This window comes from Saccostrea cucullata, unplaced genomic scaffold (genome assembly GCF_032062105.1).
Source record: "Saccostrea cucullata isolate Sc308-1 unplaced genomic scaffold, CSIRO_AGI_Scuc_v1 ctg1380, whole genome shotgun sequence".
Lineage (NCBI taxonomy): Eukaryota > Metazoa > Mollusca > Bivalvia > Ostreida > Ostreidae > Saccostrea > Saccostrea cuccullata.
The window spans coordinates 4,325-75,000 of NW_026928293.1; the positions used below are offsets into that span (position 1 = coordinate 4,325).

Here is a 70,676-nt window from a genome sequence, read left to right on the forward strand (position 1 = left end):
TTTCATATTTTTGATAAGAGCTAAATCATATAGTGATTTCCTTTTCTGAGCTGAACTATGGCTCTGGAAAATGATAAAGGAAGATTATAGGCGATAAATGATAAGAGAATATTTTTTAAGTGCCGAAAACACTTGATTTTTGTCTAAATGTTCGATATCTTTAAGGTTACGTAACTTTATTTGCACGTTCTTTATTTCTCTTGTTCTGACATCAAACGTACATTTGAAGCCTTTCAATTCCTATTTATCGTGCACCTAGGCATATCAACAAAGGTATTTTTAATAGATTTAACGAAACTTACATTATTCCAAAATAAAGTTGACAGGTTGAAAATTTTTCAAAGCCTTTTGCTAAAATTAATCAATAAACATTTGATGTATTTTTTTCTTCTTCACTCATTTGTGTCTGCGGCTCGTGATATAATTTGAGACGCATAATGACATGTGTATTAGTTTCCAGTTTTTATAGTCCTTGGTAGTTTCAAATTGAAAAAAAATCAAAATGAAGATATATTAACACTCACACATTAAATTACAATATTTTATATAAAAATTATTAGAATCTGATCAATTTAACACTTTGTTAACTGACGCTTGCTCTTAGAGCCTTCAATTCACGTTTTCGATATCAGAGACTCAGGATCGATGAAAATTTCAGTAAAGGCTAAAAAATTACAAAACTTCTAATTTTAATTTTAACAGACATTTTATGTTCCATAAATCAAAGTTTCGAACTGATATTATTTGAAAAATATTAATATAAAATTTGAATTTATTTAATATTATTATGGGCAAAATGTTTAGGCGGGGCATGAAAAAAATTGAGCGGACAATTATATTTTTTCTGCTTTGTGGAGTAAGTAGATTAAATGTACGATAAATAGAGCGGAAATGGAACAGAAAACAGCACAGAATTCCCATGGTGCGGGAATTTTAGTTTAGTTTAAATAGGAGCGCGCGGGTCCAAGGAACAAAAAATTTTATTGGTGTGGCCATAATATGAAATTTGAATTTATTCTAATATCATTCCCTTGCTGCTCTCAGAACCCTAGATCTTAGTCCGCCCCCTGTTTTTTTACTTTTTAAATTCGTTGATACTGTGGCGGTGGTAGATCAAAGTTGCATCCTGCAGTATAGATTCATTGGAACTTAAAAGAATAGTCATTAAGTTTGTGGGATGAATATTCATTTGATCACGGTTTCCTTGATTTTCCCCCGAATCTTATAAGTAAGACAAATTTGGACGAAAATCTGGATGAAAACCAAGTGTTAAACTTTAATCTTTTTTACATATTTATTCACCAACACTTTGTATATAGCTCTTGTTAAACGACCCTCTCTCAAATATTTAGGAAGTGTAATAAAAGAAATGACATTGTTGACTCGATATGGCGAACATAATCAGTTAATCAAATAGAAAGACGTTGTCATTGCTAAACATTGAACACCAAGACATTCTGAGTGCAAACAGAATCTGGTAATGAAGTCAACACGATATTTATTTTTGGAGATTAATTTATCTGGACCCCTTGTTATTGATTAATGTAGAGATTTAATGCACTCTCTCACGATTTTGTTATTATAGCTGGAAAACATTCTATTTTTAATCTGCATCTCAAAATTAGTTTTATTTGGAATCGTAAAATTACTTAATAAGTGATCACACCAAAACATGATCATCATTGCCTTGTAACTTTCACTTTACACGACATACTTTTTTTCCCTAAAAAACTTGATAAAATAATTTTTAGGGGCACTAAAGGATAATGTTAGATAACACGACATCCAATGGTCTGTCTTGCGTAGCAATCTTGACTATTTAAAAAGGTTTGAAAAGTTGAAAGATGGTCTGTTTGTCAGTGCCAAGAATTTTAAGATGTCGTTACTAGAGGGAAAAAAAAGTCATCCATTTTCTCTACTGTGGTACTAATATCAAGCTTGTTTTTAAAAAGAGGAAAACGTCCCAGTGCAACAAAATAAAAGCAAAGAAGGAGAAACCCTAGCATACCTTAAAACCGCTGCAATCTTAACGAAAAGTTAAGAATCATTGTATTCTGAAAGGAAGCGCATGTTTGCAATTCTAAACCAAAGTTCTTTGATCGCACTTAGCTGTAATCAATTTCTGATGTACTTCATGTAAATCAGTATGTTTAAGTATTATTTATAACTGTATCAGAGATACAGGGCGGGGCTTGAGGCGAGAGCGATAAGCCGGGCCCCGCCCTGTATCTCTGATAAGTAGGAAACGAGTATTCTAAATGACTTGTGACATGACCTTTCTAATGACCTCACCAATTAACATTCATATTTGGGTACATATCTCTCAACCAATCAGATGATTTTAGCAGAAAGTTGATTTAGTATCCCATTTCAAGCATTCGCAACTGAAATGCCGAGTGAGGTGGACGTGCAGGTAATTATTTACTATTATTTTAAAATTAATTATTTGTGGGATGCATTATATAATTTGTTTTCCAATAAACCAATGAATGGAACGGGGGCGGGGGGGGGGGGTATTTTACTTTCATCTTTTAAATAAAATGTAGAGTAACCAAAGGGGGATCCAGTACTCACAGGTGCCCCCGCCCCCCATCCCACCCGACTTAAAGGTTTTTTAATTTCTTTTTTCGCTTTTGTAAATTATTTTTGCCAATCTTAAATACATACTCTTTTCAATTTATCAACAAGTAACCATTTCACGCACATAGTGTCTTGGTTGCAATTGATTAAAACTACTACCCCCCCCCCCCCCCCCGAGATACCATTTTCAGGTTCAAAGTAATCCTTTTTGAACTGCCCGGCCCACTCCCTCCTTTCTAATTTTTTTTGAATCCGACACTCATAAGTTTATCTTGTAAAATTTTATTCTTTATAAAATCACCTCAAATTTTGAGTAATTACCAACATTGCTATCATGCGAATTGAACGATTGTTGTGTCTGAACATGGATACAGCTTTCCGTCATCGCTAAAAATAAACCGTACTGTATCTTTGATATTTTGCAGATACAGTACAGTTTCTGTTCATTTGCATAAGAAACGCCCACAAAAAGTGTTCTGTATCGCAGTTACAGTATGCTTGACTTCAAAGGAAAACTCGCCGGGTCATGTCACAAAGACTATTGCAGACATAAACGGTATTTGAAACGTTTCTCTTGTTGAAATTTTCGGCTTCCTTGTGTTTTTTAGATGTTTTTTGAGTAAGTGCTAACCTATATCATTGATGCTAATTAAAAGCGATAGATGTTTACTCGGTCACGTAAAATGTTTTAAATCTTTCATTTGTGGAGTAGACGTATCCAGTAAGAGATCATTGTGACATGACCCGGCGAGTTTTCCTTTGAAGTCAAGCATACTGTAACTGCGATACAGAACACTTTTTGTGGGCGTTTCTTATGCAAATGAGCAGAAACTGTACTGTATCTGCAAAATATCAACGATACAGTACGGTTTATTTTTAGCCATGACGGAAATCTGTATCTGTATATACAGACACAAAATCGTTCAATTCGCATGAAACATGTAGCACTGTTAGTATTTACTCAAAAATCGGATTCAAAAACTTAAGAAAAGAGGGAGTGGGGCAGTTCACAAATGAATACTTTGAACACCCCCCCCCCCCCTAAAAAAATCAGTGGAAAATCGTATTTCGTGGGGTTAGATTTATATCCAACCAATATACTATGTGCGTGATATCGTTACTTATTGATAAATTAAAAAGCATATGTATACAAGTTTACCAAAAATCATTTACGAAAGTGAAAAAGAAAAAAATCAAGGAGGGTGGGGGGGGGGGGCGGGCTCCAGTGATTACTCGGATCCCCTTTGGTTACACTACATTTTATTAAAAACATGAAGTTAAATATAGGTGGGCCCCATTCCTTTCATCTGTTTATTTCAATTTTGTATGTGACGACCGGAGGAGGACATTGTCGGACATTTCTCTCAGATTACGTTCTCCCCGAAGCATTTTTGTTTCAAAAATATTCCTGCACAATTCTTATATATCAAAATGTTTTGCATTAATTAAGTCGAGGCTTAAATTTAAAAAAATGTCAGCAAGAGCTGAATAGAGAAAAAAAAGCACTACGTAATGAAATCTAAATTTAATTCTTTTGGAAAACAAATTATATTATGCATCCCCTAAATAATTATTTTAAAATGATAAATACCTGCACGTCCACCTCACTCGGGATTTCAGTTGCGAATGATTAAATGGGATACTAAATCAGCTTTCTGCAAAATCATCTGATTGGTTGAGTGATATGTACCCAAATACGCATGTAAATTAGTGAGGTCATAAGAAAGGTCATGTCACAAGTCATTTAGAATTTGTATCGGAGATACAGGGCGGGGCCCGGCTCGAGCTATCGCTCTCGCCTCAAGCCCCGCCCTGTATCTCCGATACAGTAGAAAACTCGTACTCTAAATAATACATGTAGGGGAAACATTCGTTATCATGTGAAGTTTGAAAGGTATTTAAAATTCAAATGTGTTCATAAAACCTGAAATAGAATAAATAGTACAAAAGGATTCTCTCTTTTTCACGCCACTATAATCGAAAATTCGAGTTGATAGACGCGGTTTTTACTCTGTCAGTACGTCTGTTTATCTGCTTTTTGCAAAGGCTTTAATATTGTCCTGATCTTTTGATTTTTGAAGCTTTGGTTTTCATATTTCACAGATGACAAGAGCTTTCTTTGGATACCAACATATATGACACGGTTTTTTATGTTTGTTTTTTTTTTTTTTTGTAAAATGCCCGAGGTGTTTCGGATGCTCTTGACCTAGCAGTTTGACCCATTTTTGAAACATTTTCAAAATTTTACCGAACGTTTATCTTAGTCATAATTTTTGTACGGTTTGAACAAGGGTTCTCAACTTCTCATACTTCACACGTGTATTTCTTGTGATAAGACATATTCTAGGATACAAATATTTTCTACCTTGACCTTTGAGTTTTTCCCCCGCTTTAAAAAACCTTTAAATCTTCGTCATAACTTTCGAACACTGCAATAAAAGGGATATTTATTTACAGGTGTTTTTCTTGTGTTAAGACATTCCCTTTGGTACCATTAGTTTTTACCCTTTGACCTTGACCTTGGAGGTTGTTTTACTTTGAAAAAAAATTAATCTTGGTCATAAATGTTGAATGGTTGTGTCTTATTTCACAGGTGTTTACCTTTTGAAAGACCTTTCTTTGGATACCATTATGTTTTATCTCTATTGACATTGACCTTGGAGTTTGACTTGAGTAGATTAAACGTTCGCCAAAATTGTCAAAAGTGGAAATCAGTATTTTACAAAAAAAAATCTTGTTAAACTGCGTTTTTATCCATTTTTTAATTCATTATTTTGCTGCATTTTCCCACTACTTTTGATAAACTGTTTTAAGATGGAAGTTTCTATTAATGAACCTAAAAAAACTCTTTAATTACATTATGACCAGTCTGACAGACTCTGCTAGAAATATAATTATTAAAATTTATATGTCTAAAAAAATTACTGTTACTCTAATCTATATTTTTCCTCCATGAGTTTGTTTCTGATCAATGGAATTAGAAAAAAGTATGTCCCGATGGGACCATGAAATACCTTATACGTCCGACAAGAAAGATTCTCAGGAAAGGTTAAACTCTATCAAGTTAATCTCAGATCAAGAGAAAATCCTACACGTGTACCACAACGCATGCTATTTATCATGAAGAGGTTAAGGAAATGTAAGATCAGACGCAAAGTATCTTGACTTTTTTGAATGTTGACGTCAAATGGCTTCAATATTGACCTGACATTTTATGTGAAACAAAATTTCCAATATTCAGAGAGGAGAAACTTAAGGAGACTTGTTCGACAAAGATAATCCTCTCTAATCAAAGAAAATACTACTCCATCCAAGTTATCTTATTTGGAATGGAAATATTCTAAACGACATGGCGACCTTAATAATGCTTATAATTTTAATTTATTTGTCAAGATGTCTTTGCAAAATATTGCTAGATATTTAGAACTCGTGTGAAAGTAGTTGAAAAAATGTTGAAATTGGAACAAAAGCCATGCAAATAACGAAACAAATAAAATCTTTAAAAATTCATTTAGAAATTGACTTTGAATAATGGTGAGAGGAAGGTTTGCAAAGATCATATTTTACAAAGCATGTATTGCAAACATTGAAGACTTCGGGATGCAGCAAAACATGACTGAAAAAAAAAACTTATGTGTTTGTGAATCTTTTCTTCAAGCAATAAGAATAGCGATTAGCTATCTGGAATAAGCTTAATTGTAAATCATGCTTTCTGTTATTCACCCCCCCCCCCCTTGAAGACACTTTCCAGCTTCAATACCAATAATAACAATTAACCATTCGAGAAACTTGACATTTCATTCTTTCTTTAGAAATGTGTGCTTATATCTGAAAAAGGAACTATTCTATTTAAGCCAAACAACACGTACATACACTTTATTTAACTTTGTCAAATAAGCAGCATCGATATACTTTTTTCAGGCAATGACTTTTTTGTGTCTGCACGGGGCATCCATCACCTTTACACAATATTATGTATGAATCAACTTTTATGATAGATATAACAGTATTTCTTTGTTCGCACTTTTTGACTCTTTTTTTTTAATAAAGTTAAATCACTGCTCTAATCCACGATTTATTAAGATAATCATAATCAATCCTTGTCTACATCTCCATTTTTAAATATCTCGAGATGATTAAATCTCGTGGTCCTTATTCATGCCATATTGGGATTCAATTTCGAATTTAGCTTTTGATATGGGACAATGACTTTGGTCATGTTACCAAAAAAATATTTACTCCGAATAAAAAGCCTGTATTTCAAGGGTGGTACGAAATAGGTGCTTGAAGATTAGACAATTAGACAGATGTAGCCGTTGACTTTTTTGGTAGTCTAGATAAAATAACAGGAACTATGATGGACTATATAGGATACGAAAAATATGGCGGAAAAATATATACCCTAGGGGTAAGGTCTTATACGTATTGCCTTTGAAAAGAATTTCATTTCATTGTTGAAAATATATTTGTGGTATTATTAACGGTTCAACCACAGAGAATATTTAGATTCTAATCCTTCAAACTGTACACTTCCAGTTTGTGTGTGTGTGTGTGTGTGTGTGTGAGGGTGTGTGTGTGTGTGTGTTTTAAAAACTGTATACTATTTAATCTTTTTTTTAACTTGAATATTGTAAATTACACTACTTTTCATTTTAACAACGACTCCAGAGATATGCATTGATTTTTTTTTTCCTCGTCTTTTTTCACAATATGTCGTCAAAATTGGCAATAACATATCAATGTTTCTAAACATTAAATATCACGCTTGATTAGATAATTAAAAGATGAAGTCCAATTTATAGCGGCATTGCGGTATTAATACTGACATTCTTAAATATATGCCAAAGTTTTCAGATACGTCATGCCATTAGCAATACCATGATTGTCCATGGTCTGAACATTAAAAGACATCAAAGGAAGTTCTTAAACTGTAATTCTGGGTTGTTTAACGGTTAGTTATTACATATAAATTTCATCTTTCTTGTTCATATGCCAAATTTCAAACCATCATTAATTTTGTCTGTCATAAATACATGTAGTAGATATTGTTCGCTGCTTTTTGAAAAATAATAAGAAATTTTGCACGATCGATCAGTTCAACAAACGCAAAGGAAATTAAAAGGCATCGCCCTATTTTGGAATTTTTATTTAATGACTGAGTGTGGTTGTTAATGATTTTTTGGTTCTGTCTTTTTTGTTGGGGGTCAAACATTCTAACAGACTAGTTGATTTTGTGACACAGAAGAAAGCTAATCCGAACCACTTAACTCTAATAATATAAAGAATGTATCGCAGGCCAACAGCACAATTAATCTGCCAAAGCTTTTTAATTCATTGTACATTGGGTAACTTTCAATACAATGGGATATTAAAACATACCAATTCTTGGTAGACAGAAGGAAGCAGTGAAAATGATCGGAATGGAATTGTCCGGAATGTCAAAGGTCAATATGATTCGAGTACACGACAAGTACACAAATGGTTACATATATAAGAATATTGTTCAGTACTTAATATTATGTTTCAAAATATCATGCAATACTAGTGAATTTTTCAGTTCCTTTGCAAGGACCACAAGGCTTTTAAGATAAACGATTTTTCTGTATTTTCCAAGACTTTGTTTATAATATCAGTTCCAAGATGTATGAAAGGACAATCAGTGAAATCGTTCATCATTTTTTTTCCTTTATTGATTTCTCTTATACCTTAGATGTTAAACTCAAGTGTTTGCGGAAATAATATTTGATTGCTGATTTTAGGAATATGACTGTCTATTCGGATAAACACACACAACATTGTTTACAAAGCTCAGCAAATACAGACCCAGGTCCGATTAAAAATGCCAAAACGGATTCCGCAGCTATCAATCCAATCTATCATTTTATTTGCAATACACAATTTTGAACTCGGTTACCCAGAAGCCTTTGTATACCTTAACGATTACAAAAGCTAATAAATTTATTATCAATCAGAGAAGGGAACCCCCAACGCAAATTCGTATATTAAGAGGGTATTTATATAGATACCTTACAAAGGAAGAATACTCCGCTCCAACGCCATTTAATAAGAAGGATAAAGTCAGTCTTTAGTCAACAATTATTATACCCAAGATCCAAAGTTTGGGGGCCCAACAATGGGAACGTAACGATGCTGCATTGTTATGGGGGTATTTAATGCTCTGAATGCATATCATAATAAGACACAAAAAAGACTTGTACAATAGGCCTCAAAATAAAGTGATTAATTCACTTGCTTCTGGACTCCTGTAGCGAATTGCAGCAAATTCTGGAGAGAGAAAAAATCAAACTTTCTCTCTGTGGCAACCTTTGTGTAAGAAGGAATTATCTCAGCAGATGGCTTGGTTTTCGATTATGGTTACCTTGCTATCGATTGCTAATTTGATCAAGGAAATCCTATAATGGACAGCACTCAGATTGAATTAACGTGTTCTAAAGGTTTTCTCTCGCAGTTACGACCTCCTTAGATGGCAAAAATGTTCGGAGGTCGCTGAAAGCAACAATTGTTTCCTAGTTTCCAGCGAATTATCTTGTGGACGAATTCTTTTCACCTCTTGGCACCGGGTTTCTTGTTATTGGACATACTTGGGATATATGGAGATTTCCGTTTATCGTTCGAGTGTTTACTCGATAGGATTACTTCTTTTCGAAAATCAGATGTTCAAACAGACAAGCATTGTTGGTGTTTCTTCAAGTCACAAGTTTCTCCACAAACACCGTTAAATTGTTTGGTTCTAGTTGAAACATTTGGCATTACTGTACTTAGGAGAAGCGGATGTGTTAGTTATTACTCAGCTGAGAGGCTTGTCAAAGTATAGTGATTTTGAAGTGTGCTCTGTTTCGTGTTAATTGTGTTCGTAACTATGGCAACTTTACCCAGAACTTCAGGACAAGTTGGAGCTCTTTCCATCCATCCTGGTGCTTTACCGAACAGTGTCAAACGTAAAAAATCAAAACCTTCCAAACCAAAAACAGGAAAACATGAGGAGGATGTGAGTAATTTTGCAAAGTGCTTCAAATTGGTTTGGTTCTTCACCATTCTTCATTGCTTAATGGAGGAAAATAAAAATTTTCGTTGTTGAATCTTAACATGTCGATATTTTGTAAACGCAAAAACACATTGCTTTTCATATTTACTTTCGCTTGATGTTGGGAAAGCCTTTTAGTCCTCTTTAAGATTTAATCGACTTTGAGCTAAAATTCATCAATACATTTGCATCAAGAAATTAAGGTTCCAATTTTTAAAAAAGTGTGCTGGGTCTTGTAACTCAGAATCGAATCATTCAAATCTTAAAATATAACGACATGTGTTAGGTTGTTTGACTGAATTAGAATTTGTCATTGTAAAAATAGAATATATCGTATGGGAATTAATAAATCCTCTCAACAAATATTGATACTTTCTCTACGGTGCAAAGGGTCATTTGTTTTGTAGAAATGCTCTTTATGTTTGAAAGGAATTTAATCATTTGAAATTTAAAACTGAAACTTTAAATTTCAGTAATCAATTTTCACGACACGTGTAATTGAATGTTTTGCATGTTTCTATATCCTGCGAATTCCTTGAACCGGACTCCAGGGTGGGTCTTTAAAAGAATTTTGCATCGACTCATTTTACACAACTGTGACAGTGTCAAATAAAGACCGCTATCTTCTATTTATGTACAATCTCTTTTGTACAAAATTGGTCTATGTTGGCAAATAATCAAATTTCGGATGTTCGTCCGATTGGTGCTGATAAATCTTCTACGATTTAAAGTGTGTTGTAAAAACATTCGGCGAGAAACAATTAATGTTTTAGATTTTGGTCCTGTTATCTCGTTTGAGAATCCTTTAAAAACAGGACTTAATCTTTTGACCCTATTTTATCAGATTTGGGAGATGGGATATCTTAGTATCAGCATAAAATATCAGACATTGCATTTATTGAATAGCTCTAAAGCAGCTTCAAATATTTTTAAAGATTTAAGAAGTGAAAGTAATCGATAGAATATCCGAGGAAAATTTAAATAAGTTAGATTCTACAGAAAAGAAGCTGTCTAGTAACGTATGAAGTCCTTTCAATTTTTCCCGATTGATGCCCGAACCCCACCCCACCTCCTCAATGAAAACGCGATCTCAGTCATTCCAAAAGTTTTCGATCTTAGCTACATGTCTCTGCAATTACATCTTAGTTCTGAGCACCAGTTAATTTACGAAGGAGAAAAATCTGATTATTTTAATTACAAAATTTACGGGAACTATAAGCAGCCGCAAATGATTTACATTATAAACAAACGGAAAGCCCTTCAATGGGATGGCTTCTACACATGATCTTAAAGTCAATAATGTAAATCTAAATATGGATTTCTGCAATAAACTCGACTAGCCTTGGTCATTGTTCTATCGCAGTCATTCGAGTGAGGACTTTAAACTAATTCCCTCGGAAAGCCTCGCTCTAATATTTCAATCATTAATATCAAAGAAACATGGCGTTTGGAAGAATTGTTTACAAAACATCTATGGGGAGCCATTTTTCTTATTTACTGGACAGATCTCGTGGGTTTTTGAGTGGTTTTAATAATCAGGAAAATAATTTCTGTCGATATGAAATTCTTTGATCATGGACACAATCTTAGAGGAGGTAGGTTAGCTCTTTTGGTAATAGTACGAAATTGTGCAATTTCATTCGTTTTGTTAAAAATAAAACATTGTTTTTTATGGATACCCTGTGTATGTAAAACACCAAAGTACTCTCTCATTCTATCTCTTTTTGTCTTATATTAATATAAAATTTTCTCAATTCTAAGTTCTTATATAGGAGACACAGCTGACTTTTCTGTTTACATTCATATGCATGCAGTCTTTTAATTATAATCATCGCTTGTTAAGAGTTTATCACGTGTTGAAATCGAACACACCTTTCCAGACGACTTCTCCTTATAATTCGTTTTATGCCAATCTCACACAAACAAGGGTCTGATAAGTTTGATTATGTTGAAGAGATCACGTACCCAAATGATGGTAAAATTGATTGGGTTTGTTCGAGACCTTTTTAAGAGTACCTGCGCATTTCTAAAAAAAATCGATGTTTCAGCGGAAATAACAAGTACTTTCACTAATAATGGTATTTTGGAGAGTTGCTCTTCAAAAGATCTGTTGATAATATCGCTTTCTTGTACAAGACAATAAGCTTGCACCATACCATAAACAAAGTTAAACTGATAACAGTTGAATGAGATTTTTGTTTGACTGCAGTGTTCGATTCAATTTTCAGGTTTAAAAAAAGTGTCGGCATTTTCAAGAGGCTCCTCAATAAATATATTCATTAATATTGAACCACAGGTTGTGATTGAACAGTATTATTACAATATTGAACGACATGGTTTTATGTGAATGTAGTAAACAGTATATACTTCTGCTCTAAGACTACTTATTTTTATATGACAGTTTCCATTTATTATTATCAGCGCCGTCAGTATGCTGTAACTGCTTGTAAACAGCCGAGTTCAAACAGCTGTAGCTATTGACGTGTTTGATGACAAGTTTCAATACTTTCAAGTATTTTATTTAAAGATTTAAATTTAAAAATCTTCTGACCCATCAATTTTTAATAAAAACCAACTATGAATTTTCAGCTTGTTTTCGTCCATGTATACAGCATTGCCTAATGGACCTAAATCATGGTTCATTTTAAAAGAAGCGAGGGTGATATTAGAGCACACCTAATCTATTGATTGAGTATTCAGAATGAATGGCAAGATTTCTTGTTTACTCTTAAACTCTAACAAGACCTTCAAACAAGAAAACCGAAGTAGGTGTCTCTGTAATTTAGTTAACTGGGAATGCAAAACATCCGCGTCAAGTATTCTCGGTTTTATTTCATCTGCACGGCCGTTATCGTAAAACTACTCATATTTCTAGCAAATTGATCAAATTCATGAAAAATTAACATCAGATTAATATTTCACTGACTTCTTTTTTCAGAATCAAACCAAAGCAGTCGCCATGACAATGACGACGATGCGAGCTGGTCTCCAGCGGGCGTACTTGGATGGTTTAGAATTCATACGCAACAAAATCTCGGATACAGAGAACGACGTGAGCAAAACGAGACTTTCTTTCTATGGTTGCAATGAGGCTGACGAGGACAGCTACTTGCAGTACTTAAAAGAATGTAACGACCATTTTCTTACGGCCAACAATGAGCTCCGGAGAAAGAATATCAAACTGGAGGTGATTGATAGCGAAATGAGGATTGTGACTTTGCTGAATCAGTTGCGCGAAGCAGCGGAATTCGACAAAGGTGAAATTGCATTTATCACTGGATTTTGGGAGAATATAAAACACACTGTGGAATCGTTCCATTCGCTTGTGGATAAATTTCAGACAAATGTTCTAAACAGGCTTAATCAAAATTGTACGAGTTACAACAATGCGGATATAAGTTTGGAAGTGTCCAATAGATACACAGAGGAAATCTCGGGATATATCTCCGAACTGGAACGAGAACTGACAAACATGCGTCTGTTAATGAAAACCTACGATGGCGGACTCCATCAAGATTTGTTCTCCCAAAATTCAAAGTTTGCAGAAAAAATTCTAGTCTCTTGTGATTTGAAAGCGTTTCCGATACTTCGACTGGCGTTAGACGCGCAATATATTGATACTATTTGAACTGCATATCGTAAGAAATGCATCTGCATATCCGTAAGAAATGCATGAAACCGATCTAGCGGAAAAGATGGAGAACGTGTGTGCTATAGCTCGCAAGTGGCTGGATAGGGATGAGCAGTATATGTATGAAGTGAATAACTATATCAAAGAAACGAGAAATATAGCCAAAAAGCGAGAAGAGGATCTGAAAAACCAAAAAGAAAAACAAAAGAAGATAGAAAAGGCGGTTAAAACAGCTAGTATCCTTCTGCACAGTAACAAAGAAAAACTTCAAAAAATCGAAACTGAACTGAATTCTCTGGAAGGACAGTTAAATGGTGTTAAACAGGAAAAGAAAAGCAAACACGACGAAAAGGTACAGAAATCTAGTATGGCCGATTTCCTGTCCATAACCATGACACAAACTCGGAAAAACTATAATCTTCAGATGAAAAGACAACGTTTGGTGAAACAGGTTCGTGAGTTAGAGGAGTTTCTAATTGGGCTTGAGAAAGAGCTCTCAAATGTGGAGGATGAGTTAATGGTGAAATCTCAGGAACGGATACTTATAACCGAAAAGGTGGAAACAAGTGTCAAAACCTACGATACGCTAAAAACGGATTTTGAAAAATATTCAGATAATTTGGAGAAATTGGAGCAGGAAGTGAATATTCTTTCTGGACAACTCCTTCAGCTAGAAATAATTCAAACATACAAAACAAGTCCTGAAAATGTAGAACAGATTTTTGATCGTCCACAAACTGTGAAACTTGCGCCATCATTGAAAGAAAAGATCAAACGGAAACGCAAAGGACTTCCGGTCACGGAAAGTTGACGCATGTGCGTGAGCACTATTGTTAGTCTGCTTTCAGCACGAATATTGTTAGATAACTTATTCGTTTAAAGCATAGTCATACTGCATTTTTTAAAAGAGCACCTTGCTTATCATTTTTCACAGAATGGTAAACTACAAATATTGTTATTGTTATATTTACAGTTGTTGGTTAAAAATTTGACACGTGTTCGTTCAACAGTTATATGAAAACGGATAAACATACAGCTACATCACATCTCAAAATCTGCATACCTCATGTGAAATGTAAAATATGCCAAAATACGCAATAAAATGTTACAGAAATAATTCTGTGTTGATGTTTAAAAGCATTAATTCGATATGATTGTAAAGCCTTAATAGCTGTAATCTCAACATTATACAATGTACATTTATTGACTGGTTCGAGGGCAACACGCGTTTTGATCAAGTTTACATTTTGATCCGCCAAACACTATGCGTAAGGCCGAAGGCAAACATGTTGGTTTGAGGAGTCGACAAAAAGCATTTTGACCGAGAACACAGTTGGTAAATGTTATACCTTTTACTTTTCAAAATTTGTCCGTTGTCTGTCGTTGTTGTCGTAGTCGTTGTAAACTTTTCACATTTTCATCTCAAGAACCACTGGGCCAGGAAAGTTGAAACTCATGTGGAATTATCCTCAGGTAGTGTAGATTCAAGTTTGTTCAAATCATGACCCCTGGGGCTAGGGTGGGGCCAATTCTCTGGAAGGGCAGTTAAATGGCCGACCAAAGTTTTACATAGGAATATATAGAAAAAATCTTTAAAAATCTTCTTCTCAAGAACCACTGGGCCAGGAGAGATGAAACTCATGTGGAATCATCCTCAGGTAGTGTAGATTCAAGTTTGTTCAAATCATGACCCCTGGGGCTAGGGTGGGGCCAAAATGGCCGACCAAAGTTTTACATAGGAATATATAGAAAAAATCTTTGAAAATCTTCTTCTCGAGAACCACTGGGCCAGGAGAGATGAAACTCATGTGGAATCATCCTCAGGTAGTGTAGATTCAAGTTTGTTCAAATCATGACCCCTGGGGCTAGGGTGGGGCCAAAATGGCCGACCAAAGTTTTACATAGGAATATATTGGAAACATCTTTAAAAATGTTGTTCTCAAGAACCACTGGGCCAGGAAAGATGAAACACATGTGGAATCATCCTCAGGTAGTGTAGATTCAAGTTTGTTCAAATCATGACCCCTGGGGCTAGGGTGGGGCCAAAATGGCCGACCAAAATTTTACATAGGGATATATAGGGAAACCTTTTAAAATCTTCTTTTCAAGTACTTCAAAGCCATGATTAGTGATATTTTTCTATTTAAATGGAATCATCCTCAGGTAGTTTAGATTCTAATTTTTTTCAAATCATGGGGGTTTAAAATTCAAGCCCCCCCCCCCCCCCAGCAAACTTTCAGTTCTGATCTGATATGTGCTTTTTTCTAGCCGATGTGCTCAGGTGAGCGCTGTGGCCCCTGGGCCTCTTGTTATTTTGAGATATCATGAAGTAAATTTCGTTTATCCGCACTGCAAGTTCTGTTGAAAGAAATGCAAATTAGATATAGCTGACCCCGCTAACCCTGTGACGTAAGAGGTCCAACATCTTAATTTCCCTCTATCGACTGAGTTTTTTCTCCATGCACACTAAGTAAAACATTGGGAATGTTGGACTTTTTATAGTATAGATTTATATAGGATACATTTTTAAGGTATAATAAAAAAAATATGCTTGGTACATCTAAATAATTATGGCAGTAAAAGTACAGTGGCGTCTTTTTTTTAGTTCCTCAGTTAGTTCCTCGCGAAATTTCAAGATAAAGATGATACATGTAATTATTAACGCACAATTTAATGTACAAAAGGGAATAATTTATATACTACGCAAGTTATTCCTAACATTAACAAATGAGATTTGTAATTAAAATGGTATTCTTTTCTGCGCAGGACTTTTTTGAATACCATCCAAAACCAGCCTGTCATATAAAAACTGCGTAAGTACATAGTTTCATAACTGCGGCGCTCGTGAAAACTCAGCAAGATGCAACCATACAGTAAATATGTACAGGGTGTGTAAATACAGGTATATAGTATGGAAAACAATTAGACAAATTAAAGTAAGAAATAATCGGATGTTTATTGCCTTATAAACAATCCAGAAAATGCATAGTCTATGTCAACGCAGTAACAAAAAGGTTTTGGAACACATAAATCTTTTTTAAAAACTTAATATTATTCATAAAATACAATTCAAATGCAACTAATGTTATATTTCCTTAATGTCTTGCAATGTCTAGGTTTAAAGCTGTATAAAAAGTACAATTCTAATTTACCGGTTTCAAATATAAGTTCAATCTACTCATTATATTGCAAAATATCAAAATTACAAGTACATACGTTATAAACATTCAGCAAAACTATTGCATGTATTTGACATCTTATGGAGAGTGAGTTGATATGAGTAAACAGTCACAATCAGATAGAAAATCCAGTCAAGTCCAGATCAGACAAGTTTACAGCACAATCTCATCAAACCGGCGACTTCACCTAATGGCCATCATACATCTCATTCTGATCCATGCACAACATAAAAGTAGTGCATGTATATACTTGAATATTTCCCATTCTTTCAAAATTCAAAAAAGAAAATGATATAATAGTTCTTTTGAAATACGAGTCTACTACTGCTACAATAACCAGTCCACATATAAACGCATAATCCAAAATATCTGACGGTTTCCAGGTTTTTTAATTCTTGTAACAATTTCATATTTTCAAAATTGTAAAAACTAAAATAAAAGAATAAAGTCTGGAAAACGTCAAATATTTTGGACAAAAGCATGCATAAATATATTTGTCTTGTTGAGTCTCATATATATGTATCTAACAAAAGAAATACACTAATAATTATTTCTTTACATAATATCTAACCGTAAAGAATATGTTCTTTGATTATTTCTAACAACAATATATTTTTTTTATTTCAAATATATATTCAGGCATACCTGTAATGTACTGGTCTTAATTAACAATACAATAATTCAGTGTTGTAAGTATCTAAAAAAAAAAAAGCCATTTGATCTAGATTTAGTGAAAATAGCTGCTTTTTACAATATGATTTAAGATCTCTCAATTTTTTTTTTGGACAACAATTTATGCCAAAAATCATGTATATTACAACTAATTCCATTCCATCCACTAGGCAAGTAAAAGCAAAAACAATTATATCTTAATGAATATATCAGATACTGATATAAAAATTACACAAGATTTACATCACAAAGTTTCAATGCATGGCGCCAATAGCTGTATTTCTCTATAATTATTAATGTAACTAGAGCAAAGCTCATTGCAAAGCAACGAGTAGGTCTTCCGTCCTGTTTAACCTGAAGTGACTTTTATTTTTAAAAAAAAAAGAGAAATGACGTCTCTAATGATTTAAATCTTCCAAATCTATGTTGAAAATTGCAAAAGTAAGCCATTTTTGTTACTTCCTGTTTGATCGGAAGTGACGTCGACGGACGGAAAATTAAGTTTCATGCTTCCAGTGACAAATATTTCCCCAAAACATGTCAAAAACGGCAAAAATATGCAGTTTCAGACAACTTCCGGATTGGCCAGAAGTGACGTCACAGGATGTATTTTGATGACATCAGTAGATTTTACCAGAGATTTTCAACAACTTTGCTTCTTTGATGTATAGCAAATTCTCAATACTTTTTGAGATATCTGGAAAAAACTTTTGGCCCCTCTAGATCCCTTAATTTAGGGGTCAGCCCTTTTTCCGAGATATCATTTGAAAGATCTTCTAATTCTGCACAAATTATGTTCTATATATTTTAACAAAATATTTTTAGTTTAGAAGATAAAAAGCAAAATATGAGTAATTTTTGGCTCTTTTAAGCGTTCTAATTTTTTACCTCTATATAGCACCATTTTGAATAGAGAAATTGAAAAACAAAAATCGATGTGCACAACTTCAATCCTTCTATTATCTAAAATCAGTAGAATTCTTGCTCCAGCTTTAGCCGTCTCTGAGCCTTTGTCTGGAAACGAAAGCCTATAAATCTGTTGATCCTTAAATTTTACACACTAATTAATTAACTGTTGGAAACGGAAGACCTTAATGAACTAGAAAATTATGACAGCATTCACCAATACCTCAAATAAACTACATGCATTTGCTATAAGGCAAACTAAATTCATATAAATTTACAACATTTTCTTTTTTTCTGTATTAAAGAGTGTAATTTAAGAAATGATTTACACATACATCTTTATCTTGAGCATATTTAGGAAGTTTCTAAAATAAATCTGTCTTTTGACTAGTTCTGATTTACTTCATATGCTCAATTTCTGAGTTTCTATCATTACAATGTTTCATCCTTCTAAAAAATGCCAGAATAAATCAACACAGAGTGAAACCTAGTACATGTATCCTTGAACTGGATGGGACCAAGAAAAAAAAAAACATTAGAATATTCAAGGGTACCACTGGGTACAAGGTATCAAAAATAATAAATAAGTCTAAGAAAAGTAGTTTAGGCTTCCAAATAACTAGACTTAATCATGAATTCACACTAAGTCTGATAGAAAATTGATTTTCATTCCCTGTAGTTTGAAAAAAACCTTAAAAGATATAACAAATTATTAATAACAATTTAAAATTCTTCCTGGCACTTTACTATAGCGTTAAGCATGTTTTACTACACTTATTTATTAATAAGCATTTTCCAAATTTAGAACAAACATTGTCATTGACTATTTAATACAAGTATCATGACTAGGCACTTTCAGTATACAGTGGAGTCTCATTTATCCAGACGCTTGGGTTCCTAGTCAAATTGTCCGTATATGTGATGTGTTCGGATATCTGAATTACCAGTTAAACAAGACAAAATAACGTAAAAAAATTTCCGTTCCGAAGAAAAATCGTCCGGATACTGAAGCATCCGGATATCTGAAGGTCCACTGTATATAAAAAAATTAACAGTGGAGTCCCATTAATCTACACACAGTCAAACCTTGATATATAGACCTCGGTGAAACTGAGAAAAAAAAGTTTTGAGATGTTCAAGGATCCAAGATATCAAAGATATAATACTTAAGAAATAAGTATTTAGGACTTCCAAGTCACTGACATATCCATGGTATTCAAGATATCAGTGTTCAAGATACTGAGGTTCAACTGTACTTATTTCCCCAATCCCATTGTCTAGTTTAAAGAAACAAAGAAATATTCCAACTGACAGATATAAATTTAAATGTAAATTCTGTTCTACACATATTCTGTCAAGGAAACAAAGACACTACATGTATGTGTTTCTGTAAATACTAGTGCCCAAAATACAGAGACTAGAAAGTTTACATTTTATTAAAAAAAATGACTTTGGTAGTGCTCTTGAAAACAAACAAATAATTGATCAAAACCACTAATTAGGGTGTGTTTGTGTGTGTGTGGTGGGGGAGGGAAGGGGAGGGTAAGTATCATTTTCTTTGTTTTGATACTTCTTGTGATATGAAAAGGCTAACAAATTTATTACCTTCATGAAATAAAAAAATTCAAAATTCAAATAAATCCACACTTTTTCAACCATTTATCAATTAATTAATATTTTTCCCTAAGCTTTGAAAGTCGACCATCCAAAAATTAGTGATTTTGCAGTATTGAGTACTGTAAACATGGATAGAGGTAATTTTACCAGGTAAAATTTTGTGATTTCCATGGAACAAAACATTAGCAGAGAAGACATTTTTGCCGAAGTGAAAGAATTTGCAAATTGTTTGACTTGTTGGTTTGATTAGTGTGGTTCTTCACAAGAAATCATTTGAATGTGAATCAATTTGATAAAAAGAATTACCAGATTTTATATTCAATGTTTACATTACTTCTTACAGAATCAATTACATGTAATAATTTTTCTTTGAAATTGGTACAAAACATTGACATTGTTTACCTGTTATATTGTACTGTTTACTATAAATGATGTTCTATTATGATAAATTCACTTCAGTTGAAAGATGTATCAATCTACTCATGTCTGGCTTTAAACAAAATGATGGTATCATTACTGAGGCTTTTTCATGGCGTCTGCAAGAATTTTCAGTCTCTGTATTTTGCTGTTTGTAGATGACAGAGCTGCACTCACACTTTCTGGACTTTTTACAGAATTCTGTGTGTACCCATTCATACCTGCAGATGATGAATGTGGACTGTCATTATTGGATGGCTTTTGAACACTGGTGGTGGATCTAGAAGACTCTGAGGAGTGGACGGCTGATAAAACATGGTTAGTAAAGGATGCTTCCTGAACACTGCTGGTGGGTTTAGGAGGTGTGGATGACACTGAGGAATTGGTCAAGTCTCTAGAATGCTCTCTATCAGCAGATGATGTAGATCTCATTGAAGATTTAGTAATAATAGAGGCTAGTTTGGAAAGATTTGCAATAGAAGGTGTTGCACCATTTAACACATTTGTAGTTCCGTTTTGCTGAGGATTTTCCTGAGACCTCTCACTGTTGCTGATAGGTGTCGTAGGTAAACTGATAGATCTCTGATTTGAAATGGACTGTTCAAATGATGATGGTAAGCTGGTGTTGAGAGCTGACCCCCCACTCTGGGAGGTTGAGGGTGATTTAGCCCTGGATATCTGGCCTCGATACAGACACCGGTGCTGAGTTAGGTGACCTGTGCTAGTGGATCTCTGATGAGAACTTGGGATACTACCTTGTGTCAGGGTGTCAGAACTTAGCACACTGTGATTATCATCACTTACCAAGTTTTCATGTTGGGTGGAATAGTTTTCCATGTTTTGTTGAGGAGATAAAAGGCTTCCCTGAGTATCACTTACAACAGATGGAGGACTTCTCACAGCAGCATAATCTGGGACTACAGTACAACCTCCAAGACTGGTATAAGTTGGGACGGAATTTAGTTGATGGTCAAAGTTAGACTGTTTAATTGCATTCGCCTTGGCGGCCATTGCTAGAAAGTTCTTCAATAAAGTGTCCTCCTTCTTTTCCTGTGTGTCAAGAACAAGGTTCTTTCTAGTGCCTCCCCAGTCATCATAACCCTGTTCCTCCTGCTCTGAATTTTCTAGATTCTGATTCTCCATGACGTACTGAGCCATCTCTAACTCCAGCTCATCCACCTCTCTCTGTCTCTTTGTCGTCGTCTTGTCATTCTTCTTGGCATGTATCATAACACCCGCTGGTCTGAATGCGTAGGCTTCATCATCCTCCTCCTTGTGTTCCAGTTTCTTGGGATCCGTCTGCTTCAGAACGGATCTTATCAATGTCCCAGCTGACACCTCCTCCAATTCAGACTCCTTCATCGCTTTCTGCATTTCCAAAACTTCTTTCATATGTGAGAGACCTTTCATTGGAGATGCTGGGCTTCTCTTTTCTTCACCATTTGACAGAGGCACACCTACATTCTGGGGTTGGGTTTGGTCCATTTTCTTGACTGGGCTGACATGAGGACTGATAGCTGATGAGGTAGAAGTATTAACAGATCTCTGATTTTCCATCTTTTCAGAAGTACCCTCTTTCTGGTGATTTTCCAAATTGACTGGAGTTCCATCTTCATTTACAAACTTCAAATGACTTGCCACTTGCTTGAACATATGCTGACCTGAAGTGAAAGAAAGTATAATCAACTAATAATAAATCACTTTTTAGCATATAAAAGAATATAAACAAGAGGCCCATGGGCCACACTGATCACTTCGGGAGCTTTGGTCCTGCTGTCTTTTCCCTTTGTAATACTCACTTTCGTTTGGCTCTACCCTACCCCCAAAGAGACATGATTTGAATTGGCCCAGTGGTTCTTTAGAAAAAGATTTAGTGAAAAAAAATGAATTCCCTATCGAGGCCCCATACTACCATTTTGGGTCATAATTTGAACAATTTAGACTCTACTCCAACCCTGGATGCTTTCAAAAAAAATTCAGCTTTTCTGGTCCATCGAGTGGTTCTTGTGAAGAAGATTTTAGCTATATATTTCAATGTGAAATTTGGTTTCCCTATTGTGGCCCCACCCTACCCTGGGAGTCATGATTTGAATAGTTTAGAATTTACACTGCTCCATGGTTCAGCTTTTCTGGCCCAGTGGTTCTTGAAAAGAAGATTTTTTATGACCCCTCCTATTTTTGTTTTTTCTTGATTATCTCTCCTCATAAGAGGCTTGGCCCTTCTTTTAACAATTTAGATTTCCCCATGCCCAAAAATGCTTTGTACCAAATTTTGTTAAAATTGGCCCAGTGGTTCTTGAGAAGTTGAAAATGTGAAAAATTTAAAGACAGACATACATCTAGACAGACCACAGACAAAATGTGATGATGATTACATGTAATGACCCGTCCCTACTTTTGTCTTTCCTTGATTATCTTGTTAGGGGTTTGGTTCTTCATTTGACAATTTAAATTTCCCTTTGCACAAAAATGCTTTGTACAACTAAGATTAAAATTTCCGCCCATTTTAAATATCTTAGATGCACAACAAATTAAAGTAACATATTTTGCTATAAGAATTTAATTAAGGAATGAAGCTTATTTCAAATTTTGTTATATGATATAACATAACTTGGGGCAGTTTACACTTTATAAACCGCTTCGCAGTTTATAAAAAAAGCATAAACTGCCCCAAGTTATGTTATATCATATAACATTAGTTGAAATAAGCTTTATTCCTTATAATTTAATTTCAGTGTATTAGTACATAGACAATGAGACAATTTTTCCTCCTGAAAAGGCTTAAAATATAGCATATTATTTAAAAGTAACGTATGAAAGAAATATGCTTTTGACGTAACTCAATCTGACGTAGGCAAGTCATGTTATACAAAATGGATAAAATCTTTTACCCAATCAAATGATGTGTTACAACTAAAATTAAATTATTTAAGAATGCAGTGAAGAATCTTCAAGACTTACCCTGATATGGCCCTTGATGCCATATAGAGTCATGACTGATGATAACTTTGGGGTCCCGTATAGGTACCACATTGTCTGTGAAGCCCTTCACGTTAGAGGTCTCAGAATCTAGCTTTCTGTTATTATTCCATTGATAACTGTGATAGTGAGGCATCAGCTTTCGTAGGCCTTGAAATGCCATAGGTAGAAGATTGGCCTGCAGAGAGATATAAAAGATATAGAATGTATGAGATTTTATCCTACACTTTGTTATTTAGTCTGTATATAGACATAGTGAGCTATGAGATGTAGTTTGCCAATTCTTTTGTACAAGCTATCTTTATTTACATGAAAAATAAGGTTTCTCTTTTCTACATAAAGAAGTACATGTACATGTATATGTAGAATACACTTTACTAAAAGTTTTCTACTTATAGAAATCAAGATAAAATACATAAATTCCTCTCTTAAACCTTTGAAATTGCATTTCATTTCATAAACTGCTTCAAATTGAAGAAATGTAACATTATTATGGGAAAATTTGCATATGCATGATTATATTCTGGAGCTAACCTGGTGCATTTTGGCGTCTTTCATGGAGGAGTCCCGGACCTGAGACAGATAAACATCAACGCCTGCTACGTATTCTGCCATCATTTTCTCAATGAGGACCTGTCGTAGTGGCCGTAAATGAACTACATTTTTATAGAGAGCATCTAACAGCTGTCGACTGATGGGACGGGTAGCCCAAATCTCCTCATCACTCTGTTCAAAAAAAAAAATTAATTTTCACAAATGCAATTTTTTTTGATATTGCATCATATGAAATGGTAATTACACTTGTAGTCAATTCAGAACAATATTTTATTGATTTAGAAGAAAGACTCTTTATTTGCATAAGAAAATAGCCCTTTTCTATCAATTAATTTCTTGTTACTGTACTTGACACTGACTTTTCCACTATGTGACATCAATTTGAGATCGACTTTTCCATTAAGTGATATCACCTTTTTACACTTCTCCCTGGTCTTCAGATCAAAAACTTGCTCAGGCTCCAGGTCAAGGTTATTCAGTGCACAATCAGCAAGACCTTTGACAAAGCGAGGCCAGTCGCCTCTCTTGAATAGGCGATCCACAAACACATCAGCCACCTTAAATAGAAACACAAATCAATGAATGTTTGATTATTATTAATCAATGATGTAAACATTAAGAATAGCCATATTTTCGGGGACACACCTTGAGGCCCATTGGCCTTTCAGCTTTCAGCTCAGGTGAACTAAAAAGTCAAGAAAATAAAGGAAAATGAAAGCATAACTTTAACACTACAGTGTATAACTCAGATACTGAATCCTATTTATTTACAGTCTTATTTTGATTTTAAACTTAAACACTAATTAATTTTAAATGAATCTGGAATAGGACAAGGTACCTTATATCTTTTCTCCCCAACAAAATTTAACACAAAATTTCAAGAATTTTGGTTACTGTTCAATATGAATTTGAAGAATACAAATATATGCACAGATAAAACTTTGGCTAGCATAAAGTTCTCAAGAATTGAAAGTGGTTTACAGAACACCTTGAAATGAAACTTTGTTTGTTTGTAGAAAGGGGGCGGGTATAAATAACAAACATGAGATTTAAAACTTCCTGTATAGAGCATTCTTTTTAAATATTCACGCTTGCAAAACATTTCATGAATTCAAATACTTTTCCCCCACTTATGAGATAAAAGAGAGCTAACTCTTGTGTACCTGAATGTATTTTCCAAGTTTAATCTATTTACGTTTAAAAGATAATCATAGTGCCAGACATTCCTATCATAGTTTACAATTCAAATGCTTTGAGGATAAAATCAAATCTTTGAAATATCATTGCAAGTCATAGTCTTTTGTTTCCAGTCTATTTCTGTAAAACTGATTGTAGAATTAGAATGAACTCAGAAACATGTGGCTTGCAATAAAATGAAGTCTTTACTGGTATAACTTTCAATTAAGCATTTTTTATGCTTATTTGCTTAGTAAAATGGTACCAGTAATGTCATGTACTTTATCGTCTTTACGAAAACAAATTTACCATAGGTGTTTCTTTTTCCATATAATTTTAATCTCCCGCTCACCTGTGTGTCAAAAACATTGACAAGCTTGATGTTGTGACAGTGGAATAGATAATCAGACATCAACCGACAGTCATGGGTTACCTGTAACAGAAAGACAAGCTAAAGATTTTTGTTTAAGTTGCAAATATATGAACATGATGGTACATATTTGTGCAAGGAAATTATATGATGAGTGACATTTTTTATTACAGTTGTGTAATATGAGAAAAATATGTAACCCTTTTAAAATACAATGTTTCATAAGTCTTGGTTAGAAAATAATACATTCCAACTTTAGCATTTTTGTTTTGTATATATCCCCTTAATCTTTCTGATGCCTACTTACTTTTAAAATGTCAGGATTTTCCAGAATAATTTTAATTCCTTCTTCAAAGCAATTTGCTGACAGCTCAAGCACATCAAACAGAAATACATTTCTGTCAGTTGCAAACTGAAAAATTACAAATCAAAAAATATTATATGTGTTGTATTTATTTCAAAATACTCTTTGTGTAATATTCTCTGGGCAATCATAATTTTCAAAGTTTGAAAAGCAGAAAAAGGTCATGAACTTATAAATGACTGTTGTGTACTTTCTTTCTTTTCATTTGAAAAAAAAAATAAATACACATATGGAATGGATATATTACACATTATCAAAGTTTATCTCTTTGATAAAAAATCATAGAGCAGTAAACTGAAAAATTCCAATAACACTCGGACATTTATAGAGTTACTTACCTGTACCCAACAGACCTCTCCAGATCTTCCTATACATACACCCTGCATGGCCAACCCTACCACAGCACAATTCAGGACTGCTTCAATCTACAATTATTATAACCAAAAATATACATAAAACATACAAAAAATTATCTTTACTGTGCGAACATGCATAGTTATTTCACCCAATTATCTTGACAAAGTTGTGTTTGTATTAATTCTTCAAGCTTGCTTGATTAACTATAAAAAGACCAGAATGTGTAAAAGTAATCATACAGCATCTTGGTATTTCCTGTCCATTTTATTGATGACCACATAAGGAGCATTGGTGCCTGCTTCCAGAGTCTCAGGGTCACTGCTTGAGTCGTAATCAGAACTTTTGTTATCTGTAAGAAATCATGGAGATAAAAAGATATATTTCTTAGATTGATCAACAGAAATAAAACAAACATATCTATGATTAATATTTAGGGAGGTCAACATTAAAACAACAAGAATCAAATATTTATTCTCCTGGCATTATAGTGTTTCTGGAGTCCATTAAAACATTACCTTGTTTGACTGTATTGTCTACACCATTAGTGGATATGTTGGACAATAAAACAGAGTTGCGGTTAAAGTCCCGCATTCTCTGTAGATGAGCTGGTACATACTTCGAGTGGATCATCTTCCTTCCACTCTCTCTGCAAAATAATTTTTAATATTATATTTAAATTGAATAATCACAATTCATTTCAGCCCATATATTTAAGGCTAAAGAGGAGTTAATTATTAAATGCACATATTTTTTCCCTGCATATGCATTAAAATACAAATAAATTATAAATTACAAATAACTACATGATAAGCAATGGCATTTGATTTTTCAAACAATAATTTCTTACCTATAATATCAGCCTGCTTAGAAACTTACCCCTTAGAATTAAAAACCCTTTGTCAATCTTCAAAATTCAATTTTGACTATTAATTTAGAAATAGGGTAACAAATAAACAAAAAGCGGGAAAAAACAAGAAGTCTGTGAGCCAATGCTTACTAGTATTACCCCGGCTCTGATGTGAATATGCAATATCATTTTAATAAACATAAGTTCAGTTATGGATAGATGCACAGATAAATAGGAAGTTGACATCAGATTCATATAAAAATTAATCCCTCTGTACTGCATGCCTTAACAAAGTATATACTAAATTTTCAAGCATCTGCGATGAGTAGTTGCTTAGAAAACTGTGACAAAAATTTGTTATGTATGAAACAGTCAGATGTACAGATAAGCAGGAAGTTGTCATCGGAGTTGACCAAAAATGAATCCCACCATATGGCATGCCTCACAGAAGATTGTGTTAAAATTTCAAGCATCAGCAATGAGTAGTTGCTTAGAAAACTGCGACCAAAATTTGTTACGGACAGACACACACACAGATAGACAGATGCACAAGGGTAAAACAGTATAATAGAACCCTCCTTTGATAAAATAAATTTCTTTAAATTATTATTTATCCTACCTTTTATCCACCAATTTTTCTTCTGTATTCTTGCTGGATGCTAGTAGTTCTTTTTCAAAGGCGTAAACTGAAAAGAAAATTTAGGGGAAAAATTTTTAAAAACTAGAAGGTAATGATTTCATTTAAAATGTAACACCTCATGAAGTAAAGCTGAATGGGTAGTTCAGCTGATCCAAATAAACAGTTCAAATTTATCTTGCTAGTACTTAATGATGTTGAGAATTTAATATTTAGAGGATTCTGATGAAAGCTATGCAATTATAGTAACTGTGAAATCACTAATTTTCGTTGGGTTTTTATTTTCGTTTTTCATGGTATGGAGAAATTCACATAATTATCACCATCACGAAATGTAAATTTTCAATGGATCACTACTTTACATTTTTCAACCATGACATCAAATCCCCACAAACCAATATTTTTCCCTCAAACCTCTAATATCTGACCCTATGAATATTTGAGATTTTACAGTACTTACTATTCTGTATTTCATCATTAAAAAAGTGCTGTATCCCTTGAAGCTTTTTTCCATCTTCATTTGTAACTAAAATAAACATGAAATTATGACAGAATAAAAATGTAACAATGTTGATAATAGGGATGGGTATTGCCAAAAATTTCGTATCGCAATATATCACGATTTTTCCCCACAATATTATGATAATATCATGATATTTTTAAAAGCAGTTTTTACAATGATTTTATATGAAAAGTCATTATTTTTCTAAGAAATATACGGGAAAAACAAAATTTTACTTTCTTGAAATTTTTATGTATATAAAATCAATTATGTTTGGATGGTAAGATGCAGTTCTTTTCCCTTTTTACAACATTTTTTATACTTTCTGTAATTGTAATTTGAAAGATTGAACAAATAAATGAATAATTTCTGGACTTTATAATATGTACCTAAATGACGCTATTTAGGTCTCCATATCTTGATACGTATCACGCAACAAAAAAATCGCGATATACCGGTATACTGATAAAATTGCACATCCCTAGTTGATAAAATCTGGATTATGTTTTGTCTACGTACTGCATCAAAAAATCCCTTGTTTCTTAATTATGAAATTGCAGTTCTGAAATCTATGGCATTTTCTTAAAAACAGATGATGAGCACATATTTCTATTTCCAGAGAAGATTTTAAAATTGATTTGTAGAATAAACATGATGTAATGCACTTTTTAAAATTTTTTAACTGCAAGTTTTCACATTTTTTTATATCATTGAATAAATTTAATACTATCATTTCATTTGTATCATTTACTCTCACTCTTAAGTGTTTGACACTAAATACAAGAATCTTTTTGATGTGGTACAGTTTTGTTTGTCTTCAAGCTAATTCTATAACAATATCTTCTTGTAAATGTATAAGAAAAGGAAATTAAGTACACATAAGAGGGATTATTCACTCAATCACAAATAATCTTAATATGTTTCTTAAGGACTATTGTATGTCCTGTTTACTCAATTGATAATCTATTAAAGGAACAAGTAATATACTTAACATGATAAGTAAGTGCTATTAATTGACTGATTTCACCAGCATCATGTTTTTTTGTTGGACTAGACAATTACATGTACACTATTTGCCAAAGGTCTTCAAGCCCATGGCAACAATTTTAATTGGTTTTAAGGAAAATAACATTTCAACAGAAAAAAACCTGTGACAAAAATTAATTAAGCTTTTAATTTTTATAATAACATAGATATGATTCAACATATAAATTGACATCTGTATTCTTGTTGACTCTTTTTAAATGATCCTGCTGAAGCTGAGGATTTAAATATAAGGTGACAGTGATGGTTAGGAAAAACAAAAAAAAACTTTCATTGTGGTCAGTCAAACATCTCTGGTTCAGTATCATACAGACCATGCAGCAGCAAAATATCATATTTTTACCACTCAGTAAAAACATTGGAAAATAACACTTATTCTAAGGGGTTATGTCTGAAAAATAATCAATTCTGAAACACTAACAGTCAAAAAATAAACTTGAGATGTACACTCTGGCAGATTCATTCTTAAAAGTTTTACTTTTAGTTGAAATATTTGAAGATATATCATATGCCAGTCACTCAAAAACGTTTTTCTATCTGTAATCATGAATTTAAATATAGGCCTAGTTCTATTTTCTCTTTCATGTTACATGTTAATCAATGCATCTAACCTGAAGGAATAAATCGAAACATTTTTTTAGAACCAAACAAAGATTCTAAAAATGCAAATGCCATTCATTTGATAAAAAATAGATGCAATAGACCGGTGTAAATGCATTGTAAGAATTTTTTAAAAAAAAATATTCACAGAAACAATATTTTTTGTAAAACTAAAAGATTACTGAATTGTTACTGAATCTACTGATTTATGAAGTAGGTAAGAAAGTGAAAAAAGTACCTTTGTGCAGTGCAAGTTTGCCAGTGTCTATGTTCATAGAGTGGACAAAGCCTTCAAACTGAGAGCCATCTTTTAGGATAACCTTCACTTGTTTTCCAATATGCTCCATGTATAATTATCAATGAGCAACGCCTGGTTCATGCAGCGTTATCAAAAATAAAACACTCAATGCAGAGTTCGGCAGCAGAAACAATACCGGAAACAGTGTTCGCACAGTAAAAGTTAAATCATAACGATCATTTTCCGGGTAACATTGAAAGCCTAGCTTGAAGTAGCTTCCACCATAACTAGCGTATGGTATCATATTAAGATATTTTTCTCTGCGCAGGAAGCATCATGGGGATTTAAAATGATATATGACTGCAGATCAACTTTGTAGTGAGGACTTACCCCGAGACACAGATTAATCTAATGGGGGGGGGGGGGGTAAGTCAACATATTTTTATGCCCCCGTAAATGAAGTAGTTTTTGTCGTGTCCGTCCGTCTGTCTGTATGTCTCTTTGTCTGCAAAAACTTTAAAGTTGCCTATAACTTTTGATTTAGTGGAGTGCTATGACATTCATATTTCACATGTGTATTCCTTGTGACAAGACCTTTATTTGGGTAGCACCAAATTTGACCTTTTGACCTTGGAGTTTGATCCACTTTTACTAAAAAATTTAAAAGACCTTTCATTGGATACCAACAACCTTAACCTTTTGACCTTGGAGATGTCAGTACCTATGAAAAAACTTGAACCTTGGCTATAACTTTTAAACAATAAGTGCTAGGGCTTTCATACTTCACATATATAATCTTGTGACCCTTTAAAACCTTTTAAACATACAACCTTTACCATAATTTTTGGAGGGATATGACTAGGGCATTCATACTTCACAAATTTAATCCTTGTGACAAGACCTTTCATTTGATATCAACAACCTTGACCCTTTGACCTTGGAGTTTGACCTACTTTTTACAAACTTTAACCTTGGCCATAACTATAGAACAAAAAAACATGTGTAATCCTTGTGAGAAGACCTTTCACTTGATATCAAGAATCTTGACCCTTTTACCTTGACCTTAGAGTTTGACGTACTTTTTATAGACTTGAACCTTGGCAATAACTTTTGAACTGTAAGGGCCAGCGCTTTCATACTTTCCATATGTAATCTTTGAGACAAGGCCTTTCTTTAAAAACCAACAACCTTGACCTTTTGACCTTGACCCAGAGTTTGTCCTATCTTATAAAATGTTAACCTTGGTCATAACCCTTAAACAGGTGTAGCTAGCCTTTTAACATAAAAAACTTAAGCTCATAAAATAACCAAAACTTCTCTTTTTTCAGATATCAACAGTGTCATATTTTTTTTCTCAGTAACCCACAAACTTAAATTAAGCTCATAAAATAACCAAAACTTCTCTTTTTTCAGTCAACAGTGTCATATTTTTTTTCTCAGAAAATAAAAGTTCATTTTGTATATGTACATACCTAAAAATAAACAAAACTGACTCATTTTCATCAATTACTGAATGAACTTTTTCTTTTAGTGACCTTGAACAAATGACCTTCGGCCAAGGTCTTCGGAAATCATCAGGTCAGGTCATAAGTCTTTGTGCAAAATTGGAACTCAACAAGATATCCATAAGAAAAATACGGACAAGATACAAGTTATAAAAATTTTTAGTGTGAAGTAGTAGAATTTATGTTCTTTTGTAAGAAAATGGACATGCAGACACCTTTGCTCAGACAGACAGTCAAGGTGACTCTTATATATCCCCCCTCCACTTCTTTTGCTTGAGGCATAATAAGGTATCCCTTTTCTTTTTAAAGAAAATTTTGTAACTATGCAAGTGCTTACCAGGCTGGCTTTAGTGCTTTGAAGTTTAAATTGCTTTCTCTGTAATACATGAAATATAGAACATAATACACACAGAGAATTCTGACAATTTTATTTAATTTATACCTATCCAAGTTATTAACAAATGACAACCCTATAATCTTAAGTAGCACAACTTTAAAAAAAAAAACACACACACAAAGAAATATACAATACGGAACAAAATAAACATTTTGCAACTTGATACGATATAGCCTCTGATTGTAATTCAGTAAAAATATTTTAAAGAGTGAACATTTTGTGGACGGATGACCTAGATGATGTGTCAGATATAATATCACAACAAAATAATGGAATGTGTTGGTTCTCCTTCACAGATATTGTATAACATCAGCAAATAATTACAGATCTTAACGAATTAATATTGAGATTCTACATCTAATGCATGTAATATGCACAAGTATCACATGGTAAATTTTGATAAAATTGACAGGTAATTTACTATACGAACAACAAACATTATTTTGATATACAATTTGATAAAAATTTTGTTTTTATTTAATTTCAACAGAAAATTATTTCATTCTCACATATACAGTATATTTACAAACTGTGAAAAAATTCATTAAAGATGTACAGGTGACCAATGATATTTAGATACACAATTGCTCATTTTGACATCACCTCCCCCGTATTACATAAACAGTATTTCTTGGTCCCATTCATAAACAAATATACCAATGCCAGTGTGGTTATCATAGCATGTTTTAAGATGAAATGTTCACTGTGCACAATAAATGTTACATTTCAAACCCTGTATTTTCCATGTATATGATTGAAAAGCCGAAAACGATGAATTCATGTGTCAATGTGCTTATAAACTATAAATTGCACACACTTGGTCTTTGATAGAAAGAAACATTAATAAAATTTATGAAGGTACATGCTCATTTAGACTAAAGTCTTGTTTTATTAAGTTTTATTAACTGAATGTTGGCATTGTCAAATTTTTAATATGAGTTTACAACAGAAGAAAAAGTATATAAAGTATCAGGACAGAGGATACAATGGTATCTCAACTAGCATTTTAATAAAAACACAATGAAACAATTAATTTATTTGACATCAATTGTCAATTATATCAAGTCTTAAATAGAATTAACAAAGTAACAATTTCCTTAAACATTTAACATTCCTTGCACAAAGTGTGCATTTTTATTTCTATCAGAAAAGCTTCTTTGGCAGAACTACCTCTATCGTTGAACAATGGCCACCTACAAAAATATTTTAAAGAAAAAACTGAAACCTTTAAAAGACAAATAACATTCATCATCACTTGTAACATTTACAGGTTAATTTTTGTACTCAAGAACTGAACTTCAAATGACAACCTTTGTCCCGAGTCCTGACAGTATTTACTATAAAAATAGTCTGAAAAAAACTTGAATATTTTGATCTCATCTCGGTAATTTTAAAGCAATATGAGCTGCATTTTGGAGAAATTAATTTTGCTGTTAAAATATGCTATTATGATAAACCTGTATGTAATTTAAACCATTATGTTTAATTGAATGGATATAAAGATTATTTTTTTATTCAGAAGAAAGATTTCTACAAAGGAATGTAGAGTATTATAAGAAATCAATATTGTACAGGACGACAATAATGAAATTTTGCTTCAATCAAAGCACATAAATAGTTCTTCTGTCTGAAATATAAAGAAAAGATCCTAAATGTTCTTTTTTCTGTCATATAAATTAATAGTTAATTAATACAATATTGCAACAAAAACTTTCGACATCAAACTTGTAGCTCATATTGCTTTAACTGCCCTGGTTATCTCAAGGTATGTTCACAGTCCTTAAAGCAATATTTGCCTGGTGTATTTGTAATTTTATGCTCAACTAGGCCTTTTCTCTCAGCAAATGTAAGGACAACTATTAGAATCTTGACATTGATTGTAAGAAATTTACATGTAGATCTTTGAAACCCATACTTAGACTACACTGTCTAATTCTACGGACTTGTAAGCAAAGCCCAGGCTCCCTCTGAGGTTAATGAGACAGCTAATCCCCAGTCCAGCCAAATGAATGTTAAAATACCAAATTTTACTCATACATGTCCTGTATACAGGGTTATTTTCACCCTTTCACATTTGCAAACAATTTTGCCCTGTTTATTCTTTCAATTCACCCTGTTTTAAATTTGCCTAAATGAGGGTAGGGCTATACGGGAGAAAATTTCCCTGGATACAGTATATAAAGTTACATAAGCATCTAAGAGAACATTTATGCACCATGATATACTGTATTTGTACCGTGGCTTTTTAAATTCAATAGCCTTATTCTAGTAAATTTAATTTGAGAATTTCAGACTGAAAAAAGGGTATCTGAATCAAAGATATTTAATTGAAGTGATTCTGAATAAACCAAAAAAATCCCAATAAAATTACTTCAATACAAGTGTATGTTAAATCCTACCAACCCAGCCAAGACCACACTAAGCAGTGGGAGGTTCCTTGAGGAACTGTCCATCACCAGCTAGCTCCTCCTTCCCATCCATGGTGGATAAAATTGCATTGACATCTCCATTACTCTGTTGTTCTTCATTCATTTTGTTCTCTATTTGTTCCTATAAATTACAAAATAAGGACAGTCTTCATTTATGTTTGTCTTTTCTATAAATGTCACCAAAAATGATTGAAATGATCTATTTACTTTTGAGACGTTCAGATTTCCTGTTGGTAAATCTTCTACTGTGATCTCATTTTCCTCTTCCATCTGTCAAAAGAATTTACAGAATAAAGTCTTTTTTAAGCAAAGCAACAATTTGGCCCAATATTCTTTATGATACAAAATTGACAAATTCTTCATTGGTTTGCAGTGTTCATACTCATCTATTTCTTCAAGAAATACAGAGATATTTATTTTTGGAAATTATAAAAATTGTTTTCCTTACATGTCCATTGACCTGAACATTTGAAGTAGGTTCCTTGGCAGGGCTATCTTTGGTGGGTGTGGCTTTTTCGGGAGTGGGCGTGTCTTTCTGGGGAGAAGTAGAATCACTGCGTGCCCCCTGGTCCTCGTCGTTTTCGTCCGGAACGTAATCCTCGTCCACTGTTCCGTCTCCCTCCATAGAACACTCCATCAGGTGTGACACTGCTGTATCAGAGGGATCATCAGCACTCTGAGACTCATCAGCATCCTCATCGTCTTCATCGCTTCCGATCCTACAAGGATTAAAAAAAATAGCTTTAAGGGAAAAAGTCTATTTTATTGAAATAAATTAATATGTCTAATTACTTTTTTGCCAAGTTACATACATACATTTATACATATATCCTGAGAAAAGTATTCTTAAATCAATCTTTTAATTTAATATTTTTTTTTACACATGAAATCTTTTTAAATGTGCATATGGTTCATCTTTTGTTTATAATATATACATTTTTGAAATTAACATGAATTTTACCCAACAATTTAATGTATGAAACAGACATTAAAAACAATACATACCTGGTGAAAGGTTTGGTCTCACTGGGAGCTAATTCTATCTGTACTGGAGATGTCTTATAAGGAAATTCACTGTCATCATCTTTATCCTCCGAGTCCTGGATAAGTACTTCATTGGCCAGTGCATCATCTCTTGCCTACAAAAGATGCAAATAATACTGCAATATCTGTTTAAAAATCACTGATTTCACCCAAATGTTCGATTGTTTGAAGTAGGCTATTTACAGAGAAGGTTAGTATCCGGTACCTTTCCAAGGTTTTCCTCTTCCTCTTTGTCGTTGACCCTGACTGAGGAGTTGAGGGTCTCTCCGTCCTCGTCCGTCACCGTCTCTGTCGTGTCCGACTCATCTGTCTTACCTGGCTGTTCTAACCCAGTGTCATCATCATCAAAGCCTGGAGTCTACAGATCAAGGAAAATTTAAGTACAAGTCACTCAACTGTGCTTTCATTAACATATGCAGTGCATGTTTGAAATATTTTTACAGATTTTATCTAATTATTAAATACATTTAAACATTCTCAAAATGAAGAGCACAGAACTGACAATTTTGCTCTGTTAAAAACATAATTTGTCATATCTTTTAAGTTCATAATAAATTTTACAGCCATGGAGAAGAACAATCACTTAACTGTAAGAGTCAATTTATTACGAGTTTGTTCGCTATAGCTATGAATTACTGAGACTGACCTGTGTGGCAGCTGAGCAGTACTCGTCAGCTGAGTAGGAGGCTGGTTCTCCCAGTCCCTCCATTAGCTTGAAGAAAGCCAGCTCATTAAACAGAGCTTCTGACATGTCCACCAACAAATCCTCACCACATTGTCTCATCCTATTAGAAATAATTCAACTCTTGTACATAAAGCAATAATCAACACTTATAACCTTTCTTGAAATGGAACGTTTAAAAAGTGTTTTGCAGAGTCTTTGTGGTCATGTATTGCACTTATTTAATATCAACAAATCACAAACTCTCAAAATCCACATTAGCAGCAAAGAGAAATACTATATCACTTTGAAGTTGAGAACAACAAAATATTGTTTATGGAAAGTGACAATTTAAAACGTGATAAGAACATAGCCACTTACTTTCTGCCCTCGTACTTAGCCAGCGTGTCTTGTAGTGTAGAGGACATCTGATTGCTGAAGAATCTGGAGTACTGAGTATCCTCCCCTTGTCTGGCCAGGGAGAGAACTAATCGTTTGATGTAAGCCAGGAGCTGAGTAGAACACACACTGTCCATATTCTCCTTGATCACTGGGATCACCTCCTTCATGATGCCTTTTATCTGATGATCTAACTGCTGAGTGTCTATCTTTGGATACTAATAAGGAAATAATCCCATTGGAATTTTGATTAAAACCCAAGACAATTTTTATGTTTTGCCCCTAAACAACTTTTAATTCAGAGCTTTCCATTTTATAGTCCATTTATCAAAAATATTGCATATCATATATGAGATACAAAATAATTGTTTTTCTGACACTTAAGTTTAACATGTATTAGTTTACCAACACTTAGCCCACAAGTATTTCTTGATCTTTGAGATACTACACATTTAATTAACACATACCGACATAGAGGAGAATGAGCTCTCACTGCCTTGATCTACAGCTGAACTACTGGCTGGTTCTGCTCCCCTCATCAGGGCCTGCTCCCTCTGTTCTCTCTGCTGGGTCAGGGCTCTGGCATTGGCCTCACCCTCAGCTATCTTCCTGTCATACTCCCTCATTCTTGCCAGGGCCTGAAAAATACATTTATAGTTCTTACTCTTTACTATCATTATTTACCAATCTTATTGTTGTTTTTCTTTATAAATCATTTTCACACATCAATTTTTGGTTCATGTACCAGGTTCATGAAAGCAAAACCAAACAGTTAATCTTAAGGGCTTGCAATTTCTGTCTAAAAATTATGCTGTTCAACTACATGTAATGAGAAAAAATCTGACAATGGTGGGTATATTTAACATTTTCAAATGTGGAAAAAGTACTGTAGAAACTTTTTTCCGCGTGGTATTAATTTATGCTATGTACACGGTCACAAATTTTCCGCGAAAATTTGTCCAAGCGTTCCTAATGTAAAAGTAAGGCATATAGTGACAGTCTAGGAAATGTGCGTAATTTTCTACACGCGGATTAAACAGAAATTGAGATTCCACGAATTTATGACCCCGTGGAAAAAAGTACGTCTACAGTATACTTATTCAAGTCAACAAGCTGTTAAACTCAAAAATAGATCCAAAAAAGTATTTGAAAAATCTGGGTACTGAAACTGCAATTCCCACAAACAATTCAAAATGATTAAAATTGATTTTTACCTTGTCTAGATTGATGACAGTGTCCCCCAGATAATCCTGATTAAAGGGACTATCCCAGTAACTGTTGGAGGGGGTAGACAGGGAGCTGTCATTGTCAGCATTCTCCTCATAATCAAAGGGATTGTTCTGCAGGGATTGGCCTCTATTTAAAGTAGACTGACTATTTCTTGAGGGTAGTCCAGTTTTTGCTTTAGCCTGTTGAAATAAGTATTATACAATATAAGAGGGAAATAAAGTACAATAGCTCAAACTTCACATACAGTGTTCTTCATTGCATTCATGAATATCAGCTGGGAAATGCTGACATTCTTTTTTATTTATTACGTTAAGCTTTACAGCTTACCAGTGTATGAAAATGCAACATGATACAAGAAATATTCTATCAGTCATATAATACTGACCCCTACTTCCTCTTCTTCCTCAGTCATCAGGCTTTCACTGGGAGTAAGTTCTGAGGCAGTGTAGTTATACAGAGACTGGGCATTCATCCAGGGAGGAGGGGGCTGTAAAGCAAAAAACATAGGTAATCAGAGATTACAGAGCTCACCTCAACGAATGTTGTCTTTAAGTAAGGCAAAGTCACACAATTAACCAACAAAAAGTGTACATCCAAAAAATGCAAAATTTATGCAATTTTGATTTGATACTTTGGAAAAACTTCAAACTAGTACTTCATCATTAAAACGTAATTAAAATCCAGCATCTGAAGCAAGTTTGAGAGTTTTATCCCTTGATGCATCATTTGTGCAAGTTTGGTTTATATAAGTCTTAAAGTTTCTTGGTAATAGACCTGCACCCATAACTTTTACGAGGTCCATTATCTGGAAAATGTGTGTCGAATTCAGCATCTGAAGCAAGTCCATTAGGCCAAAATAAAATTATAGTTTGTTTGGAATTGCCGCCCGCCTCATTAAAATACCCCCCGCTCAAAAAATCTTATTGGCAAAATATTGACAATATTTTTTTTATCGTTTTATCGTCTTACATTGTTTAGTACAAGTTAGTTCGTTCGTCAAAATAGCTTTTTAAAGTCGGGATTGAGCTCACATTAATTTAAGAACTCGGGTCAATAAAACGCTTTCTTCATAGTATTTATGATATAGCGATTATAGGTGGTGATTTGACAAAATAAAAGCCGCCAAAATGTCAGACCATGTTCAAGATGTTGGAAACATTCAAGCGTTGTGTTGAAGAGCAGAACTTTTATGCATCTCTATAAAAATAAAAGGTGAATAAAAAATTAAATGGAATGATACATTGATATCTTGAAAGAGCTATTGTAATAGACTGCGCATTGAACTTGATAAGTTAAGTCCGTCATGTTGAAAAAAAAAAGATCGTTTAGTTCCCACTTAAAAAATTACATGGATCAAAAACGTTTTATCCCAAATACCAAAGGAAAAATGTTATCTATGGTCAAAAGTTATCGCAAAAAGTGTACAGAGTTTTTGAAACGTAATGTTAAAACATGGTGTCATGAAAGTAAAATGCATACCAAATATGAGTCCCTATCTCCTATGGTTCAAAAGTTATGGCAAAAAGTGTAAAAAGCTATTTTTAGCATATAGGTCACAGTCAAGGTCACAAGATCATTGACCTTGCCATCGTTTGAAAGGACTTTATCGGTGGAGTATGCATACCCCCTATCCCGGTTTTACACAAAACATCCCAACTATTCCTAAGAAATTTTGTGTGGTTCAAACTGTTTGCAAGCATAATGTTTTAACAAAGGAAAAAGGGTATAAATTTAAAACTGAAGAGAAATACTATCCCGGTTTTACACAAAACATCCCAAATAAGAAATTTTGTGTGGTTCAAACTGTTAACAAGCATTGTTTTAAAAGTATTTGTTTAGTCTGTAAAAAGTATTGTTTAAATAAGATTCTTTAAATAAACTAGAAGTTTGATGCTGAAATATAACTATTATTAAATGAACATAATCTTAACATCTAAATGATCTAAAAATTAATATTTGAACTAGTTTACCCATGGTAAATCTGTGTATATCTGTCGCGAATAAAAGTTTTTCAGTAACTATTATTAAATGAAAAATCTTAACATCTAAACGAGAATAATATTACCGTTCTGTGTAAAATAAAAGACCAAATAATATTAATAAAATAAAAGAAAGAGGATAATAAATGGAAATTACCACTGTTCATTGAAATTTTATTTTATATCATTTAGCTTCAATTTGTAAAAAAATTAAATTTGTAAAAAAACATTTTTTTTTAAGGATGGCCTTAGTGTGCATAAATCATCCATGCAAGTTTGCTCAACATAGAGCTCAAAGTTACTTGGAAATGAAACCTGTATAAAAGAACTAACCTTTCCACTAATCCAGAAAATGTAGGTCAGATTCAGCATCCGAAGGCAGCCAGCAATTCCAAAGAAACATTTTTTGCAAGGATGGCCTCAAAGTTTGCATCCCAAAATGTATCATCCATGCAAGTTTCAGCATCGGAATTATATGTATCATCCATGCAAGTTTGGGCTTCACTCAACCGGAAAAAAGTTATGCATCCTAAGGAAATGCAAGTTTGGTCATTATAGGGCTCATAGTAACTTGGAAATGAAACCTGCACCAAAAACTTTAACCTGTTCACTCAACCGGAAAATGTAGGTCAGATTCAGCATCCGAAGCAAGTCTGGTAGTATGCATCCTAAGATGTACCATCCATGCAAGTTTGGTCATTATAGGGCTCATAGTAACTTGGAAATGAAACCTGCACCAAATACTTTAACCTCTTCACTCAACTGGAAAATGTAGGTCAGATTAAGCATCCGAAGCAAGTCTGGTAGTATGCATCCTAAGATGTATCATCCATGCAAGTTTAGTCATTATAGGGCTCATAGTAACTTGGAAATGAAACCTGCACCAAATACTTTAACCTGTTCACTAAACCGGAAAATGTAGGTCAGATTCAGCATCCGAAGCAAGTCTGGTAGTATGCATCCTAAGATGTATCATTCATGCAAGTTTGGTCACTTAATTGCTCATAGCTACTTGGAAATGAGACCTGCACCGAAACATAAACCTGTTCACTCAACCGGAAAATGTAGGTCAGATTCAGCATCCGAAGCAAGCCTGATAGTGTGCATTCTAAGATGTACCATCCATGCAAGTTTGGTCAACATAGGGCTTATAGTTACTCGGAAATGAGACCTACACCAATAAAGTGCCACGCCACAGCATGATACGCCCGTCAAAAAATTACAATTATCTTAAACAGTTAAGAGTGCAAGAAAATCATGTCAACCTTGATTCTAAGATTTCCATGATTTTTCCATTCCTTAAAATATTTGCTTATCCATCCCCTGTGCTGTAGGCATTATATCAAATATTACATCATTGATAGATTTCTATACTGGATGAGTTAGACTTTGTCAAATGCCCATCATATTAAACAATATATAATTAGTCTTAACAACTTAATCTATACCAAATTAATTTTGAAAATAAAGACTGGCCATCAAATGACATATGCTATAAACTGACCAGCAGTTCTGACTAACTCCCAAAGGATACAGATAAGAGATGCTCTAAAGAAATGATTGAGACAGCTAGCCTTCCTACATTGAACTCATTAATTAATCTTTGACTGGATGCTTGTCTACTCAGGCCTAGAAAAAAATATGTTTGTTTCCGCTTTCAGGCTGAAAAAATATAGGGTAGGTAGATGGGCAATTTTTTTTTTTTGAAAAAATTTTTTTTGCTTCTTTAATCAAAATGTGTATAGAAGTAACATTAGGTTTAGCAAGCTCACTTGTACGTGTACATGTACGTGTAAACTACAAGTTAGAATTACACGTACACGTTAACATTTTTTTCTTGTTTAGCAAAGTATACCCTGTACTTGTACTTGTAAGTTTTTGAATGTAAAAGAGGTTTATATTTAAAAATCACCCAAAAAAGCAATGATTTTGATACGTATATGACCGTTTTATATAAATATATGCACGTACTTATGAGAAAAAGATTGTACAGATTTCTTATATTTTTAATCGATCAAAGCCTGTTTCGAAAATCTAGATGTTGTGATTTTAACTCCCTATAAATTAATGTTTTTCAATTACTAACGTTCATTTCTTTTTTCAGTATTTGCATTAAATATTCAGGTTTTACAGAAACACACTTTTTGAAAAATAAACAGCAGTTAAAGAATTATAAGCTACAAGTTTTGACTTACGTGTACTTCGCAATCTACACGTAACCTGCGTAAGAGGATACGTGTAGAAAATCGTCATTAGCAAAAGTGATGACGTAATGCACATATTTCTGGTGCTACACGTACACGTACACGTTGGATTGCTAAACCTCTCTATTAATGACAAAAGAAATGGTGTTTTCAAGCATTACTGTGACTTAACTTATAATAGAAAGGTGACCCAAACTTCTTTCTGTCTTGAAAAGCTTGCAGAGTTGGAGGCTATAATTCCCTGGTTGAAATCTTGCACATCATGGGAAAAAAGCATTAAAAAAAATTTAGGGTCGGCACTATAAATTAGGGTCGGTCGGGAAAGCGGAAACAAACATATTTTTTTTCTAGGCCTCATTACTCCAAAGATATCAATGGATCTGCACTTTCTACCCTAAAACACTTTTAAAACATATAAAATACTCATTGATTTTTTTTTTTTTTTTTGAGATTTAATGTCAGACAGGTTTTATATTTAATTCATATGAACAAGTAGGCATGCTGATTCAACCCGACCCCTTAGAATTGGATTTTAAATTAATATTTCATTATATAATATCAGATTAGTTAATTATGCACTATCAAATCAGTTTTAATTACCGGTACTTTTCATCAAATTCATTTTAAAACTTAGGCTAGCCAACAAGAGCTATTTTTAATCCAACAGGCTGGCATCCCATTTGCCCAATTCCCAAGGGTCATTTAGATAACACCTGCTTGATCAGAGAAGCTCCTCACACTAAACTCATTAATTTCTCTCTAATTTGACATGCAAATTTCTGCTATCAAAATTCTTCTTGACCGGTGCTTGATAATTATACCCATGGGAAAAACTGAATTCCTCTCATTAAGGCCATAATAAAATCATTAACCTTTACTATGACATTTGTTGAGCAAGTCAATAAAAAATTGCAAAATTGAAAAAATAAAAAATATGTAAAAGCCACCCGCCCGCCTATTTTTAAAAAAATTGATGAGCAATTTAAATGGCCTAACATTGACATTTGTTACAGATTGCTGAAAAGTATGTGATGAAAAAATAAGTTTTTACTTGATTTAACACTTTTTAATAAGGATACAACTATATTTTATATATTTTTTTTAGGATTATGAAATTTAAAATTTAAAAGACTTAGTTTTTAAAAATTTTTCACTGAAATCAAAGGTCACTGACCTTGAAATAGGTCACAACACACCTTCTACCTAAGATGTTTACTTTTGCCATGTTTGAAAGCTCTAGGTCTAATAGTTTTCTAGTTATGAGCCGGACAGGATTTTTCCTTATTTGGCCATAGCATCTTTATTAAAGGTCAGAGCGACCTACTTTTTGTGTGCGACACACCGTCTACCCAAGAAGTATCAGTTGACAAAGTTTGATAATCCTGGGCCTAATAGTATTGAAGTTATGAGCCGGACACGAAATGGACAGACAGACGGATGGACGGAATGAAGCCTATAACATAATACATCCCGTCTTAAGACGGGCGTATAAAAACTGCACCAAAAATGTTAACCTGTTTCAAAAACATTAATCTGGTCATTCCTTTGCTGAAATTGCAGCATCTGAAACTTTGACTGGTACAATGAAACACACAAGAAACATCTTCCATGCACGTCTAATCAATATAGGACATAGAAGTACTAATAAAGAAAACTGCTCCAAAAAACTTAACCTTAACCTGGGACGCCGACATCGACGCCGAGGGTATTACATAAGCTCCCCCACTTTCGTTGAGATGAGCTAAAAATGTGTGAATATATTTCAAAATTCCAAATCTTGATTTTTACATATCCTCATTCCTGAACATTGTGCTGAATCTTCAAAAAAAACCCCAAAAAACATCAACATCATCAAACACAATTACACTACATGTAATTACAGTAAAACTCGGTTATAACGAAGTCACTGGGACCTCTGAAATTACTTCGCTATATCTGTAATTCGTTACACCCGTATAAGGAATTCGTTAAATTTATATAGCTGGGAATCCTAGGTAACTTTGGTATATCTGTGAATTCGCAATATCCGTGTTCATACCAAATGAGTTTTCCTGTACTTGTATGCATTATTATTCAATTTATTAAGGGTTGACTCACTGCTTCCAGGACTGAGTTATTGGTGCTGGCCTGTTCAGTTAGATGCTTTGAGACAATGTCCCTGATGCTGTAGAGAACCCGCTGACGTAGATAGTCAGTGGTCAGGACTTGGAGCTCCCTGAAGAGCTCTATCAGGAAGTGAGGTCTGTTCTCGTTCTGAGAGATCAGACTGGCTACTTCAGAGTAGATGGATTCTCTCAGAGTCTCAAACAGGGAAAACTCAGTCTGCTCATTGGAAAGACTGCAATGAAAATCAAGATATTTAATGTTCCTGTACATACAAGCAAGGTGGTATGATAGGGAACATGGACATGAATCTACTCTTTACTGTATATTTTGTATGTATTTTATATAATATTTCTAACATACACATACAATCACTAACAATACAATTTTATAAAACTACCTTAAATAATTTTTTCTATCATGATTTTTTTTTTAACATTAACAATTTAAAATAGTCATTCTCTGTATTTTGTTCATTGTCATTAAATTATCTTTTTTGTGTGCTTTGCAAGTTACCTGAAATCTTGACCCATGTTTTCTTGTGCTCGAGATTCAGCCTGCAATCTGTTGGATACAGTGCTGGCAATACTGCTGTTTTCTAACTGGAACCCCGCCCCGCTGATCCCTGCACTAAGACCAGGGCGATAATCCCTATTGAGGACCCCTGAACCTCTTTGCCCCCTGCTTCTGGAATCTGGACTTGTATTCTCACCTAATTTATGAAAAACATGAGGTTAAACTTGCAAGAAAACAAAAAGTAAAGAAAAAATCAGAATCTGAAACCAGTGCCCTCAATACTTACCATGTTTACTTGAGGCAAGAGACATAGTAGACCATTCACTCTGGGTATTCTGACCTTGCCTGTAAATCAAGTATTTGTGACCTCATTATTATGTTTTTTTAATGAAAATTATGTGCATGAAAGATAAATCATTCATTCAAGAAATATATTTTTTTAAATGGCTAGAAAACTAGGCCTTACATTTTCTTTCTCCTGAGTATTTCCTGTAAGTTGAGAGGTGGAACTACATCAGGGCTCTCGGTAAAACTGGACTGTTGTGCCTGCGACGTCTGTCTCCGGCCACGGTCAGAGAGACTGGACGTCTTACGCTTCACGCTCCTGTCAGCACTACTCTGTCCTACAGAGGTGCTCTTGTTACGTACTCCTCTGCGATGTTGTTCTACGTTACTCTGCTCCGCAGCCTCTGGTCTGTTGTATGCAAACACCTCTGTGACATTGATCCCTCCAGCAGCTTCACTCAGCAGCAGATTCTCGTTACTTCTGTTTGGAATGGGTCTGGGCTGAAAATTGAATCCTACTGATGCATTTGGAGTTAGGCCCCTAGAGTCAAGCCCTGAGGGCAGGGATGTGTGGGACCTGTATCTTGTGGGGTCTTCTGACGGAGCCTGCAGGGCAGGGAATCTGGGGTCCAGGACCGAGGGCTCAAACATTAAAGACAGATTCTGCATTTGTCTCTGCATGTTCTGCATTTCCACTTGCTGCATGGTTATCTGCTGTAGGCATTGATTTAAGGTCAGCATTAATTGTTGTTGTTGTAATTGCTGCTGTAATGTATTAGGGTCAGGGCCATGAAGACCAAAGCCTGAAAACATTAGCAGAATTCCTGTAATCCCTGTTTGTTAAGGCCCTCTTGATTATTTTACTTCTTGTAAAATTACTATTCCTTAAAACTATTGCATCAAAGTATAATAATAGAGAGACATTCTTTACCGAAACCTTGGATTTTTTTTACTAGATATACATGTAAAAATATTGATAGTATACATAAAATTATAAATACTGAATAATTTACTTAACATAATACAGTACATCTAGCATACAGATGTACATGTAAATTGATTGAAAAAAAATTGTAAATATGAGAATAATATTGAGATTTGAGAAGTATTATCATTTTTTAGCCCACACGAAAAAGTAAAAACATTCAACTTTTAACGTCATTTCTGACCTGTATTGTTAAGGTTGGCCTGCATCATACTGCTGCTCTGATTGGCCAGCAGATTCTGACAGAGGGTGGCTGTCCTCTCCAGCTGCTGCTGTAGATTATCGTACCCTCCCCCCGGGGACGACATGGGGGTGCCATTGTCCTCATCATCCTGAATGATATCCTCAGGAGCTCTGTAGTTCTGTAAAAACAGCTCCATTAATAAGAACTAGGAGACTAATCACCTCAAATCATTTAGAAAAACCAGTTGTATGTTGTCAAAATCCCTATGAACTTTGTATTTTTTCAATCCTCTTATTTTTTTTTGCTTTTTCCTATGGAAGAGGTGTCCAATTCAATAGTGAAAACTCAAGTTTGTTAGAAATATATAATATACTAGTATATTAAAAGCTACCTCCTGTTTCATTCTCCTGCGATAGGACTTTGGCCTTGCCCCTGTAAATAATTGTAATGTTTAAAATACACAATTTTTGAAGGTTAAAAAAAAAACTTTGAATGGAAAAAACACATATTTGTTACAACTGTAGCTCATAATCTTGAAATTCTGACCTTTGGCATCCTTGGACCTTGGGAAGGTCTGTTGTTTGGATGACTTGATTTTCTTCCTCTGCTGTTCCCTGGCCTGTCTTCGCTGTCGGACGTCATTCTCTATAGTGTAAGTGTTGTTGTCAGAATCATTCTCCTCCTCTTCTTCTTCTACTTGTAAAATACCATCACTGGGATATCCTACAAAATAACCCTCTGTGTTGTACTTCACTGTTATATTAAAGTACATTCAATCAATCTTTCCTATAAATTTTATCAATCTATTTTTTGAATTTAATCCTATCCAAATACTGTAAAAGTACTTTATCCATGAGATATAAATTTCTGCTATGTACACGGTCACACATTTTCTGCGGAAATTTGTCCCATCTTACTTAGTATACATGTAAAGCAAATAGTGAGAGTCTTAAGAAATCTGAATAATTTTCTATCAACAGAATATTTAAAACAGCAATAAAGATTCTGCAGAATTATAACCCCGTGGAAAAAGTATGTCTATAGTAAGTTAACAGTTATTTGACTGGGTGTAAGATTTCTCCACTTAAAAAACAGATAATATGACTGACCATCATCTTCCTCCTCCTCCATGTTTGCTCCCTGTTGTCCGTCATCGTCCTCTGTAATACTCTCCAGATTATCCACCGTGGATCCCCCCCAGGTAGCCATCGTAGCATCAGCACTGGCACTCACTCTGAAGAGTATAGTTAGGGCAATTTTAGAACTTGTTTAGAACCATGAAAGTGATGTAAATCAAGTTTTTTATTGTGCCTTCCTTATACGAAAATTTAATATGAACCTGCAATGCAATTTTTTTAAGCAATATGCTTCAAAAGCATACTAAGGGCAAATCTTGACAAGACCATGAATTCTAATAATTATATAAAAATGTTGTTTCATTAATCTACCACACAATGTTACATGTAGGTCGAAGATTATCATGTAGGTCGAAGATTATCTGATGCACATTAATTCTACGTAGGACACTGAAAAGAAATTTACCCGAAAGCATCTGTTGTGTATGAGACAGTGTCACTCTGGTTGTCTTGGTTCTTGCCGTACTGCTTACGACTGCCGTCTTTCTTCATAATGGCCTCCAGCTCCCGCTTCTTCTGTCTCAGCTCCTCTCTCAGCATCCTCTGTTTTCTCATCTTACCATACACTTCATCATTGGAGGAAACTATTAAAACAAGAATCTCAAAAGTCACCATCTAAAATAATCATTCTAGTCTAAATAAAAATGTTTTGATGACGTTAATAGCTGCATTTCACTTAAGGAGGCTCATTACACCACTTTTTGATGACGTACTACACAAAAAAATAAACCTCCATTGTGTCGATCGGTTTGCTCAGGGGACGAGTTATATGGATAAACCCTGACCTTTAAAAAACGCTTTAAAAATAGATGAAACATGCGGTGTTGTAAACAGTGAAAAACAAAGTAACGGATTCATTATGCATAAACCAAGAAGAATTGCTTTTAGGCAGAAAAAAAAGAAAGCAACAGTCAAATCTTCGCCAAACAAGTAATGTCAATTTCATAGCCATGCATGCAGGGAACTCTATCAATCACTGACATGTATGTATGGAGGAAATTCGAGTTAAAATCTACAACCTTGTTGTAAATAAAATTTTATTTAATTGCGCTATTTACTGTGTTGGTGTTAATTCATATATTTGTTTTATTGATTTAAATGTATACTCTGGCAATTTAAAGCTTTATTCTGAATTTTAGATGTAATGTCAAACGTTCCATAGTGTTTTGAGTCTTGGCTATTTAGGAAAGGTAACTCTTGAAAGTGGACGTTTTATACCAAATATTTTTTAAATTGGATTTTTCATTTCGTTTAAACTCTTTTCATTCAATTTGACACATGTAATTCATTAAAATACATTCCTTGTCTCTTCAGAACACATTTTTAAAATCTTTTGTGCATAGATTAAAAAGATAATGACATTAATTGTTTTCTAGGAGAAAATTATTTTTTCTAATAAAATTATTATTAGGTATTATGAGGTATTTTCACTGTGTGTACTTGTCTTAAGAAGATGCCCATCATTTGGCACTGAAAGTTCTGAAATGCTGTGAATAATAAACCTGAAATAAAACATTTCACTAAAATAAAACAAAAACTAAAAAATTCTATAAAAAATATTTATGATATCAATACCCCCATCTGGATATTTGACATCTACATTATAAGTGGTGCTGTATTGAAATCTAAAATAAACTGTGGATGTAATGAGCCACCTTAACATTATTACAATTGTGTGAGATATAAGCCTACATGTGACTACGGGGACACTGGTGCGTGTCCGTTCACTGCTGACTTCCTCGTCCTGAGGTGCTGAGGCGTCCACCGTGTCCTCCTGTTTCCTGGGTTTCTCTGTCTTCACCTCAGTCTCCTCCTCCTCCTCCTGACCTTCCTCTCTCTCCTATATCATACATAACAACTTTTTTAATCAGACTTCACATTGAGCAATTGTAATACATAAACATTTTCACTTTTTTAAAAACAAGTTTCACAAGTGAACTAAACTTAGTGTAATGTAATTCTTACACCATTTGGATTTATACTTTGAGGAAACTTGACAAAACACTTTACCACAGTGAATCTATCATGCAGGGACTGTAACTCCTGCTGGATTGCCAGTAACTTTTGTCTTTCATCCCTCAGCTGCTCCAGCTCTTGGAGTTGTTCCTGCATTTTGGCTTCATAGAAAGAATCTCTAAAATAAGGAGCACCAACTGTCAGATAAACAATTTTAATGTACATGTATTTTAGTAAACTCCTGTCAATAAGGATAAATTCTTGGAGTTGGGATTGTCTGCTTGTTAGAAAATACAGACCTGTTTACCCATATCATTATCTCTCAGTATTTTTTATTAGAATTGTCCGTGAGATTTGGCATTTGCCAGTAGGATTTCACTTTCCATCAATTTTATATATATTAATAGAGAACAACTGCTTTTCTGATTATAAAAACATGGTTTAACAACATGGTCTTTGTCATTTTATAATACCACAGCGTTTTGGCAACCTGACATCACTTATGTGTTTGAAATCTTTTTCTTTTTTAGCGATAAAAAGCATGAAACTAAGACAGATCATAACGAAAATTAACTGTTAAATTCCAAACTGACGTATTTCTGTATTTTCATAATGGCAGAACGTGAGACATATATTAGACTAAAAATCCGTAAAAAACACTGCGAAATCATAAGAGTAAACAGGTCTGAAAATAACACTAATATTTATGAATGATTTCTTTCTACACTGTACAATGGTAATATTTGTAGCTGTTACCAAGATCCAAGACTTTGGGGAGGTTCCCAACACAATAATGAATGTTGTTAGAAATGGGACTGGATTGATCATGCTTTGATGGCATTTCTAATTTCAAAGAATGTTCATGTTTCTTACAAAATCTTGCATTCAATTTTAGGAACCTGATAAAGAACTTGCCTTTCTGCTCTGTTTGGCACTTCCCCTTCACTTGCTTCATTTTTATCGTCTTCTTCAGTGTACTCTGGCTGTGCCACTTCCAGTGTGGCAGCTAGTTCTGTAATACTGTCAGGGAGAGCTTGTGCTGCGTCTGGTGTATGTTGTACCATGGACACAATGCCCTGAAGCTGCTTCAGTTTCTCTTTTGCAGCCTTCAGTTTCCTGAAATTGAAAATAATGTTAATGTTTCATGCCTTTCCTTCCCATGGCAAAATGACTTTTAACATGTTTACTTTCATGTATTTTTACCTAGTATTTAAATAAAAAAATTTTGCAGACATAAAATTATAAGTTAAAACAAAATGTTATTTCTTTCAATGTTATGTCCACTTTGTGGTTGTACAGAACAGTTACCTGACTTTTTCCTGTATTTCTGGGTCATCTCCCCAGGGTCCCAGACTAGAGAGATTGGACTCGGACTCTGAACTGTCCGACTGAGAGCGATTGTCCTCATCTGACTTTGATACAGTGCTGGCCTGGGGTTCTACTCCACCAGACGCCTGACTTTGTCTGCAAATCAACAAACAGAAAATTCATTTTACAAAATTACATGCGATTCTTGATCAGTATTCTGATTCAGATATAAATACTCGTATTGACACAGTATTTATCTATAACCCTTACATTTCCACCTTTCTTTTGGTTTCTTTACTTGAAAAACTTAGTGAATGTAACTATAACCCTATAATCAATTAGTTTTGGTATTTGTACTAATATTTCAATAATGACAATAAGTTAGCTGCCATGTAATATCATACATAATGTTTTGGGCAGGTATTCCCTGTCCATATCCCTCTATCATGTTCTGGAATGCTGTCCTTTCATCCACAGCAGGAATTTCCCCAGCAGCAGTAGAAGTCTGGTAATACTGTACAAGTCCACGAAGCTGATTCAGCCTTTCCTTTACTTCTTGAAGCTTTCTGTGAAAAAAAATTCACTTACAAATTACAATGAGCATAGCTAAGCAAATGCACTGATCATAAGCCTCATAACTGGCACATGTAAAAGACTTTTTTAGACAATGTTTAATTTCATACATAATATTCAATTCTACAACAAGGATTGTTAACATACTGGAGTTTTTCCCTGGCCTCTAGTATACTCTGTAATTCCTGAGCCTCAGCAGCTGTTTGGTCTGCCTCTGCTAATGATGCTATTCCTGCATTTAAACGTACACCAGAGGCAGAGGGTCTTGGAGGTGGAGGCAAACTTTTGGCTATAACGAAATCAGGACAATAACAACACCTTCATCTTCATTTAAATTTAATACATATCTTTTTAAAAAATTTTGCTTCAAATGAAATATGCACACAAAAATATTTCAGTACACTTGATTAAAATGCATTGTGCATTATTTCATTTATTTCTCTTTAAAAAAAAAAAAAACAAAGACATAATATTTAGGAAAATCATTTAAAAACTAAACTTTAAATCCCTCCACCATATTGTTATGACTACTTTCCTTACCCTGAGGAATGTTAGCTGAAGCATTATTAAGCTGTGTCATGACCTCGCTCCTCTCGTTACGTAAGGAGTTCAGTTCGTGCAGCAGGGTGTCCATTTTCTGTTTCTTATCCTGCAGTTCCTTCAGCTTGTCTTTCAGCAGTTGTCTGTCCTCCTCCAGGGCACTGGTGGCAGCAGCGGCAGCCGCCTCTACCTCCGGATTACTCTGTCTCTCCATTAAATCTGTGTTCTGTAAATCAAAATGTCAATAAAAAATTAGAGAAGCCCATATAGCAAATATATGTAGTAATTACAGTTCAGCACAATACACACAGTGGGTAGATTTCATTTCCTTAAGGCTCTGAATCTTAAAAATTGTTTCAAATACCGTAATTAGGGGAATACAATACGCACTTTTTTCCTAAAATAAATTTCTGTGAGAAAGGGATGCGTATTTTACATCACAATGGGATTTTGACAAGTTTTTCTTTCAGGTGAAACACGGCTATCATACGTACATACCGTAGTATTACCTAGAGACATATGCAATTTCTTTTGTTAATTGCCATATTTTAAACTTCGGAAAGTTATTGTTGGAAGGTATGCTTCTTAAAAATGTCACTTTCATAATCTTTTTATGCCCAAATAACATGAAAAAGTAAGTTAAAAGTAATTTGAGCTGCATGTTGATTGTCTCCAAGGAGGCCGCCATTACTGATGTTATTTTTAGACGTTCACTCATAGCTATGTCACGTGCTTCCGGAATGATAGTGCACATGCACCACACAAAGTAATAAATAATTTTTTAATGAAATACAATAAAATAAATATTAATTTTAGGTTTAAAATAACTCAGTTGCCAATATTAACAATATCCCAAAAGCCAATGTTGTGACACACGTGCACTGGTCAAATGATAATTACCTATCAACACCCCTCGGGGCAATTAATTGTCTACCGACTCCAAAGCAATGTTTTTACAGTTAGAGCACTGATTATTTACTGCCATATTAATTGCTGTGATTATTTTCTTTGTTAAAAATTGGGGGTCGGTTTATGACCTTTCGTATGTGTGAGCATGGTGAGCATGTGTTGATTACGGCACTTAAACAATTAAACACTTGTTAAATCTAATTTTACCTTATCTTATACTTATCGGCCTCTTGTTTAAATAATTGAGAGTTGAGAAATGAAATATAAATTATGCTAAAACTTTTAATAAAAGTGGTATCATTTAGAAAATAAGATATCCACAAAGATTCAGAAGAGGAAAATCGTAGTCTTCTTAAAGAAATAAATACTTTGATGTTTCAATTTCGTTTCCTGTTAAAATATTGTAAGATAATTTTAAGCATGATTATCTAGAACCAAAATTAAATATGACAACTGATAAAACTTTCGACAATATCTCTTGCTTTGTTGAAATAAAATCATTTCATCTAAGAATATGGAGACGCATAATTTCAAAATCACCGTAACTATTCTTTAAAAAAATCTGTTAATACTTTTACGCAGCATTATCTTGTGCTTTGTTGAAATAAATGAATAAATAATGCAGCGATATGGAATGTCAGGATTAAGAGAAAGTTGTAAAGTGTGTATTTTAAAAAAAAGTGTGTTCAGTAAATTTTTGACACCTAATTCTTGCGCCGATTTTCGTAACAAATTACCGTGATTTTTATAGTTCAGAACATCGCTTGGTAAATTTTTCTGTTGCGTATAATACATCCGAACTGCGTTTTTTTCCCAGTTTCAGACTCAAAAAGGGGGGTGCGTATTTTACATCAATGCATATTATACTCGGCCAAATATGGTACCATGTTGTGATTCATATTTTACATTTTATTATATTTTTAACAAACACACGGCCATATAACTTCCTATAATATATAGCATAAACAGCCTTAAAAACCCCATTTCTTACCTGTTCTTTGAACTCATTTCTTAAATAATTTCTCCTTGAATTCAGCTCAGATGAGGAGTCATTCCTCCCTGGGTTGTTAATTTCTACTGGTATCTCTACAGGGATGTTTTGTACTCCTCTTGAGGCTAAAACAAAATAAACAAGAAAACAAATCATTCTCAATACTGTTTCACAAAATATTCAAATTAAATATGAACAAAAATCATAGCAGAAGTAAATACAATATATTGACAAAAAACATACTAATTTTAATAACACAAGAAATGTTCAAAGTTAAACCTTGATTTCCTCGCTCTCGAACCTCTGCTAATTTCTTTTCTGCATCTTTCTGTATGGCAAGTAATGCGGCTTGTCTGCCTTTGAGAGTCTGCATCTGAATGACAGATAAAAAAATCCCTTTGAATATAAGATTTCTACACACTATAGAATTTTTTTCTCAATCTTCTTTATTCATTTTTTTTTTACCTGTTCTTGTTGTTCCTTTAATTTTTTGAGGAGTTTCTCCTGTAACAGCAGTGCCTGTAAACCCTCCACATCACCTCCCGCTGCTGCAAGCTCCTCAACATCAGCATCTACACCCTGGTAATAACAAAAACCTTTACAATAGTCAACCCAGAAAAATCCCATCACTGCTTTTGATATACTGTGGTTTCATCAATTTTCGTGTATTTTGTAAAACACTTATTTTTGAGGATACGTAATTTCAAGAACAAAAGCAATGCCTATACAAATGAATAACATATTTCTTAATTCAATGAACATTGAATTTCGTGGATCGGTTCAACAACGAACTCCTCCAAAATTGGTGCTCATCGAATACTCATGAAACCACAGTATACAACGTCATCTGGAGCACCATAACTTACATATTCATCCTCCCACTCCAGTTCTTGTCTGGGGGAACTGTCAGTGTTCCGCATTAGAGCGTTTTCAATGTCTGACATGAGTGAGGTCCTCTCATCCTGGTCCTCCACCTCAAACATCCCAAGTCGCTCCTCAATCTGAGGACGCGAACCTCGGCTGCTGCCTCGTCCCTGGTTCAGCTGATTATACAGAACATCTTCTGTGTTGGCCTGAAAACATAAAACTCCATTTTATAATGGCATGAATAAATCAAGAATTTATAAATTTTGTAGGAGCTATTCTGGATCACTGCTGAAAAACAGTACCATCTTGATAAAAATCAGCACATTCAACCAGTATTTTTATCTAGAAGGAGGCATCCAAAGAACACAGCTAAAATTCTATGCTTACAGGGGTTCAAAATTAAAGCAAACTTTATCTAGAAGGAGGCATCTAAAGAACACAGATCTAATGTCTAATTATCTAAAATTCTATGCTTTTTACTGGATAATAATATGCATCTATTGCAATGAAATGTAATGATACATGAACAACTCTGTTATTATGCAACAAATGAAAATAAATTATAAATAACATAAATTTAATGATGTATAGGTAAATAACACGGCCTAAAATTTACTCTTTAAGTCCTGGACTTGACCATGACAAAAAAAATTTTGAACCCCTGATGCTTTTTACTGGATAATAATATGCATCTATTGCAATGAAATGTAATGATACATGAACAACTCTGTTATTATCAGACTAGTTTAACACGGTACCTCTAGTTTTAAGCATTTAATAGAGGTAATGGTTGACTGTGAATTCTTTTAAATTAATACATTATTTATAAACCGAAATCTCATCATTCTTTACGTACATTGTAAAATGAACCATTTTCCAGTAGTAGTATACTAAAAAAATATATTTTTTAAAATCCTTGTTTCAATTAGACAGTACTTTGTGTAATTATGAGATTTACTGTAAATGAATTATTATTTACGACATCTTTTATTTGCTATTCTTCAATTTGGAATCCATCTGCTTCGTTAATACATTAGATGAATAATATATTCGCAATGAGAAATATTTCCTGAATGCTCAGATATTTCTTGTCATGAAAAAAGTTGGTTTGTAGCCAGTACTTAATGTACCACTTTTTTGCTTAATAGAATGATCAGTCATATTGCATGTTCATAATTCATCATATGATATAAATTTAATGACATCATTTGAATCAAAGCAAAAAAATAAATTAATCAATAATTAAAAATAAATAGAGCGTACATTAGTATATCACAATATTTGTCATTCTGTAAGCATGTGTATGTAAACATATCTGACATTAAAGATTACAAACTTTAGCCTTTCCAAATGAAGACACATAAATTTTGTTGACTTTACTTTGAATATGGTGAACAACAACAAAATTATCAAACAAGAAGCAGCAATAAAATTTCAATGAAATTATTTTCTCTCTTGTGCACTCTTTCTGTTTCAAGCCCAAAGAACTCAACACAAATATTTAAAGAAACCATATTCACTTTTAAACAAAAGCTTGGTGCTACTGACATTTACTGTAAATAACATACCAAAAGTCGATACTGCATACTCTAAGAAAAATCAAAATGCAAAATGAATTTGCTATTTCAGATTTCTCATTTATGGATGCCACAGAAAATTGTGATTCATAAAGAACATAGATTTTTTCCTCTTTGAATCTGACTAACTTTTGAAGCAAAATATTTCATGACAACAATAAGATAACCATGACAATAAGATAAACATTCCACTAAAAAACATGATCTAGTAATTTGACATATAAACAGCTAAATTATTAAATTTTAAATTTCAAATAACTTTTGAGTGTCTAAATTCTAAATTGAAAGTGTCATAACTTACAGTGGTTGCCTCTGAGGTCTCAGACTGGAGATCAAACTCGACAGACTGAGTGTCCTCGGCCGTGTCTGGTCTGGTAGGCTGGTCACGCTGGTTTACCGAGTCCAGTAAGGAAGCCGAGTCCTCCTTCATTGACTAACGAAATAAAAAAAGATTGGCTTATACGAGCAATAATCCTTTCTCATGGTCTTGAACCAAAACAAATAGGTAAAATTTTCCTGTTCCGATTTGCTATCACCACTTTCTATCATGTAACAATGGTTGGTTTATAAACAGGTTTGAAATCTGAAGTGAAATTCTGAAGTCCTAATAATCAAACAAAAGACCAATACATATGAGAAACAAACCAAAAGTTGTTGAAGCAGGGACAAATATGCCTTTTCTTGTTCTTGCAAATTCTCCAGCAGTTTTTTGAGTTTTCCCACATCCTCAGCCTGCAAGAACAGAAAACAATGTATTAGTTTGAAACATGTGTATTCTATTATTTTCTTTGATGAGATACATAACATTAAAAGACAAACATTTAAATATGAATGATATTTACTGTATGGTAGGTTATTTTCATCCCATGCTAGTTTTGCCCCATTACACTTGCTATGTTTTTCTCCCCCATTTTAATTTTACCCAGGCAAATAGATAAAACTCAGTCTCATTTGATTTTGCTCACTGTAGACTTAGGCAGAAGGGTTGAAATTAAAATCAAAATTTGGAAAATTTTCCCTGCATACAGTTTATAATATTAATGTCACAATTTTAAAGGAATATACTACCTGAGAACCAGATTTATTTACAGCATCCATCATGGACTTGGCTTGTTTGATGTAATCTCGAATTTGCATTAGTCTCCCAACAATCTGTCCTCCATCAGTCTGAAATAAATCACAGGAATTCGAAAATCTGTTTACATTGTTAACGTACTTAAAAGTTCTCTCATTTACTACACTTGATGTTAATGGACCTCAAACAAAAAAAAGTCAAAAGTTTCCCATAGATAAGAAATCTTACCCCATCAAGTGTTGGTGTTTCATCCCGAGCACTCTTTGAGTACATACTACGTGAAATGCGTGGTTCTGATTCTCTGGTTGGTGCCAGCTCTTCACTGGAGCGTGACACGTCCTGCCTCATAAAGTTTGGGATGTTGGCCCTCCTTGACGGCATATTTCTCTCATTGTTCTTTCCACTATCATTGCTCACCTGCTGTTAAGAATGTTAAATGATTCTTAAACTTTCAGTTCAGATCTCTCTATCAGGATATTTTGAAACATGACAAAAAAAGAAATTTTCATTCTCTGGACCTTAATAAGATAAAAAATATCCCTGATTGTCAAGTCATTTAGTACTGCTTAATCCATTAAAAATAACAAAACAGCAAACAATTTCATTTTCTACCATCTACATGTACAATTGTTTGAAAAGGCATGGTCTCCAATCGCCTGAGACACAAACTTTGTCACAGACAAAAAGGCAGTACTTTTTTGGAGCTAGAAGATCTTTGATGGGGCTGAAAAGTTTTATCAACAGTCAGCTCCTCTTGTCTAGGTATTTTAAGGTAAATTTCAATCACTTTATATACACATATACTTTATATCTTAATAGTTTACACAATACATGCAGTAGGTTAAAATAATATCCTTTATGTTTTAAAAAAAAAAATTCATGTTATTCATCATTCAATCAATCAATGGATAAAAACTTTGTTTTCTTAATAATGTAAATTTGTAGTACCGAAAAATAAATCAAAAATTATTCAGAGTTGGCTTCAAAAAAGCCATTCTCTTGTTGCAGATAAATCATGTATTTTTGTTAGCCAAATTAATTATAAACTCTGTTGTTAGATAATTAGTAAACTGAAAACAGCAACAAAAACATGTGGAATGAATGATATAAAAGCAAGGATACAACTAGCAAGAAAGTAGAAATACCAATGACTTTATATGAGTTAAAAAATACCAACAGGAGCATTTACATATGCATGTTTTTACCAAGAAAATAAACTTGGATAAGTTGCATGCCCCAAGTTATTCAGTGATACTTACATCTTCTTGATCACTGAAAGTTAACTGCTGACGCAGATTTTCAAGAGCTACTCTTTGAGAGGTTGGTGTAGATGGGGTAATTCGAGTGCGAGGATAAGTAGAAGGCGTGTGACGAATTTTTTCAGAGGGGGGTGGTGAGTCGAGACATAATGACTGCTCCCTCTCTCTTTCTGGATTGCCTTTCTTTCTGCGTTTAGTATTATCTATGGGAGCCCTTGGCTTCCAGTCAGAAAAGTCCTAGGTTGAAAATATTCTACATAGAGACAGACAGCCAGAACTAGAGTATCTAATAGAAACTATAGAATAATGGACAGACATCCAATTATGATGAATATTTTGATCTACAAGTGGTGAAGTGAAACTACACTGAATGTTTTTTTCAATGAAATATTTATGAGCCTAATTGTAAACATGTACGTATGCTGCTTTTCTTGACAAAAACTAATAATTTTTCTCATCAAAAGTAACAATATCCTAATGAAGTTAAAAGAATGCCATTCTAGAAATCAATTAGGCTTTGTGACAGGCATGATAGGTGCAAAGTACAGGTCTACTATTTCTTTGAAATTAAATTAATGTGATTGTTAATTGAATCAAGAGTAAAAATTATATAAAATTCCAAAATGTTTTATAAAACAGCAACGTTAGAAAATTAAAACACTCCAAACAATTAAATTATTTAACAGAAAAAAATAGTAAGCATCTCGCAAATGGAAAAATCTTCTCAAGTAATATGTGATATTAATATTTCTCTTCACTAACATGAAAATGAAAAAGACTTGAAGCCCTGCAATATGTACGTAACATGATTTTTTTTCTGCAGTGGGTATGGACAAGAATGAATAATGGAAATATAAATAAAAGTCTGCTAATTAGATAAGGCAAACCTGTCTTTAAAATTTCTAATTACCCAGTTATTAGGGCGGTGTTCCAGCTGATTGCTATGATTACTAAAATTATCATCTTTATCAGAAGCACTAGTAGTTCTCTGCCAGCCTCCCCTTGGTCTCGGATCTGTGGCCGCAGTTTTAAATGGATGATGCCCTCCAGTTGCCATATCTCTGAAAGATAAAGTACCCTGTATTTTTACATATACAAGACAATCACTTTTTATAAATGATTAACATGAGCTTAACCACATACATCTTCATAACATTTGGAAAGAGGGGCCAATATCCCAAAACACAAAAATTGTGGAATTAAACACATATTAAAGACATAACACTTCTTTTGCCAAGGTTTTAATGATAATATGTTTTACGGTGTGACCGTTGGGGCGAGCGCAGTTGTACCATCAAAAAACGATGTCACGGAGCTCGTCGGAGCTTATGGAGACAGCCGAGCGTCTGGTTGAAACTATAGACCTAGTGCAATTTTGATCGAAAGACATTGCAGAGTTATTTTTTGTTTCTTTTAAAGATTTCTACAAACGGAAAGCCTTTTATGCTTTACATTATTATTTATTTACTTATTCACACAAAGGGCATTGGGTAGCAAAGGAGAATTCTGGGAATGTTTCACAGAAAAATTTGCCTGACGTATGTACAGATTTCATTCCAAATTTCCTCTGTTCACGTTAGTCTATTGAGCTCGCTTCACGAGCATCGCTTTAATTTTGTCTTTAAATGAAAGAGGTAAAAAACATCAAAATGATTCTACTCAAAATATGTTTTCTACTCTCTCTCTCTTTCTGTTTGAATGTGACCCTTTTTTTCAGAAAGATAAAGTACAAGAGGGACAATTTTGCCAGATACCACTCACAAAGAAAGGTGTTTTAGAATATGGTATATGAATTGTAAATCAACTAACATAAAAATCTCTCATATTACTTTCAAATAATTATACAGAGTCTTTATACTTTAATATTCCACTGTAATTATTTTGGAGAAAATTCGGAATGGTCATGTGCTTGTAACTCAAGTATTTTTATCGAGTGACTCGGTGAATATCAACAAAATTTAATTCTTAAACTCCCGTTTCTTTTTATGTTTATCATAGACAGTCGAAGTACAGTTAACTTCAAATACATTTTGTTAGAATCTACATGAAATTCACTTATTCAGTGCAAGTGGTTGCATGCTGAATATTTGCATTTCAATCAGAGACAAAATTTTAAAAATATGACCACGACAGCAAAATCTGCAAAATAGATTCATTGAATAAGTCAATAAATCGCAAAAGCAGAATGAAAAAATACTTGCTTCGTACATTACTTACTGTGTGTTTTTAATTTAAGCGTGTCTGCATCACTGCTCGGCGTTCCTCAGAAATTCCATGGAAGCCATTTTGACGCTGCGGAGCAATATGCACATACTGTGAAACAAAAGTTATGGAAGATTTCAGAAAAGGTCACTCAAACTTTTAAATTCTGACAAATTTACTAAATAAAACTCTTCATAACAATTCTGATTTTGTTTTCTCTAGAATTATTACCACGTAATTTTTGGATTTATATTTATAGTCGGATGTTTCTGTCCCCCTTTTACTCTACATCGTTGCTCGATCCCGATCCAATAACGTGTATTTTTGCCGACTTCACACAAAGTTATGTTATGCAGTGAAATTTTTAAATACCAGTGTCTAATTAAAAAATTGCATCAACCATAACAAATTATATATTGTGAAAGTCAAGAAATAATTGTCCCAGTTTATCTTTAAAAGAACACTATCAAAGCTTACGACCTATGAATAATTTTATTTATTTAAAAAAAAAATTATTTATTGATTAAAACTGGAAAAGTTACATATGAAGGTAGTAAAGTCAAATATTTGATTATTCAAAAGGCGTAAAGTGCTTTAGGTCTATGATTAATATTCGAAGTAATTTGAATCATTTATTTGCCACAATTTTGTCGGATTAATTGTGCCACAACTGGGAATGAAGTTTTCCATAGAGCTAATATAAGAAAAAAAAATCATCTTCATTCTTCTCGACAAAAGCAGGGCCATGATAAGACTTGACGGTACTTAATGAATTTAAGTATCATCAGGTACACCCTCACGCCAAGGGTGAGGATCCGATCTTCTTTTTTACCAGAGAGGCCAAAATTAAAGGAGCAGATCGATATATCATTGTCGCAAATTGAAAGGGGGAGGGGCTAAATGGAAGAGAAAAATATTTCGAACCTGAAAAACTTGACAAGCCAAAAAAAAAGTCTAATGTCCTAACACGAAAATCTTATTTCGTGTGTATGTGTGTGTGTGTGTGCCGGGGGGGGTATTTCACAAACACATCTTGTTACCATTTTTTTACATAATTTTCAAACACTACCATTATTAGGCCCTTAACATTCTTCGACTACACTTTTTGCAACGTGCTGAACCCCCCCGGGGGGGCTAAACCAAAAGCCCAATTGTTTGATACGTATATGATGTCTAGCTTTGAAAAAAAGGTCAGGGGGGGCTCTTTGGAAAAACATTATTTTTCAACCCCCCCCCCCGGGGCAACCCCGAAACCCTGCACATTCCTGACACCACCGCCTATGTATATGCAGGTTCAAAATTGTAAAAATCGTGTCCCCCATTGGGTAGTAGTTGGGGATCAATGCATTTATTTCTGAATCTTGCAATCAGGATTCCGGGGGAGGGAGGGCTGGGCAGCAAAGGGGGATATAAAATACACTAAGCTGATGCGAATATATAAGAATATCATTATAGTTGAAAAAAATTTTAAAATCTTCTCAACCGAAGGCTCAAGTAAGCTTTTCTGATCACATTTTGTCCGTCGTCCGTCCGTCTGTCCGTCTGTAAACTTTTCACATTTTCATGACACCCCCAACCTTCTCCCAAAAGATTAACCACTGGAAAAATTTTGAAAACTTGGTAAAAAGCATTCTTGGGTAAAGGGGAATTTAAATTGTTAAAATGACATATCCCCTGATGAAAGTGTGGGGTCATTAAAAAATCTTCTTCTCAAGAACCACTAGGCCAGTAAAGCTGAAACTTATGTGGAAGCATCTCCAAAGGATGATTAAGCTACTGTGTGTAGGAGGAGTTCAGGGAAAATTGTTAAAAAATCATGACCCCCAGGGGAAGAAACCGGGGCACGCAATGGGGAATCAAAGTTTTATATAGAAATATATAGGAAAAATCTTTGAAAATCTTCTTCTCAAGAACCACTGGGCCAGAAAAGCTGAAACTTATGTGGAAGCATCCTGGTATAGTGTAATTCTAAATTGTTCAAATCATGACCCCCGGGGGAAGGGCGGGGCCACAATGGGGAATCAGAGTTTTACCTAGAAATATATAGGAAAAATCTTTGAAAATCTTCTTCTCAAGAACCACTGGGCCAGAAAAGCTGAAACTGATATGGAAGCATCCTGATATAATGTTGATTCTAAAATTAATTGTTCAAATAATGAGCCCCCCTTGGGGGTGTGGATGGCCACAATGGGGAATCAAAGTATTTTTATATAGAAATATATAAAGGAAAAATCTTTGAAAATCTTCATAACATTTAAGATCCACTGGGGGGCTGAAACACATATGGAAGCATCACTGGTATAGTTTTAATGATAATATTGTTCAAACGGTGTGACCGTTGGGGCGAAGGGCAGGGGCCACAAAAAAATGAAAAGTTTTACATAGAAATATATAGGAAAAATCTTTGAAAATCTTCTTCTCAAGAACCACTGGGCCAGAAAAGCTGAAACTTATATGGAAGCATCCTGATATAATGTAGATTCTAAATTGTTCAAATCATTGACTACACACAAAGGGCGGGGTAGCAAAGGGGAATCAAGTTTTACCTAGAAATATATAGGAAAAATCTTTGAAAATCTTCTTCTCAAGAACCACTGGGCCAGAAAAGGTACTTATATGGTAAAAAGCATCCTGGTATAGTGTACTCTCTCTCTAAATTGTTCAAATCATGACCCCCGAAAGGGGAAGGGCGGGGCCACAATGGGGAATCAAAGTTTTACATAGAAATATATAGGAAAAATCTTTGAAAATCTTCTTCTCAAGAATTATACTGGGCCAGAAAAGCTGAAACTGATATGGAAGCATTCTGATATAATGTGATTCTAAATTGTTCAAATCGTGACCCCTGGGGGAAGGGCGGGGCCAAAATGGGGAATTCAAAGTTTTACATAGAAATATATAGGAAAAATCTTTGAAAATCTTCTTCTCAAGAACCACTGCGCCAGAAAAGCTGAAACTTATGTGGAAGCATCCTGGTATAATGTAGATTCTAAATTGTTCAAATCATGACCCCCGGGGGAAGGGCGGGGCCACAATGGGGAATCAAAGTTTTACATAGAAATATATAGGAAAAATCTTTGAAAATCTTCTTCTCAAGAACCACTGGGCCAGAAAAGCTGAAACTGATATGGAAGCATCCTGATATAATGTAGATTCTAAATTGTTCAAATCATGACCCCTGGGGGAAGGGCGGGGCCGCTCAAACTTTTAAAGTTTTACATAGAAATATATAGGAAAAATCTTTGAAAATCTTCTTCTCAAGAACCACTGCGCCAGAATTTTTGATTTAACTTATGTGGAAGCATCCTGTATAATGTAGATTCTACATTGTTCAAATCATGACCCCCGGGGATGGGTGGGGCCACAATGGGGAATCAAAGTTTTATATAGAAATATATAGGAAAAATCTTTGAAAATATATTCTTCTCAAGAACCACTGGGCCAGAAAAGCTGAATATGGAAGCATCCTTGTATAGTGTAGATTCTAAAAAAAATTGTTCAAATCATGAACTGGAAAGGGGAAGGGCGGGGCCACAATGGATTATCAAAGTTTTACATAGAAATATATAGGAAAAATCTTTGAAAATCTTCTCCTCAAGAACCACTGGGCCAGAAAAGCTGAAACTTATGTGGAAGCATCTTAATGAATTTAAGTTCTTATACAAATGTAGATTCTAAATTGTTCAAATAATGACACTCGGGGGACACCCGGGGCCACAATGGGGAATCAAAGTTTTATATAGAAATATATAGGAAAAATCGATTTAAATTTTCTTCTAGCAAAGAACCACTGGGCTAAAAAAGTGAAGCTTATGTGGAAGCATTCTGGGGTTGTAAATCAAAAAAAAATTCTAATGAATCCAACACGAAAATCCGTGTGTATGTGTGTGTGGGGAAGGGGGGGGTCATTTATAGGGAATCAAAGTTTTACATAGAAATATATAGGAAAAATCTTTGAAAATCTTCTAGCTTTCTCAGGAACCACTGGGCCATGTAAAAAGCTGAAACATATGTGCCCATGGAAGGATCATGGGGTAGTGTTTTCAAAATCGGATCAGTTTTGCATTATGTATAACAAGGGAATATATGAAATCTGGTAAAGAAAAAAATGGTAAAAGCTTCTCAGGTGAGCGATGTGGCCCATAATTTTGTATTGTTTTAGTTTTTCTTTGTTTTCATTTTTTCCAAAGTGTTTTAATATTCCAATTATCCCATCCCACCTTTTTCACGGTTTTTTTGAAATTCTATTCCACCATTCCGTCCCAGATCTTAACGTCTCGCGGTGGTGTCTAACCTACTACATATGTATATATATTTAAAACATTAAAAAACATTCGCTTCTACAAACACATCCAGACAGACAAATCGATAATTTATACTTGATCAAATAAAACGTGTCCCAGCATATGGAATGTTATTAGGACTTTAAGATATGATAATGAGTTTATCTATATGTGCAATATTGAATGTTATTGTCGTCCGATTTATTACGCAATGCATGGTTTATCTCTGTGCATACACACTAGTACTTCAGAACGACCAGAAAGTGTATATGTCTGCTAACCATGTAACCATGTTTTTGTTAGGTAGGTATATAAATATTGATATCCGTGAGGCATTGTATTGCTGTATAGCACTTCCTGATTCTCATACGAGCGAGAACTGACACTGATTTGTATAATTTTATCATGAATATTGTTAACAAAGTCAAGATTAAGAACACCTGGGATGGTTAATTTGTCCAGGTAAGTGGTTGTGTGTTGTTATATTTATTATCTATATATTTACTGAGCATTTCAAAAATGTTTGAATTGTAGTGAATGCATGTTTTAAAAAAAATCTATAAAGAGCTGGCCGATTTTTCAAAAATGCGTAATTACCTAGTATATACAACTATATATATGAATTACTCCAAACACATTGTACGCAATAGTTTTGTTATTTGTGTCATCTAAATAGATATATACTCATGTAAATCTAAATAGATATATACTCATGTAATTTTTGTTGTTAGCCATTTGTCGCCCTTAATTATGCTTATTATAATAATTGCCATGCAGTGTCAATTTATAATATTTCTAAATGTTATGTATAATCTTCATTAATGATGGTGGCTCTACATATATATAGAGTAGACTTAGGATTCTTAGGGTGAAATTTTAGGACCTCCAGATTTCTTCCTGTCAGGCTACCTTAATATCTAGTGCTATTTTTAGGTTCATTGATAACAACAAAAATATTAAACTTTAAACATGTATTTTTCCAAGCAATACTTCATTTGCTCCTTAAAAAGCAAGTAATCAATCTACTATAGGAAAGATCAAGGTAAGTATAAGGCATCAAAATAACTTTTTTATACTGTCGTTATTAATGAAACAAAAGAAAAATTAACTTCATAATAACCACAGACACTTATTTCCGTCAAAAATTCAATCCATAAATACTTAATGGGTTTTGTTATTTTACTATGGGTTGAAAAAAATTACAGAAAAAAGTGCCTGTAATTCTAATTAGTATTCCAATGTACATCTATCGTTGTACTAGTATATAGTCTGATATTATTAATATTGATTTTAATTTCAAAAATATATATAAATCCCCAATACTTCCCAGCTTTCAGTTGTAGGCGACAGACATAGAAAACAAAACAACCAGAAGTACATTCGTCCGCATAAATCATAGACACAGCATAATTTCGGTAAACAAAATTGTTAAAATCGCATAAAATTTGTTAAAAGGACATTATTCAAATGCGTTTAAAGTGCAATATTGAATAAATTTCTCAATACAATATGCATGCCAGGGTAACAATTTTGAATTAGAGGCAGCTTAATTTAAGCAAGTGTTAGAGTTATTGCTCTTTGCACCTTCTTTTGTTTCTTTGCTTTGTTTCCTTTCGAGAACTTTTCACAAAATCTAATACCGAAACGAAATACACCTTGTCGGTGTTGAGCTGCAAATTTAGACCAGTACTCACACTTGCAGCATAGCGCGTTGGAAGGGGATAAAAATAGGTCAGTAAGAAATGGTAAAAAAAAAAACAAAAAAAAAAAAAACAAACAAACAAACAGAAACCAAAAAAGATGCATTATAATAATTATGTTATGTTAGAGTAAACGCAATATTGTCCTAAATAAAAATCAGAACAGCTTGTGATTATATAAAATATGACAAATTAATATATGAGTATCTCACGGTAATTAAAATTAACATTAGAATTAACTAATGCGTGTTTTTGTCTACAGCATATATTTGAAAATCTTTGACCAACAATTCATCTTTAAATTATGATAGGCTTAAATCAAATTAGGTATTTACAAAGATTTATATAATTATCTGTAACTTCAGGAAGAATGTGAATTAAAATTTTTTGGATGCGGAAAGACGGAGATCCATTGAATGTTTCTCTTATTTTATCGGGATATTTGAAAATATATAAACATACTATATCTTAATTTATCTTCTTTTTCAGATTTATCAGGATGCTGACTATTCTAGGATTCATCGTTCCATTGTTAATCATTCTGGTTATTTTTGCTGTATCATTCCTTTCAAATTTTGCGACCAGCAAAAAGGTAACTACAACTTATTTCTTTTATCGTCTTAATTTATTTTCGCTATTAATTTCAATCGGGATCAAAATACCATAAATTAGAGGTCCTTTTCATTTCGAGTTTCCTCTTTTTCAGTAAGAAAGATCAACTTATCAACTTCAAGTAGGCAGATTTATCAGGTTGCAAATAGACTAAAGAGAATTTAATAATATCAGTAAGTCTAATTCTCTGCCCCAAAGTTATATTGCTTTGAATTTTGTTTTTTCATGTTGTTTATATGTATCAGTAAACTGAGTAAAGTGAGTTGGGGGTGTTACATGTTATATGATGAATATCACAAAGAAAATTTATGCTTTATGTTGATGTTTTTTTTTCTCTCTAGATTTTTTGAATATCAGCACACCTAGGAGAATGAAAAGATCATAAGTATAAAGAATAGAAAATCATGTCAGGCAACTATTATTTCGTGATTGTTGGACATTTGGACAATCCAATTTTTGAAATGGAGTTTTGTCCACCAACCAGGGCAAATGAACCCAAGGTAACTAAAGATACCATGTTATGTGCTGTTAAGTTACCTGCTTTTCCCAACAAATCTAGTTCTTGTAATCTTTTTCATTGTCAACATATTCAAGGCTTGCTGATGATTCTTTAAAAAAAATATGATGAAGAATAACTTTTTAAAACCAACAAGCAAAGATGGGTGTTTGTGGCCCTTGAATGTTTTCCTTTATTTATACATACCGACCCTTGGTTATTTGGGAATGTTACAAGAATAAAATATTTTTTAAGCCTAATTCAAAATACATGCCCTGAAACAACTTAAATCAAAAGAAACAAAATTGAATTGAATGATAACATGGAATTTGAAAAGAAATACTATGGCCATAAAGTATTTTTCTCTTGTTTTCATATGAAAAGATTTTTTACAAAGTGAAAAAAAAAATTGTGGGCCCCATAAAATCAATGTGGGCTAGTAAAATTTGTAAAGTTGGGGGCCCACATGGCCCCTAAAGTTTAAATTTTATTTGCAACCCTGTATGATGAAGAATAACTTTTTAAAACCAACAAGCAAAGATGGGTGTTTGTGGCCCTTGAATTTCTACTGAAGTTCAGATGTCCAGTGTATACTGCATACATTTTGTTCTATTCTTGTAGAAAGATGACCATCGTCACTTGAACCAGTTCGTGGCTCATGAGGCTTTGGATCTGGTAGATGAACAAGTGTGGACCACGAACAACATGTACCTTAAAATTGTGGACAAATTCAATGAGTGGCTTGTCTCAGCCTTTGTCACAGCTAGCCGTATCCTTGTCTGTTTGTCTGTCTGTATTTTCTATTTAGCTTCTGAATTTTTTTTTATTCCTATGATTTTGAATTAAAAATGGAAACATGTTGTTATAGCTGTAATATGTTTTACAATTTGCCTGAATTTGGATAATGTATCTTTAATACATGCATTATCAATAGCATGAAGTACAATTGGCTCTTCATCATGAATATTAGTATGTAAAAATCTTTTTAAATGCATTTTAATGCCCTTCAAAAAATGTTAATGTGCAGCAAATCCAGCAAAACATACATTTATTATAAGTTAGCATATTTTACAGAAGTTTAAATTTTTTAGCAATTAAAATAACATGTTATTTTGTATTGATGCTTGACTTGAAATACTCTATAAGTGGAAATTTTTAGCGAGAATCAAATTTAGCGATTTGTTCTTAAAAATTGGTATTTTATTTATAGCGAGATGTAATTTTAGTGATTTTAAAATGCTCACATAAGAACCTATTAGAAATAAAACGCAATAAATTTTTAGCAATATTCAATTTAAGTGATCTCTGTACCCTCGCTGATAATGCCAAAATTAAATTCTCGCTAAGAATTCTACTTATACGGTACATAAAAAATACATGCTGTGTGTCTTCCTTAAGTAATATCAAAGGAATGAGATTCATGATGCTTCATGATGTGAAAAATGAGGATGGAATAAAGAATTTCTTCACCGAGACTTATGAAATGTATATAAAGGTTAGTCTTAGGAGCAATAATTACAAATACCATTTTATAAACACTTATCATAGTTGAAAACAGTACTGTAAAATCACATATTTTCGTGGGGTCAAATTTTCGAGGTTTGAGAAAAATAATGGATATGTGGGGATATGATTTCATGGTTGGAGAAGTGTTGAGTATTCATATATATATTAAATGTTACATTTCATGGTGGTCATGAATTTATGGGTCTTTAGATACTTGGAAAACATTGAAAATTAAACCCTCAGCAGAAATTAGTGATTTCTCAGTATTTCAGTGCTTTCTCCACAGGTGTTAAAGTGTTATTTTTAAAACTCAATCAGAAGAAATGAGTTTTGTTTTGGTTTCTTACATATTAGAGGTCTTGTTTGAAGTTTGATTGGGCCTAGATCTAATTAATTCAGACCTCTGTGTTCCAGAACAAATTGTCTGGATTAATGAAGCAACCAATTACAGATTACTGTAACAATTACAGACACACACATAAGAATAGATTGTTTACCTCAAATTTCATTTGCAATAGTATTGTCAGGATGAACAAGTATTTACTGTAATTTACCTGGTAATTTATTTAATTAACAAGTATAAAATCAATATCTGTAATGTTACACCTATTGTTTAATGTCATAAACTAGCATAATTTTCGTTAAATTTGAACAAATACATGTATGTAAAATTGGCAAATTTGATGCTATTTGCCATTGGTTTTGATAAGTAATGTATCGGTATGCTATATTTGTGAATTTAAATGTCTTCTAAATCTCTCTATTTGGAAAACTATGGCATGAACTGTTTTGCTGTACACAGAATCTTTTGTGAACTGGAATGTCTGTGGCATCAGTCAAGAAATGATAAAAATATCTTTTGCTTCATATTTTAACTGTTTAGTGCTAAGGAACTTTATGACTTTGAGATTTGTGGGCCGTAATCAATGCTAATACCATTTTCAGTTCTTTGTATGATGTGCACAGAAAAAAAAAAAAAAAAAAAAAATTTCATTTATTTTTAGCATTCCATGAATCCGTTTTATGAAATCAACAAGCCAATCGTGTCCCCTGCATTTGAGAAAAAAGTTCAGACGTTTGGAAGGAAATACCTAACCGGATGAAGTATGAAATTTACACTTGTGTGTATCTTGTCATTGTGCAATAATGCTATTTTCTGTTTTTACGTATGTTTATGTATATATATATATATATATATATATAAAAAATACAATAAAAAATAACAAAGGACTCTATTTTTTTTCATTTTTTAAATTGAATGTAGATGCTGGCAGGATTTGAAGGACATCTTATGCATGTAAAACCCTTTAATCTGAACTCACTGTGTGTACTTGTGTTATATGTAGCTCTATATGATTTATCATGCACACATTGGCAATTGAAAATTGTTAATGGTGAAAGACATTTGTCATGAGGAAAATTATATATAGAATTCATATTACTAGAATTCTATTATTTTAAATAAATAAAAAAGGATAGTAATTTAATATTTATAAATTGTTTTTTTAAATAGTCACAGTCATACTCATTGGCAATTGAAAATTGTGAATTAGTGAAAGACACTTTTTAAGTGTGGTTTTAGGGAAAAGTATGGGGGTACTTAAATGTATTTAGGTCAAAGAACGAAATTAATGTCAGTATCGACAATACCAGTATTATGTCGGTATCGTATCGATCCTGATCAGTACTATAAATTTGAAGTACTGGATTTCAGTGTTATGTGTCATAGTGTGTTATTTTGTGTAAAGATATTTTTTTTAACTATTTAGGATTTGACTCTTCAATTTAAGTGATATTTAGGATGTGAATTTGAAAATTGTTATATTCATGTATACATTGTATTTGGACAATCATTTGACAGGACTCAATCTGTTAATTATCTGTAATTAATAACATATGGTCACTCAGTTTCAGATCAAGTAATTACCTGATGGTCATCATGAGTAAATCCATGTCTCACTTATAATTACTTAATTAACCCATCATTATTATAAATATACTGTTAGAAATTCATGCTGCAGTCAGAACATTTTAGAACCTTCTATGACA

At 33.6% G+C, this 70,676-nt stretch overlaps 4 protein-coding genes across 9 annotated transcripts in view; 2 read left to right on the forward strand and 2 right to left on the reverse strand.

The window, feature by feature from the left end:
• LOC134277068 (calponin homology domain-containing protein DDB_G0272472-like) overlaps positions 1-14,373 on the forward strand; it is an 18,207-nt gene extending 3,834 nt beyond the window's left edge. Inside the window, exons 2-3 of the mRNA XM_062759332.1 lie at positions 12,564-13,222; positions 13,302-14,373. Of these exons, the coding sequence (XP_062615316.1) occupies positions 12,564-13,222; positions 13,302-14,067 (1,425 nt within the window). The 3' untranslated portion in view covers positions 14,068-14,373. The remainder of the gene's footprint in view (positions 1-12,563; positions 13,223-13,301) is intronic.
• Positions 14,374-19,522: 5,149 nt separating this feature from the next.
• LOC134277069 (uncharacterized) lies at positions 19,523-29,871 on the reverse strand. 2 transcript variants are annotated; one of them, XM_062759335.1, is made up of 12 exons: positions 29,717-29,871; positions 27,793-27,858; positions 27,315-27,381; positions 26,388-26,494; positions 26,088-26,197; positions 25,830-25,916; positions 25,435-25,539; positions 25,110-25,190; positions 23,995-24,138; positions 23,561-23,752; positions 23,009-23,204; positions 19,523-21,708 (listed from the first exon to the last, which is right to left on the reverse strand). In XM_062759335.1, the coding sequence occupies exons 1-12, from the start codon at positions 29,823-29,825 to the stop codon at positions 20,144-20,146; spliced, it is 2,829 nt and encodes a 942-aa protein (XP_062615319.1). In that variant the 5' UTR covers positions 29,826-29,871; the 3' UTR covers positions 19,523-20,143. The 2 variants fall into 2 exon arrangements, with proteins under 2 accessions (XP_062615319.1, XP_062615318.1); XM_062759334.1 differs by having other exon boundaries at positions 26,364-26,494.
• A 1,761-nt stretch (positions 29,872-31,632) lies between these two features.
• On the reverse strand, positions 31,633-60,118 carry LOC134277070 (pericentriolar material 1 protein-like). 4 transcript variants are annotated; one of them, XM_062759337.1, is made up of 39 exons: positions 60,037-60,118; positions 58,739-58,889; positions 57,829-58,065; positions 56,798-56,986; positions 56,563-56,661; positions 56,140-56,226; positions 55,796-55,927; positions 55,486-55,506; positions 53,917-54,123; positions 53,516-53,629; positions 53,330-53,423; positions 53,051-53,175; positions 51,151-51,376; positions 50,758-50,899; positions 50,442-50,603; positions 50,038-50,193; positions 49,645-49,845; positions 48,784-48,907; positions 48,466-48,613; positions 47,180-47,357; positions 46,747-46,871; positions 46,184-46,360; positions 46,029-46,069; positions 45,638-45,815; positions 44,650-45,271; positions 44,470-44,528; positions 44,184-44,379; positions 43,662-43,902; positions 37,767-37,868; positions 37,366-37,560; positions 36,619-36,789; positions 36,134-36,369; positions 35,738-35,876; positions 35,297-35,449; positions 35,053-35,186; positions 34,496-34,766; positions 34,255-34,317; positions 34,022-34,168; positions 31,633-32,811 (listed from the first exon to the last, which is right to left on the reverse strand). In XM_062759337.1, exons 2-38 carry the CDS (start codon positions 58,883-58,885, stop codon positions 34,037-34,039), a joined length of 6,024 nt encoding a protein of 2,007 aa, XP_062615321.1. In that variant the 5' UTR covers positions 58,886-58,889; positions 60,037-60,118; the 3' UTR covers positions 31,633-32,811; positions 34,022-34,036. The 4 variants fall into 4 exon arrangements, with proteins under 4 accessions (XP_062615321.1, XP_062615320.1, XP_062615323.1 ...); XM_062759336.1 differs by having other exon boundaries at positions 56,798-56,989; XM_062759339.1 differs by lacking the exon at positions 57,829-58,065 and having other exon boundaries at positions 56,798-56,989.
• A 4,389-nt stretch (positions 60,119-64,507) lies between these two features.
• Positions 64,508-69,812, forward strand: LOC134277071 (trafficking protein particle complex subunit 2-like). 2 transcript variants are annotated; one of them, XM_062759340.1, is made up of 7 exons: positions 64,508-64,616; positions 66,503-66,605; positions 66,720-66,798; positions 66,967-67,125; positions 67,743-67,890; positions 68,531-68,616; positions 69,632-69,812. In XM_062759340.1, exons 4-7 carry the CDS (start codon positions 67,030-67,032, stop codon positions 69,728-69,730), a joined length of 429 nt encoding a protein of 142 aa, XP_062615324.1. In that variant the 5' UTR covers positions 64,508-64,616; positions 66,503-66,605; positions 66,720-66,798; positions 66,967-67,029; the 3' UTR covers positions 69,731-69,812. The 2 variants fall into 2 exon arrangements, with proteins under 2 accessions (XP_062615324.1, XP_062615325.1); XM_062759341.1 differs by lacking the exon at positions 64,508-64,616 and adding an exon at positions 64,648-64,775.
• Positions 69,813-70,676: the final 864 nt, after the last annotated feature.

What these genes read in the sequence shown, in the direction of transcription:
- LOC134277071 (XM_062759340.1), top strand. Translation starts at nt 67,030, where the DNA reads ATGTCAGGCAACTATTATTTCGTGATTGTTGGACATTTGGACAATCCA. An exon ending in CCAGGGCAAATGAACCCAAG is followed by an intron (nt 67,126 to 67,742) that starts GTAACTAAAGAT and finishes CTATTCTTGTAG; the next exon opens with AAAGATGACCATCGTCACTT. An exon ending in CTTATGAAATGTATATAAAG is followed by an intron (nt 68,617 to 69,631) that starts GTTAGTCTTAGG and finishes ATTTATTTTTAG; the next exon opens with CATTCCATGAATCCGTTTTA.
- LOC134277070 (XM_062759336.1), bottom strand. Translation starts at nt 58,885, where the DNA reads ATGGCAACTGGAGGGCATCATCCATTTAAAACTGCGGCCACAGATCCG. An exon ending in CTTTCAGTGATCAAGAAGAT is followed by an intron (nt 56,990 to 57,828) that starts GTAAGTATCACT and finishes CATTCTTAACAG; the next exon opens with CAGGTGAGCAATGATAGTGG. An exon ending in TACACAACAGATGCTTTCGG is followed by an intron (nt 46,872 to 47,179) that starts GTAAATTTCTTT and finishes TATACTCTTCAG; the next exon opens with AGTGAGTGCCAGTGCTGATG.
- LOC134277069 (XM_062759334.1), bottom strand. Translation starts at nt 29,825, where the DNA reads ATGGAGCATATTGGAAAACAAGTGAAGGTTATCCTAAAAGATGGCTCT. An exon ending in CAAACTTGCACTGCACAAAG is followed by an intron (nt 27,859 to 29,716) that starts GTACTTTTTTCA and finishes TGTTTATTTTAG; the next exon opens with TTACAAATGAAGATGGAAAA. An exon ending in AAAATCCTGACATTTTAAAA is followed by an intron (nt 25,191 to 25,434) that starts GTAAGTAGGCAT and finishes TTTCTGTTACAG; the next exon opens with GTAACCCATGACTGTCGGTT.